Source organism: Myotis yumanensis, unplaced genomic scaffold (genome assembly GCF_028538775.1).
Source record: "Myotis yumanensis isolate MYYU_CA2020_CCGP unplaced genomic scaffold, mMyoYum1.0.hap1 SCAF_11, whole genome shotgun sequence".
Classification (NCBI taxonomy): Eukaryota; Metazoa; Chordata; class Mammalia; order Chiroptera; family Vespertilionidae; genus Myotis; species Myotis yumanensis.
This window is the reverse complement of record NW_027223762.1, coordinates 57,565,438-57,637,526: the sequence shown is the minus strand read 5'-3', so window position 1 is coordinate 57,637,526 and position 72,089 is coordinate 57,565,438. Positions and strand designations below refer to the sequence as shown.

Below are 72,089 nucleotides of genomic sequence, written 5' to 3'. Positions count from 1 at the left end.
CAGCTACAGCGAGTGACCTGCCCAAAGCCACTGACTCCATATCAGTGGTCTCTCTTCTGCCCACTGCTAAATCCCCAAGAATCTTCCCATGCCTCTCCGCCCACATCACTGTTTTCCAGCTGGAAGATTACCTGCATCCACAGGATTACCTGTGTCTACACCATTGCCAGCCAGGAGGCCCTGCCAACCAGCGACCCCAGCCTGCGCTCTTCGGCCACTCACAGGCCAGCTGTGTCCTCCTCTGAGGCCAGGCCCTTGTTCAGACTGTAATCCCCCACCCCCCTCGCACCTGACAGCTGCCCTTGGCAGATGGAAACCAACTGATGTGTCTCTCTCACATCGATGTCTCTCTCTCTCCCTTTCTCTCTACTTCTTCCTCTCTCTCACTCTCTCTCTCTCTCTCTCTCCCACCACTGTAACCTCCTTCTCTCCCTTCTACTCTCTCTAAAAATCAATGGAAAAATATCCTCAGGTGAGGATTAGAAAAATAAGTAAATAAATGAAAACAGTGAATTTAAAGGGCAATACATTGCAGCTAACAGAAAATGAAGCATTCTAATACAACAAGGACCACAGCTGGGTTCTGGCCCTGGCTCTGCCTCGAAACAGCACTGTGCTTACACAAGCCACTCAATTTCCTCATCGGTGCCTCAATTTCCCTGTCAACAGAAGGGTCAGGTGGAGGTTCTGAAATTCTGTGGTCCTGTGATTTCTACACAGAGGCCCTGCCAGATTCATGGTGATTTCACCTCAAGGCTGGGCTGGGACAGGACAATGGGAAGGCCCTGCTCTTGGGCTCAGGCCTGGGCCCAGGGGGAGCCCTGCTGGACGGAGGCCAGCAGTCTCAGGGGCAAAAATGGCCCACCACCAGGGCTGCTGTTCTTTGGGGTAGGGAACGTGTTTGTGAACCTGCCATGGGGGGTCCAGTGAACCCAGAGGAATGGTGGTCAGAACAAAAGTTTCCGGTGCTTGAAGACAGGGGTGCTGGTCCAGGCGTCTGCCCCAAGCTTCCTTCCCAAAACAGAAACATGATTTTCTAGGTCCCGCAAACTTGAGACAAAACCTGATATGCCTGCTTTAGTGGCTCTAAAAGCACAGACTCTGCCCTTAAGCAGGCTCCTGGCCAGCTGGCATTCACCATCCCTCATAGGATAACCCTGAGTACGGAGGGCGGGACCGAAAGAAACTCTAAATTCTTTCCATGCTGGGAGGGACCTGCACACAGAGCAGCTGCCATACAGCAGAAGGTACAGGCCCAACAAACTGGCCACTGCTCTAGATGCAACAGCTTCCCCTACTCGTGAAAAAGCAAGCTTTCTGTCCTGTGTGTAAGCTACTGATGCTTAAATCAACTCACTTCTTTGGCACTGGATCATGGAACTTGCGCTGATCTATGATTTTCTATTCCAATTTTTCATTTTGTCTCTGTAAGGCATTTAATTTGTCTCTAACAGAGGAGAGAGAAAAACAGTGTGTTTTTTAAAATAAAACACATAAATTGACTCATCAACCCCGCCTGGGACCTGGCCCAGAAGGAGCCAGTGTGTTTCTGGGACTCAGACATCACGGTGCTCATGACCACCATGACCCCGGAGTTGGGAATATGGGGATGGAAGCATGTGACGTGAGTCCAGGAGCCTAACACATCGAGGAGACGGCTGAACACCTAGAATCAGGCTGTGCGTCACCTCAGGAGAGAGACCCTGAACCATCTGAAACTCAAGCTGGGAACCCTGAGGGTTCTGGCCAGGTCACCTTAGGAGGTTGGGCACTCAGGTCAGACCCAGGGCAGGGCTAGCTCCTGTGGGTGCAGACTAACCTTTAGTGGTGGGGAAGGGTCTGCCCTCACTGAGTTAGATGGGCATCAGGTTAAAAAGGTCAGTATAGCAAAGTCAGACCTCCAACCTGGACCCACTCCAATGTTGGGCTCCTGCTAACACTTCTAGTGAAGCAAACTCAAAGCCTTTTGGGGGCCAGACAGAGAAGATAAGGAGCAAAGGGGCCTGGAAGGACCTGAGGGAGGAGTGGGGGCTGCGGCGAGGCTGAGCGCTTGGTGCCACCTGGGACCTAACTCGGGGCCTGCAAACGGAGGGCCGCTCTCCATGAGGCGGAGCTTCTGACTGCTTTTCCAAAAGGATCCAGAAGCCCCGGCTCCGAAGCAAATTCTCTTAAGTCCTAAATGTGGGAAGTCAGTTCACATTTTTAAAAACACAGAAAGGACCAGAGAGACACCTCTTAAACCTTGGGCTGCCAGAGGGCACCCCTGTTCCTGGGAGAGGGAGCCTGTCCTTCCTGAAGCAGAGGGCATAGCATGCTTTCCTGTTGTCTGTCTAGGAGCCATGCACGCAGTGATCGCTATACAGTGCCTCCCACTGGGCCGCTGTCTCCTGTCCTGTTCCTGCGTCTTCTCACCCATATGGCCTTGACAGCTCAGACCCCTGCTTTCCCTGCTTGAAAACGAGTCCTCAGCATCTAGACAGGTGCTCAGCTCCTTCATTCAAGAAGGTGCCCAGCTCCCCACCCCCAATCAAAGGGCTTTTCCGGGAGTTCATGGCAAAGTGAGCACCCATGAAAACGATCGCTTGCAAACCACTGAGTTCCTGGCCACTGACCTGCTCTGCTCTCAGCGCCCTCGGCTCAGCCTCTGTTCTTCTATTCTATGTTATTCTGTTCCCATACCATCCAACAGCCCCGCAAACTCATGGCCCAGCTATCCCAGGGCTGGGGAAGACTCCAGTTGGAGCAGGCTCAGGAAGCCTGCCCACTCCCTTGCCTCCTACAGAAACTTTCTAATGCAAAACCATCATCAGATCATCCCCAGGGTACCAGGTCCCCACTCATCTAGTTTGCAGCAAGCTCTGCTGATAATTTTTAGCAGCTGCATCATAGAGAGCCCACTTCAGGCTACAAACTCTCACTTCTACCCCAAAACTATAGTGCGGTTTCCCATGTCAACCATTGTTGGTAGGTGTCAAGCCCCCTGTAGATGAGCAGACGAATCTGGGAGAACAGTGAGCAGCATTGTCACCCCAGGGATCTGGGACAGCGCCCCTTGGTCACTGTGGCCATGTCCCTCTGTCCCACACTGGCCAGCCATTCCCAATCACAAGGAAGGACAGTCCCAGCAGCACAGCACCGAGGGGTGAAGACCACCCTGGACCCACAAGATGCGTCTCAGATGACTTGACTTCCAAACCACAAGGTTTCCAGCACCAAGGTTCTTCCTCCTGCCCTCATTTCTGGCAGCTTCCTAGGCCCTGTACACCAGCATCCCTTAATCACCCACTTCCCAGTGAATCCGACTCATTAGCCGGGCATGGCAGCCTTCCACGGCTGAGCGCTGCCTCCTCCAGCTCCCCTCCTGCCACTCCCTGCACCTTCTCTGCACCCACACCACGCCAAGCTCCACCTTCACGTCCCCCCCACCCCCCCGCCCCAACACACCTACTGGCTAGCCTTCTCCTCATCCATGTCAGCAGCAGAACTCCAACTCTCACCATCATGCTTCCTTCTACCTCCATGGAGCTCCTCAACATCTGTCTGTGTGCACACAGCTCTGCTCAAATCCCATCACTCCTACTGGCTCCTGAAGAGCAGGTAACTGGTTCTGTGTATCTCACAGGGCCAGGACTGTCAGCAAAGGCAATGTGGGCAGAGGGAGGACAGCCACTGTGCACCAACAACCCACTCTGCAACCCATTAAGGGAAAAACCGACACAGAAAGGGCACAGCCTGTGATCTGAAGTCCTTCCCTAGGAACCTCTCTTTATCACTGTTGTATTTTTCAAAGTGAAATTGATCCCAAAAGCAGATTAAGAAGCATCTGGCAGGGGAAAGTATCTCTTGAAAAGCCAACAAAGCCAACCATTCCTATTTGCAGAAATCTAGAACCATTCCCGGGAAAACGAGAGAAGTATGTGCTGGTAAGATGGTCTGTCCCCTTGCCTGGGACACCAATGCGCCCAGGGGGTTTTCTGCTGCCCAGAATGGCGCGGTCTAGTCATGGAGCTGGAAGCCACGACCCCTCTGTTGACGGGCGTCCGTCAGCCCACACCCCTCACACGTACTGCCGCTGCTCCTCCTGATGCTGGTCCTTGTTCTCCATGTCCTCCTGGAGAAGCCTCTGGTTCTGCTCTTCCAAACTTTGGTTTTGGCTCTGCAGGTGACGGTTTTCTCCTTCCAAGTTGCCCTTGAGGCGGCGGGAGAGCAGCTAAAACACAGATGGACAATGTCTCAAACACCACACGCTCCCGTGGTTCCACTGCTGGGAATCTACTTCCAAAAGGAGAAAAAGGCCATGTGCACAAAGATGGTCATTTTGGTATTATCTACCTCAGCTGGCATGACCAATACGGCCAGTGCCATGGGGATGGCCAAGCCTTCTGCCACTGCACCATTCAATCATGCAGCCACTGGCCACGTGTGGCTGCTGAGCACTGAAAATACAGCTAGTCTGAGCTGAGGTATAAGTGCAAAATATATAATAGGTTCTGAGGACTTAATAACAATTAAAAATAATGTAAAGTATCTCATTAATAAGCTGCCCGGTGTGTGTGGCTCAGTAGGTTGAGTGTCCCATTCACCAAGAAATCACCAGTGTAATTCCTGATCTGTGGCAAGCCGGCACGGCCATGGCATGCTCAGCCCTCGGGTGCCTTATGTGCCATGCCAGCTCAGCCTGGTTCAGTGACCCTGAGAGGGGGCGGTGAAAGATTAAGAAAAGACAGCAAGAGAATGAAAGCTGGGTCTCAGTGGGATGCTGCTTCTCTGACAAAGAGCGCCAGTGCCCACAAGCCGTGTCTTTATTTTATAGCAGATGCCACGAGGCAAAGTAAGGGCGTGATCACGATGTTTACAACATTCTTGTGGGTTTCAGTCCTACTCAGCTACATGCACCTGAACTCTATCACTCAGGCATGTGTGGCCACGTGTTTGGACCATAGGTTCAAGCTTCCCGCTATAGCTGTTGGCTATAATTGTGCTGGGAAGGCTCCGCCCTCCAAGCTGGGCCTTGCATGTGGCAATGAGAGGACTGTGCCCTTTTATCAGTCCAAGGCTTGAACATGTCCAAACACTGTAGCCGCACCCCACACCGATCAAGGCGCATGCCTGGGTTGCTGGCTCCATTCCCCAGTACAGGGCATGCAGGAGGCAGCTGATGGATGTTTCTCTCAAAAAATCAATAAAAAATCATATTATTTTTAAAAATCTTATTAATAAGCTTTTGGGGTTACATGTGATATTTTAGATATAAGGGTTAAATAAAACAGACCCCTACATTAATCTCACCTGATTCCTTTTACTTTTTTAATATGGCTACTAGAAAGTTGAGTGTTACATGTGGTGGCCTGCATTATATTCCTATTGCACATCTCTGCTGTAGGCAGGGTTGGTGTGCTCTTCCTGTAAAGAGCGAGGTACTAAATATGTTAGGCTTTCCAGGCCGACAGTGGTTTCTGTTGCAACTGTTCAACACTTATTACAGCAGGAAAGGAGCCAGAGAAACAATGCACATGCATGGGTGTGGCTGTTTAAAAAAAACAAACCAAAAATCTTTACTCGTGACACCAACATTTACATTTCATGTCACTTTCACTTGCCCCCAAATATTATCCTACTTTTGATTTTCCCCAACCATTCAAAACTGTGAAAGCTATTCTTGGTTCACAGCCGTACACAAACAGGCGTGAAGCTGGACCTGAATTTTGGGCTGAGGCTGGCCAGCTCCTGCTCTAGAATATCATCTCGGTTGGTGTAGCAGGAAGTCCCAAGCTTTGGCTTCAGACAAACCGGGTTCCAACCTGCTACTTCAGAGGGACAAGGATGGGAACCCCAGCTCACAAGATCATTGCGAGAATTAAATGAGATGACACAGAGAGCAGAGTGCTCAGCCAAGAGGATGGAGATAAAATGGTATTTGGATGCTCCCATGCACCGCCCCGACCCTGCAAAAAGCAAAGATCAGGTGAAAGGAGTTCTGTAGCACACCCCTGCCAGTCCTGGTGTTCGTCCCAGTCAACTGCCTCTGGCTTCCTCTCTGCCTCTGTGTGACATTCACACACACCCTTTGAGCAGAGATGCCAATGAGGACCCATTCCCACCTGGTTAAGCTCAAGGCGTCAGCCCAGAGAGCAGGCCCACCCAGGGTCCTGGAGCCCTGCAGCCCAGGCCTCACCTGGCAGTGGTTGTCCAGCTCGGTCAGCGAGATGTCCCTGCTCTGGAGCTCCTCCCTCAGCCAGTTGCACTGGTCCTGCCAGCAGTTCACCTCCAGCTGGGTGTCCTTCAGGGAGGTTTGCAGCTTCTTGTTGTGCGTCTGCAGCTCCTCCTGCTCCCCCTTCAGCTCCTCGTACCGGCCCTGCCAGCGGTACACCTCCAGCTGCATGTCCTTCAGGGTGGTTTGCAGCTCCTGGTTTTCTGTGAGCAGCTCCTTGCTGTGGGTCTGCAGCTCTTTGGTGTGGGCGTACAGCGCCTCTTGCTCAGCCTTCAGCCCCTCGTACTGGCCCTGCCAGTGGTTCATTTCACGCTGCGTGTCCTTCAGGGACATTTTTAGCTCCTTGTAGTCTGTGAGCAGCTCCTTGTAGTCTGTGAGCAGCTCCTTGACGTGGGTCTGCAGCTCCTTGGTGATTGTGTACATCTCCTCTTGCTCCCCTCTCAGCTCCTCGTACCGGGCCTGCCAGTGGTTCACTTCCCGCTGTGTGTCCTTTAGGGACATTTGTAGCTCCTTGTAGTCTGTGAGCAGCTCCTTGTTGTCTGTGAGCAGCTCCTCGTTGTCTGTGAGCAGCTCCCTGTTGTCTGTGAGCAGCTCCTCATTGTAGGTGAGCAGCTCCTTGTTGTCTGTGTGCAGCTCCTTGTTGTCTGTGAGCAGCTCCTTGTTGTCTGTGAGCAGCTCATTGACCTGGGTCTTCAGTTTCTTGGTGACTGTGTACTTCTCCTCTTGCTTCCCTTTCAGCTCCTCATACCGGGCCTTCCAGTGGTGCACCTCCAGCTGCATATCATTCAGGGAGCTCTGAAGCTTCTTGCTGTGGGTCTGCAGCTCCTCCTGCTGGCCCTTCAGCCCTTCATACTGGGCCTGCCAGCGATACACCTCCAGCTGGGTGTCCTTCAGGGAGGTTTGAAGCTTTTTAGTGTGGGACTGCAGCTCCTCCTGCTCCCCCTTCAGCTGCTGGTGCAGGAAATTGGCCCTGGGGTTGGAGAAACACAAGGCCAAGGGCTGAGGCGCACTCGCAGGCTCTGTCCCCGTTGTGCAACCTTAATCAAAACTGCAACCTCTCTGGGCCTCAATTTTTTTCATGTGTTAATGAATGGTTGAACAAAATCAGCGGTTTTCAAACTGTGTTCATTGGGGTTCTAGGAGGCTACCCCAGGTGCCCCACTGTGTACTGGGGGAGGAGGACAGGCAGGCTCCGACATCACTACAACAGAGCATCCTTATAAAAGTCCTTTCTACGTGAGGCTTTGGCACATCTGCCTACTTGGATAAAAGGTTCTTTGATTCAAACATTTAAACACTGAATCAGAACATTTCTGCTCTAAGACTCTATGTCTATATCCAGCTCTTCTCCCCAATTCCAAGCCCATTTCTAATTGCAACTACTGAGATACACAAAATAGAAGATTCTGGAGTGTTACCTAAATCCACTTAAATTATTGTCATCATCATCATCATCATCACCCAACTGGGATTCCTTGGGGAAGATTCATAACGACAAAGCTCATATGACCAGAGGCTCATGGACTCAATGTGAACACAGGTGTGTGAAGTTTGGCCCACACAGCTTTTAAAAACTTTTTGACATTTACTTATTTTGTTCTATTCTTTTTCATTTTAAAGTGTGTATGGTTTTATTAATTAACGTCTCTCCAAAAAAGTCAACTAAAAAAATAAAATAACATCAAGAAGAAACAGAACAAGATAAAAAGAGTCTCCATTGGAGTCCTGTGAATACTCGCAGGTTAGATTTAAGGGTCCCCGGCCTCAAATATGTTTCCAGGTCCTCCCAGTCCTCTGTCCCGCCCAAAAAAGCAGATTAATAAAAAACACAAACAAAACAAAAAAATAATTAGTGTATCAGCATTCCAAAATTTTAAGGTACCCATCAACATTCAGATATCTTCTTCTCAGGAAAGAAAAAAAAAAAAAGAAAGCATAAAGAAGGAAGACCTGGGAGTCCATCCTGCCTCCCAGCTGACAGCCTCTAGCTGGGTGTATTCTCCACCAGGGCCTGGTCTATCGCTGACTCTCCTTCCCCACCTGCTGGACCTGCCCGGCCACTGCAGGCAGCTGAGTTTACAGCCCCACAGCACATGTTAAATCAGGGCTGTGGGAAGGAAGGCTTCATGTGGTCACGCCTCTGGGTTGAGGCAAGACTTGGATTCAAATCCTGCCTGTGTCACTAACTAGGAGCATTGACCTTGAACAAGTTGTTTAATCTCCCTGAGCCTGTTTCCTCCTCTGTTGCTGTGGATTTTTTAAAGGATAACAATAGCTCAGCCAATTCTCGTGATTCACAGTATAATGTTCTACCCAACCACGCCAACCCTGAATGAGTGAGTACTGAACCTGTTCCCACCGGTTCCTGGGAGTCTCTGGTCACAATGTGTCATCTGATCAAGACGTAAAGATGCCTCGTGTAATACACTCAGAGCCAACAGCACCATACCTGGGCCCGAATGACCCTTGTGTGCCACTCGAATATTCCCCATGAGGCCCAAGTGCAGCATTGCACTTGGGAACACTAGACAGCACTTCAGCACTCCATTTTGGGGCCATTTCAAATGGCGAAATTGCCACCGAAGCGCAGAAAACAGAACACCATGGCACTCAGAGGCCCATGAAGAGGACGCTGGTTGGTGAGAACTGAAACACAGCTGGGGTCAAAGGCCTTGTTCAACCTCAGCTGCAAATGTGCACATCAGGCGACTCCAGTATCTCCCACTCTGGGCACGTCCATGACAGGCCACGGGCACTGATTTGGGGGTCACCGGTACATTTCAGCCAGGAGGTGAATTCACAAATGGGAATGCATGGATGCTGAGGACCAAGCCTCTCTCCCTCACGGGATCACTGGTGTTAGAGGATGCAGGTGCCCCTGCCCGACAGTCATCAGCATCACAACTGTGGGAGGGAACATTGTCCAAACCTAGACAATGCCCCATCCCAGCTGCCGAGTTATTCGTTCCAGCCACCAGCTGGAGTCCCCTTTACCTCGTTACCCACCAGCTGCTTCCAGGGCAGGGTTGGTAAAAATGCACCATCACCAGGGCTCTCACTTGAGCTCAGCTCAGCGGGTGCTGAGTGAGTGGGTCAGACTGACATCCCAGCAGAGGCGCTGCAGGGGGCCTGGCGTACCTGTCCAGCTCTCGCTGCAGCCTCTGGTTCTCCTCGGCGGCCATGGCGCTCGTCCTCTGCTCCTGCTGCAGAGCCTCCTGCTCTGTGGTCAAGAGCATCCCCAGCTGATCCAGCGCCACCTTATGTTGGATCTGGTCCTTGTAGCTGTTGAAGGGAAACATACCCACTAGGAATGGGCACCCAGGGAGACCTCAAAGCCTTGGTGAGCAGCTTCTCTCTGCAAGCTGAGAGAGAATGAGATGGACAGGGGATGGGGCTGGACAGAGAGAGGGATAGGCACTGGGCCAGCTAGGGGGGTCTCCTGCAGCCCAGAAGCCAAGCCCTCTGCTCCCACTCGACATGTCTCCATGGTCCCTTCAGACCCTGTCAAAGCAGCCTCCCTCCTACATCCCACTGGGAACAAAACCACTGTTTTCTGGACTCCACACCCTTCTCAAAGAAACCACTGCACATACAGCATAATTCCACAGCCAATAACAGCTGATCCCCCTCACCGGGCCCTGGGTGAGCCCTCCGCCCCAGCTCAGGAACAGCAGTCTCTCTGCTCTGAGCCAGGCAGGCTGGGGGGCAGAGGCTTGCCTGGTGAGGCCCAAGCAGCCATCATGGGCAGCTGCACACCCTGCTCCTCAAGGCACCCCCAGTCCAGCCCTTGCCCTCGCTCTCCCTCAGCCTCCCCCTCAGCTCGGGATTTTATTTCCTTCCTGTCTCAGTCTGCAGAGGGTCCCGCACAGCCTCTCTGGAGGGCAGCAGAGCACAAGAGGGAGCCCCTGACCAGCTCTAGGCTGTTCCTCCTCCTGCAGGAACCTTCCTTGTTCAGGTGACTCAGGGGCCTTCCCAGGTCCAAGGTGGAGACTGAGTTTTCACCTTTCAATCTTCCCCAGGCAGGCAAATGCCTTTCCAGACCTCCTTCCTGAGGTGTCCACACCCAGAGACAGACTGACAGAGACCTCCCCAGGTTCCATGGTTTCAGCCCCTGTGTGCAGCCCTCCATCCCCGCCCGCCCCTTCCACCCCCACCCCATATCAGCTGTATTTGTACCATCTGCCTGGAGCCAAGACTTGTGGGGACTCAGACTCAGACACCTGCTTGGTTGGCTGTTAGAAGACAAACATTCCTTTGTGTGGCCTTTATTCATGGGTGAAGGCTCCTGGAAAGGACATGGGAAGTGGAAGTTGGGGGTGGGGGCTCTGCTGGGCTTTCAGTGATCTCTCATCCAGGTTTGACAAACAGTGCTATGGACCATTAGGAGACGTCTGCTCCTATCAGACTCTCATTTCTTCCAGCCAGAATGAGCATCTTCTGCCTCGTGGCATCTCTATCGCTGCCTCCTCCACTCTGTTTCCCTGTTGTGTCTTGGAAAAACACACGGATCAAGCATATCGCAACCATTAGTAACCTCCCTCCTGCAGGGCAGAAACTGCGAGTCCTACTCCCCAGTGAATCCCGGGTCCGAGGCTTGACACCCAGTGCATGTGCGCCAGGGGAACAAAGGAGCGAGTGTCCCAGTCACATGTCAGGTGAAATGAATACAGAGCCCCCGGCCTGTGTTCCAGGCACCTCCACCTCCAACCTGAAGCCTTTCTGCAGACACACCAAGGGCCTCCAGCTATCTGTCCAACCAGCAAAAACCACTGAATCACACAGTCGGTCCGTCAAGCAAGGAGCCACAGACAGAAGAACAATGAACTCCTCCCTCAGAGCAGTCAAATGTCACCTGCACAAACCTTCCCATGTGAACAGACATAAGAATATATCCACAAGGTTATCATAGGGCATTGAGCGTAAGGCCCGCAGTGCCTGGTGCGGGGTGGGCACCACAGGAGGCTCCCATCAGTAGTCAAGTGGGTGCATTCCCACCACGTTAGACAGCACCAGGCGCCCAGTGGGTGCTCACTAAGCGTCTCGTGAACACAGGATGGGTGCGGAGGAGGCAGAGAAGGAGATGCCAACAGGCGGAAGATTCCCCACATTGTCTTCCTGTGCATATCACACCTCCCCCAGCCTATGGGTCCCACTGCACCTGCCGGGGCCATTGCAATCAGGGATCTGCTGGGGCAGGAGCTCAGCCGAAGTTGGCTGACTACATGCACACAAAGCAATGATTTGGCAAAATCGCAAAGTTAAGATTTATGCATTTATGGAACATCAATTTTACCTTAAAAAAGGTGTATGAAGAGTCAGAGGTAAAGGTGACATGAGAATGGCAGAGTATTGGTAATGCTGCTGCAGGTGTGGGGAACACAAGGTTTTCACTATACTATTCTGCACACGTCCATATATTCAAAAGTCTCCAAATTTACAAGTAAAAAAAGAAATTCAGAAGCCCAGACTTGGAGACTTGGACAGGGAAAAGGCCTGGGGAGCTTGGTAAGTCACGCCCCTGAAAATTGGCAGCTGTGGTCACTTTCCCCTCTTTGTCCTTGTTGTGGAGAGAAAAGTAAGAGGGGGTAGGAATGCCCAGGGGAGCTGGGACGCCTATGCTGACACCTGGTTTCCCTGAGCCTTGATTAGCTGGGCACACCCTTCTCCCCTGGGGGACCCTCCTGCCCCTTAGTCTCCAGCTGCACAAACTCCACATCGCTGAGGGTGATGGTGGATTTACTTCACTCCACTGTGAAGCAGCAGGACCAGAAGAAACATGAGGGGCCAGAGTGACAGGGGGACAGGAGCCTTAGGGAGCCCATCAGTCACCCCCAGCCGCCGGCACCCACCTGTGGCTGAGAGCCTTGCTCTCCAGCTCCAGGGTCTGACAGGGCGTCTTCTGGTGGCTGTACTGGTACAAGAGGTCCTGGTGATCCCCAGAGAGGTGCTCCTGGAGTGCGCCCAGGCACGCGTGGTCCCGCTGCAGGGCCCCATGGGCGGCCGCCAGATGCTGTTGCTGGAGCTCTGTGTTCTGCTCTGTGAGCGCAGTGAGCGAGGCACTCTGGGAGCTCAGAGTGGAATTTTCCACCTGCTGGGAGGGAGAAGGGGATGATGATTCAACAGGTGCAGGCCCAGGGGAATCATAGACTCCGGATCCCCACATCCCCACATCCCCACACGGAGTGAGGGACCAACAGCGGGTCAAGTGTCGACACCAAAATAGCAGGACCCTCAGGACAGGCAACACCCAACGGTTCTACCTGCACTTAAGGAACTGCTCTGGGAAGGCCCACGGCAGAAACGGAGTGTCCCATGGGCCTAAGCTTAGTCTTGGGCCCCTCTCTGCACATGTGACCTTTCTTGGCAATTTATGCCCTTTCTCTGGATAAGCTCCTTGGGTACCCTCTCTGAATACTTTGAAAAGTGCATGGAAAATCAGTAAGGACATAGAGAACCTGAACAGCCCTACCAACCCATTTCACCGATATTTACACACCACCATCCAACCGCATTCAAAGCACCAGAGATTTGACCGGGGAGGAACCGTCCTAATTCATTCTGAGGCCAGAATTACCCTGGAGTCCAGCTGCTTGTCCCGCTCCAGACCCTCAGGCTGCAGGGTGTCCAGAGACGTCTGCAGTCTCTGGTTCTCCAGCAACAGGTCCTGGCTTTCCCGCTCCAGGGCGTGGACCCTTTCGGGGGTCGTCGTCAGGGCACTGACCTTCATGGCCAGCTTCTTGGTCTTCTCCTGCACCTGTTCCACCTCCTGCTCCAGCTCCTGTGCCTGTGCCGCCTGCGACTTCACCTGCTGACACCAAACTCATGACTACCTGGGAGGGGGAGAGTGTGGCTCCCTGCTAACAATGTGACCACGAGTGCATTCCCGTAACTGACAGGGCCAGCAAGCAGCAGGCATGGGCGCCAGCTTCTGTCAGGGTGACATGCTCAGCTCACACCTGGCAGGTGGCAGGTACAACAAGAGCTGACCCCTCCTGAGAGCGCCAGGCCCCTCCCACCCTCAGAGCTTCTGACATGGTCAGTCTGGTCTGGGGCCCAAGAGCCTACATTTCGACTTGTGACCCTGACGCTGCTGTTTGGGATGACGGCTCTAAAGCTAAAACAGAGGAGCCCCACAATCCAGATCAGGTGGCTCTCAGAGCTTTTAAACACCCCAGACCGCAGGACACAGACTAGAAGCTCTGAGGGCAGGACCTTCAGACACCAGAGACCCAGTGAGCAGCAGGTCCAAGAGCCGGCTCCATTCACCTGGCTGGGAGCAGCCTGGCACAGGCAGGTTTACAAACTCCCAGAAGGATCACTGCTCTAATGCCAGCTCTGCCTACTTCTCGTGGGCCGAGGCAGCCCTGCCTTTATCTCACAGGTCTGGGCACAGTCTCCAGACTTCTCGGAAGCAGCGGGTAGGCAGCTTCTTTCCCATGAGGGGGAGAGGCAGGCACAGTGGGGCTCATATCCGAGCCCTCACAGCACCCTGTAGGCACACCCAGCCCCCTGCCCCAACATGGGGACCCGAGGACAGGGCAGCCCCACCAGCCAGGGCCAACAGCAAAAGGTGCTGCAACGTGCCACGTGTCTGAGTACTTCTCACAAGTGAGAATATCTTTCTTCTCCTTCCTTATCGCTGCCCCACTTCCTAGCACCAGGTCTGGGCTCAGCAGGAAGCAGGCATCTGCCCTGATGGCAGCGCTGCTCCGGAGCCGGCCCTGAGGAGGAAGGCCCTGCGCCGCTGTCACTCACCCTCATTCAGAGAAAGGCACTGGCCCAGGGAGTCCAGTGATCTGCCCAGAGCCCCACAGTGAGGATGGGGCAGAGCGCCAAGGTTCCTGCACCTGGTACATGGTGTCCAGAGTAGGAAACCCCTCAAGCCCCGCCCCCAGGTCAGGACCGCTGCCCCCAGCTTGGAAGCCTGCGAAGACCCCCTAGTCCCAGGACTTCCAGGGCCCTGGAGGATGGAGTCTGTGGAGACCCCAGCGGGGCGGGAGAGGAGCCAGGGCACCCGCAATGGGACAGGGAGGTAGGTGCACTCACCCCCGCCACCAGCGGGCTCTGCAGAGAGAGCTCCATGAGCTCGAGTACTGTATCGTCCATCCTGAGGCTGTGCCCACCGTCCATCGCTATGCACACAGGCTCTGGGCCCACCGTCTCTGTGCCCACCAGCTCTGCGCCAAGTATTGCCAATGGCTGTTCGCTCCACATTCCAAACGGCTCCTCACCCACATTCTAAACTGCTATTTGCACCACATTCTAAACTGCTATTTGCTCCACATTTGAAAAAGGCTCTTGGCCCACCTTCTAAATGGCTCTTGAGCCTGTATTCCTAACTGCTCTGGGCCCCATATTCCCAAGGGATCTGGCAGGGAACACAGCTGTGTCGGGGGCTGTGGCAGCTCCCAGTCAATGCTAAGTGCTTTGGAATACACAAAAATTATGACACACTCCCTGTGAAATTTAAAATCTTTCTGGGCACATAAAATATAAGAAAATATAAATATAATGGTTCTATATTTACATCCTATATGATTATAAATGGAAATTAACCACTTAAACCTAATTTTGCCAATTTCCATTATAATTTTTTTCCATCAGCCAAATTACAGAAATTTGATCAGTTCCTTTGAAGTAACCATTTTATTTTGTTAAGTCTGACATAGTAGCTCAGCTCAGGAGTTCTCCCCATCGACAGTGAACGCAGACGCGTTCATACATTACAACACCTAAACCACCAGTCAACTGCCTACAAAACGATTTGTTAGAATATTAGCTAATAATTAATTTAGAGGAAAGAAACATGAACAAAATGAAGCTGCATATTTGGGAACTATTTCAACACAAATATTTTGTACATAATTCTCCGTGCAAGGAGCATTGAACCAGCACATTCAAGGAAGACCTTTAGAGAACAGAATTGCAGGATCCTCAGAACAAAATTTAAACAGTTGTCAATCAATGAGTGAAAAGGGTTTAAATTATTTTCTAAACTAGTAATGGCTTTATTTTGGTAAACTAATTTTTTGTTAATTTAAAATAAATATAAAATTTTGAAGTAAATGAAATCTTTGAACTTATGATGGCAGGGGGTGGGGGTGAGTACCAATTAGCATTTTTAGTAACCATCCAGCTCCAATAAATAGTATCAAATTGCTTAAAGTCAAAGATAAAAAATGAAAAATAAAACCCCTGCTGAAGCCGTTATTTTTTCATAATCACCTACATCAATTTGTCTTATAGAACCCACCATGTAAATCTAGTAGCCTTCATTGGTGGGAAGTATGAGATTTAAAATAATATAAAACAAATTTATAAATGTAGTTACCTGAACTGAGAACACAGCAAATTACATTTAATTTAAAGAATCTTCATATATTTAAAATTACTTCTTTTATAATTATGTGAATCAAGATTTCAATAATGATTGACTATATGACTATATAAAATATTAACTCGATGCTCAAATTTTCAGGTCTCTGCTTCCAAATTTCAGGGCCAAGGCTTCAGAGAAAAGCAGCAAAATTTATGAGCCTAGAACTGTTTTAAAGAAAACACATAACAGTGACATAGAAAACAGGCTGAAACCACAAAAGAGTGAGTGCAAGCCAGGCACAGTGATGAGCACGTTGCGCAATTATAGCTCATTCAATCAAATCAAAGGCCTCAAGGTGTTCCATCAACTCCCATTGACTTCGCTGAACTTTGGTCCTCAGGTATGCAGAAATTCTAGGAGGAATATAAGGTTTTCTTTCCTGAAAATGGGTTCCATATCCTGGCTGCTGTGGCTCAGTTGGCTGGAGCATCATTCCAATAAAAGGTTGTTGGTTTGATTCCCAGTCAGGACACATACCTAGGTTTTGGGTTCAATCCCCAGTCAGGGTGCTCATAGGAGGCAACCCATTGATGTTTCTCACATCAAGGATATTCTCTCTCTCTCTCTCTCTCTCTCTCTCTCTCTCTCCCTCTCTCTAAAATAAATAAGCATATTCTTGGGTTAGGATTAAAAGAAAAATGGTTCCATTAGGTCTTAGAAGGTAATTTTCAAATTTTAGTAGTTATAAATTCCTATGAAAATTCCCAATAGTTTCAGAGAATACCTTGAACCAAACTAAACTAACAATTCAATTCTTTTATTTACTAGTATACAAGCAGCTTCACTACCATCTGAGTCAGACCCTCAGAATTTTGAGCTGTTGAATTGTTAGTCAATAGATACAGCTCTACAATCAGGCTCCTAGTTGTGGAAAGTTGAACAACAAGCTTTAAACATATGATAAGTCATAAGCAAACATCACACTTAAGATATGTGGGCTGCACATGTGGGGCTTTGAAAGGGGATGAGGAAGAGGGGATGGTAAGAAGCAAAAAAGAGTCAGAATCCCTTACTTGGAGAAAGTTACTAATAAAACAAAAGTGTTAAGTAAGAACTGTACAGGTCTGTACCCTTTCATACATGAAATAAATATATGTGAAGAGATAAAGAAAGTCTCCAGTATGTCTGCAAAGTTAAAAGCAGAAATTGGGAATAAGAAAATAGGAAAGATCCCCTTTTCAATGCCCTCTTAGAAAGCAAATATCAACCTAAGGTGACACAGCCAACTATATGTCCCGTGTATTTTTCTAACAAAAATTAATAATGCCAATAAACGCTGTCCAAATCATCAAGCGCGACTCACACAGGAGCAGTGGCAGTTTGCACATTCAGTGACACCTCTGTACTGTGCTGTGGCTCAGCTGAGTGCTAACATTCCTACCATCAGTTCCCTTTTCCCCACATCCTCACCAACACTTGTTACCTGTTGATTGATTGGCGATAGCCATTCGGATAGGTGTGAGGTGTGGTTTTAGTTTACATTTCCATGATGATTAGTGACATTGAGCATCTGTTCTTGTCAATTGGCCATCTGACTGTCCTCTTTGGGTTTGCAGCCAGTCCATCAATGGCTAGTCCCATGACTAAAAGATTTGTTCTCAAGGAAAAACATATTTGGATGGTTAGATGCTATTATCATAATGTTGACACCAACTAGTCCCTCAAACAAAATCCTGAGAATCTTTACTTCTTAATTTAGTTTTTGCAAGGAAATATTTATTTGTGTTTTTTTAATTGATTGATTTCTGAATGAGAGAGGAAGAGAGAGAGAGTGAGTGTGAGTCAGAAACATTGACTTGTTGTTCCATTTATTCATGCATTCATTTAGTTCAGAGGTTCTCAACCTGTGGGTTGCGACCCCTTTGGGGGTTGAACGACCCTTTCACAGGGGTCGCCTAAGACCATCAGAAAACACATATATAATTATATATTGTTTTGTGATTAATCACTATGCTTTAATTATGTTCAATTTGTAACAATGAAATTGGGGGTCACCACAACATGAGGAACTCTATTAAAGGGTTGTGGCATTAGGAAGGTTGAGAACCACTTACTTAGTTGATTCTTGCATGTGCTCTGACCAAAGATCAAACCCAAAACCTATCCACCAGGGCTGAGAACATTTATTTGAATATCTTTATATGTATATATTATGTTTTAAAACTGAAAAATGAACAGCCATATGCTTACTCAGCACCCAGTGTAAGACACAGAATGCTACCCTTCTAAAACCCTGAATGCCCCCTACCCATCACAGCCCTCTCTGTCCTCACCAGTGGCAACCACTATTTGAAATGTTATGTTTACCCAAGTCTCCTGATCATGAAGCACTTTCTGTCATTATATATTGTTCTAAAACATGATATTCAATTGTATGGCTATGCTATAATTTCCTAATTTTGACTATTTAGAAATATTTGTGTTATAAATAATAAAGTAAAAATATTATTATGGATAAAAAATACTATGTTTACCATATCTTTGATTTCCCTTACAGTTTTACCTCATAGGTATGCATCTGTATACAATACTTCATTAAATTATGAATGTAGTCCAGTCTATGTAAATGAGGTCATGCTGTGAGTGTCTCTCTGCATCTTGTGCTTTTTCTCAGCTTTGTTCACCTTCAGTGCTCATGGCTGTAGCTGACTTATTGTCACTGAAGTAAACTCTTCCTCGCAGAATTGCGTTTTATGGCTGCACCACATTTGTTCTCCTGTGCAGGGGCATTTGGGTTATTTGAAGCTTTTTGCTGTTGTGAAGAACTGTGCTGTGAACATTCCTCTACGTGAAATCTTTGGCACCTGGGCAGCGGCTGCTTGGGATGTAATAGGAGAAAAGCGGCTTTACAAGTTATTGCTCTACTTTAGGCATCAGAACAAGGGCTGAGCTTCATTGCTCAATATCCTTGCCAATCTTGGCAGGAGTGAAATTGGGCGTCCTTTTGGTCTTAGTTTCCATTTCCTGGTCACTAGTCACATTGAGCATCTTTTCGCGTGCTTTTCAACCACTGATGGGTCCTTTCCTGGGAGGTGCTGGTGGCTAGGACCTCCCCATTTCTCTAGTGGGTTTCTGCTTTTCTCCTGATGGAATTTAGTTCTTTCTTTCTAAGTGCTGGGCTCTAGCCTCCTCTAACTCTGTGTGCCAGAAAGCTTCCCTTTCCCTCCTCACCATGTCCTTTCAACAGAGATTTCCATTTTAATTTGGTGAGATTTCTCAGTTGTTTTGGGTTTTGTTTAAATAATTCTTACATTATTATGAGGACATTATGCTATATCCTCTTCCAGATGTTTAGAGTTTTTTTCTGTATACATTTAATCATTGTGCACATGGCACTGATTTTCACCATCACTGTGATTTGGTCTGATGTCACTCACCCTCCCATGTCTCCCCAGTGGCACCCACACTCCTTATTGATTCATACGTGTCTGCTCCAGCCATCTGCAATGCCACCTTTATTTTTCAAGTTTCTAGATGTGAGTGAGTTTATTTATGGTGCCTATAATCGTGCCACTGACCTATTTTTCTATCTCTGAGCTGAGTCCATACCCTTTTCCTTATCACTTTAGTTAATCCTGGTACTTAGCAAGTTCTCTATGTTTTTCTCAGAGTCTCTTGGTCTGAGAACAGATACAGAATATTTTCCTACTTTATTATAACTTCTAGACATAACCTGGCAAGTCCCATGACTGTGGTAGATTTCAACCTTGATATTCCTGATACAAGGATTCTAATGTGAAGCCATCAAGGTTTGCACCAAGAGTACTAAGCCCCATGGTCTCAGGGCCTCTTGATACCATGTGTTCTCTCTGACTTGTCAACCTCTAGTCTTGCCAGGTCCCTAACCATTCTCTACCAGCAACCCCAAGGATCTTTTGAAAATGTAAATATGATCATGTCTCTTATGAAAACTAACAATGGTTTCCTATGGCCTTTAGAAATAAGTCCAAAATCCTTAGCATGCAGTCCAGGCCCTCCATGATCTGACCTTAGCTTCTTTTCCAGTCTTGTCTCTCCCTCACCACTATTCTCTGGTGACACTTTGAGATCCTCATTGGCATCATACTCTCCCACCCCAGCTTAGATGTTTTGGTCAAGGGCACATTACAAGGTTGTTGGCTAGATCCCCAGTAGGGGTCATGCAGGAGGCAGCCCATCAACGATTCTCTCTCATCATTGATGTTTCTATCTCTCTCCCTCTCCCTTTCCTTCTCTCTCTCTCTCTCTCTCTCTCTCTCGGACGAGCAGCAGTGGCAGGTACCTGGTGACGCAGTGAGGGATGATGGGCTCCCACCCCCTCTCACACCTGCAGAAGAGAAACCAAGTTATTCCAGAAGATGTCTGCTCAGCTGGGAGCCGAGATGAGCATGAAGGCAAAAGGGGAAATGTACCAATCTCCTTCGGGCTCTCCCCAAAGGAAATCCGACTCACATCTCCCATCTGTGAGCCCGCAGTGAGTGACAGGAGAAGAAGGGAGACAGATCAGGCTTCTGTGTGGGCGGCAACGGGAGGAAAGCTAAGGCTGCACTGCAGGAGCCCCCACAGGTCCCTGCTGGAAAACGGAAGGAACGGAAAGGACACTGGGCGGTGGATTTCCCCCACATGCTCTGTTCACAGGGACACACAGTCCCACTAAGACAAGGCACTCAGTGAACGGGTTAGGGCTTGAACATGTCCTGTGCTGTGGGCCTGGACTGCCCGGCCCAGACCATGGAGAGATGCAGGTCGTCTCCTTGAGCAGCCCGGAGGCCATGCTTAGTGCTTCAATGGACACTGGTTCTCAGGGTCAACAGGAACAATCATGTCAGTGGCTCTTTTCAGGGAGTGGGGCCAGGACTCCTGAGGATGCTCAGGGACATCAGGAGGATGTGCTGAGTTTCACACAGGGATGTTACCACAGTAGGAACTCACTGGGTAAGAAATGCATAATGTGAGGGAGAATGGCAAAGGGGAGAGAGGACTGCTCAGGCCATGAGGAGGTGAGAAAGCAGGTGGGAGGGGCAAACCCCTGGCCACGGAAGGAGGAATGACAAAAACGCAAACGCCTTGTGTTTGGTCAAGCCAGAAGGGGGACAGTGGCAGGAAATGCAAGCAATCAGGTAGGAAAGTGCATGCCCATCTTTTCTGTGGAGAGTGGCTACAGTGTTTGGACACGTTCAAGCCTTGGACTAATGAGAAGGCATAGGTCTCTCATGGCCATGTGCAAGTCCCAGCTTGGAGGGCAGAGCCCTCCCAGCACAATTATATCCAACAGCTATAGTTGTAAGTTTGAACCTGTGGTCCTAACACGGACCCCACATGCCTGAGTGATGTGGCCTTGATAGAGTTCAGGTGCATGTAGCTGAGTAGGATCGAAACCCATGAGAATGCTGTAAACATCTTGACCACACCCTTACTTTGCCTTGTGGAATCTACTATAAAATAAAGACACAGCTTGTAGTACGTGGTGCTGTCTCTCCATCAGAGAAGCAGCGTCCCACCCAGACCCAGCTTTCATTCTCTTGTCTGTCTTTTCTAAATCCTTCACCACCCCCACTCATGGTCACTGTTGGCTGTGTTGGTGCAGCACACTTTTCCCTGGCAGGGCTGCCTTACCTGGACACAGAGGGGTAGTACAGCACGAGCAGCCCCGGGCACAGAGCAAGGTGGCCAGGCCCTGGCCATTAGGTGGTGGAGCAGGATGATGCTAGGAGAGAGCCGACGGGCCACAGCTGCGAGGCTGCCAGGGAATCCAATGCGGGAACCAAGGCCCACTCCAGTGCTCCTAGAAGTTGGGTGAAGAGTTGCCTGATTTTGCCTCTCAGTTGTTGTTTTTACTGAGATGGAGTTCATATAACATAAAACTAACTATTTTAGGCCTAACCAGTTTGGTTCAGTGGTTGGAGCGTCAGCCTGTGGACTAAAGCTGTCCCAGGTTTGATTCTGGTCAAGGGCACTTACCACCTCTGAACCAGGAGGTCATGGTTCTGTTATGCCCAGATTTCAGGATCCCCAATAGACCACCAGCGAGCCAGCCGAGTCCAATGCAAAAGCAAAAGAGCCTTTATTCGAGCTAGCTCGAGCTCCCCGCCCACCACACTCGCCAACGCAGCGGCAGGAAGCAGAGAGAGAGAGAGAGAGAGAGAGAGAGAGCTTTGTGGATAGAGGGGTTTTATAGGGGGGTTGGAGTAAGGGGAGGAGAGAGGACTGTGGTCCCTGCCGATTGGCCAGGCACAAGTTGATGTCTTGTTACACAGGATGTGGTCATATCTATGGCGCGCACTTCCCTTGATTATCATTGGTTAGTTTAAAGAAATCCTAGGCATGGCTAGCAGAGGCTTGGGCTTCCAGGAAGAAGCTCCTTGCTGAGCACATGGCTGCTGCCCCAAAATGGAGGATTCGGGGTAAGATGGAGGGCGTAGCCCTCGCCCTTTCAGTTCAATTCCAGGTCAGAGCACACGTGGGCTTGGTCCCCAGTGTGGCTCATTCAGAAGGTAGCCGATCAATGATTCTCTCTCATCATTGATGTTTCTATCTCCCTTTCCCAGTCTCTTCCTCTCTGAAATCAATAAAAATATATTTAAAAATAATCTATCAAATTGCTATAAAATTTACCAATATCTTTCCAGTTCTCTACTTACCATGCATGGTTAGCTGGTAAACTGTGCAAGTGGGAGCACTGGTCCAGGGAACTATGTGATGCCTTGTCCCCAGAGGTCACTTGTGAGAATGGGCCCTAGCAGGTCTTCCGTCTTTGGGTTTTAAAACATTCTGGATTCAATTAGGTTGGGATTGGGATGACTTCAATGTCTGGCAGGATTTCTATTCATTATTCTTAATAAAAAATAAATGAAAAATATTGAATATAAAGTGTAATCAGAAATTTTTTTTTTAAATTTAGAATCCATAGGCAGCGAAATATCAGACATACATCATAGCAATAAGTTTACCAATATAGCTCCTAGGACAATAGAACCTGAGGACAGCATGGACATGCTCCCAGGAAAAAACTGGAATTACAACTAAAATACAGAAAAACTTCTTGAATAATCAACAGAAAACTCACAAGAGAGAACCCTGATAACCGAGGACTGAAAGTGGAGACCACATAGAAACTGATAGGAGGTGTGGAGGTATGAAAGGGCTGGCCAGACACCTTCAGACAGCCACTGAAGTCCTGGAAAGATATCTCAGCTGGAGGGTTGCCACTGACAACTCAGGGAGTGGTGGGACAATGTGAAAGGTAACAATATTAAAATGGAAGGTGTGCCAGAAGAGGTAGAAAGGGAGAAAGGAATAGAGAAGATGTTGAAGAAATAATAGCAGAAATCTTCCCTAACCTGGTAAAGGAAAACGTCACCCAAGTAAGTTAAGGAGACACAGAGAACCCCAACCAAGAAGAACCCAAACAGGCCCATGCCCAGACACATTATAATTAAAATGCCAAAAATAAAATTCAAAGAGAGAATCTTAAAGGCAGAAAGATAAAAAGAAAACTGTCACCTACAAAGGAGTTCCCATAATGCTGACACCTGATTTCTCATCAGAAACTCTAAGGCCAGAAGAGAATGGCATGAAGTACTCAAGGTAATGGAAAGCAAGGATCTGAGACCAAGATTACTATATCCAGCAAGGCTATCATTCAAAATAGAAATCAAATAAAGAGCTTCCCAGACAAAAAAAAAAAAAAAAAAAAATGGCTGGAGGTGCTCATCACCACCAAGCCAGCATTACAAGACATGGTTAAGGGACTGGTGTAATGAGAAGAAGAAACAGAGAGAGAAACCTAGTCACACAGAATTAAAATGGCTATAAATAAGTACTTCTTAATAATAACCCTAAATTTAAATGGATTAAATGCTTCAATCAAAAGCCATGGCTAGCTGAATGGATACAAAAACATGACCCAGCTATATGCTATCTACAAGAGACCCACCACAAAACAAAAGACCCACACATGTTAACAGTGAAGGGATGGAAATTTTTTTCAATGCAAATGGAAAAGAAAAAAATGATGGAGTAGCAATACTCATATCCACCAAAATAGACTTTAAAACGAAGCCCGTCACAAGAGACAACAAAGGTCACATAATACTAAAGGGATCAATCCAACAAGAAGATATAACCCTGGTAAACATATATGCATCCAATACAGGTGCACCTAAATATATTTTAAAAAGTTCTAGAAGACTTTAACAGAGAGATCAACAACAATACAGTCATAGTAGGGGACTTTAACACCCCGCTGACTTCACTGGATAGATCTTCCAGACAAAAACTTAACAAGGAAACAGAGACTCTACAGGACACACTGGAACAAATGGGCTTAATTGACATTTATAGAACATTTTACCCCAATGCAGCAGAATATACATTCTTCTCAAGTGCACATGCATCATTCACAAAGATAGACCACATGGTAGAACACAAAACAAGTCTCTGCAGGTTCAAGAAGATTGAAATCATATCAAGCATCTTCTCAAATCACAGTGGAATGAAATTAGAAATCAATATAGTAAAAACACCGAAAAACATTCAAACACATGAGGCTAAATAGCATGTTATTAAAAAACTAGAGGCCCAGTGCATGAAATCTGTGCAGGGGAGGTGGTCCCTCATCCTGGCCTGCATCCTCTCCAATCTGTGACCCTCCACGGGGGATGTCTGACTGCCAGTTTAGGCCCGATCCCACAGGGATCCCCACAGGGATCAGGCCTAAACCAGCAATCAGACATGCCTCTTGCAATCCAGGACCGTAGGCTCCTAACTGCTTGCCTACCTGCCTGCCTGATTACCCCTAACCACCTCTGCCTTCATTCCTGATCACCCCTAACTGCTCCCCTGCTGGCCTGATCACCCTTAACCACCTCTGCCTCAGCCCTGCACCCGGGACCCAGGATTCCCTTCTCCAGCCAGCCGCAGGCACCCAGAACCCTCTGGCTGGCTACAGGCATCCGGGACTCAGGGCGGCTTTCCCTGGGCAGCCACAGCTGCAGGGGATGGTGCACAGGACTGCAGGGCAGGCGGCTTCTTGGTCTCCCAGGCTGCAGGTGATGGCTCCCAGGACTGCGGGACGGGTGACTTCTCCATCTCCTGGGCCACAAGTGCTGGCACCTGGGACCACAGGTGGGCAGTTTCTCTGTCTCCTGGGCTGCAGCCAGCTGCTGCCACTGGTGCCCGGGACTGCCAGATGGGCAGCTTCTCTGTCTCCCGGGCCACAGCCAGCAATAGGCACTGGCCCCCGGGACCACCAGCAGGTGGCTTTGCCAGGCCCGGCTTTGTCAGGAAGGATGTACGGATGGTCATCTGGAAGATGTCCAGTCTAATTAGCATATTACCTTTTTATTACCTTTTACATATTACCTTTTTAATAGATGAATGGGTTACTAATGAGATCAAGAAAAAAATCAAAAAATTCCTGAAAATAAATGAAAATGAATACACAACAACCCACAATCTCTGGGACACAACAAAAGCAGTCCTGAGAGGAAAGTTTATAACACTACAGGCATACCTCAAAAAAAAACCCCACAAGAAAAATCAGCTATAAACTACTTAACCCTACAACATAAAGAACTAGAAAGAGAACAACAAGAAAAGACCAGAGTACATAGAAGGAAGGAAATAATAAAGATTAGAGTAGAAATAAATATCATAGAGACTAAAAACACAATACAAAAAAAATCAATGAAACCAAGAGCTGGTTCTTTGAAAGGATAAACAAAACTGATAAACCATTAGCCAGACTCATCAAGAAACAAAGAGAGAGGACCCGAGTAAATAAAATCAGAAACAAAAGTGGTGAAGTAACCATTGATGCCACAGAAATGCAAAGGATTGTAATAAAATACTATGAACAACTATATGCCAACAAGCTGGACAGTGTGGATGAAATAGACAAATTCTTAGAAAAATATGATCTCCCAAACTGAACCAGGAGGAATCAGAAAACCTGGATAGGCCAATAATAACTGATGAAATTGAAGCAGTAATCTAAAAACTCCCAGAAAGCAAAGTCCAGGTCCAGATGGCTTCACAGGGGAGTTTTATCAAACATTCAAAGAAGAACTACCACCTACCAGTATACTCCTCAAACTATTTCAGAAAATCCAAGAGGAAGGAACACTTCCAAGCTCTTTTTATGAGGCCAGCATTATCTTAATTCCAAAACCAGATAAAGACACTACAAAGAAAGAGAATTACAGGCCAATATCCCTGATAAACGTAGATTCTAAAAATCCTCATCAAAATATTAGCAAATCGCATCCAGCAATATATTAAAAAGATCATACACCATGATCAAGTGGGATTTATTCCAGGGATGGAAGGCTGGTACAATATTCACAAATCAATAAATGTGATACATCACATAAACAAATTGAAAGACAAAAATCACATGATCATATCAACAGATGCAGAAAAAGCATTCAACCTGTAATATTATTATATTTAAAATCATTTTTCTTGAAATGTTAATGTTTATTGCATGCAAATGGCTAATTACTTTGTATTTACAATCTGGGAATAGATTTATTTTGTATATTGTATATTAAAAAAAGATCCTTCCAAGAGCTAGAAGTTTTCATAATTTCATCAAGCAGTTGTGAGAAGACATAATTCATTTTCCCTGAGCAAGCAGGGTCTGTGACTGATGCACACTGTACAGGTGAGCCAGGTAGTAGAGGTGAAATCACTTCAGCCACAAATACTCGCAGTGACATCAATTGGGTAGTAGGCCTGGGCAGGTTAGCATGTGCAATGCAGCTCCTTAAAGCCACACTTGTACCTAAAAATTATAAGGAACCTAGCAGAGGGTATTTTCCATTAAAAGGAGTTTATATTTTGGTAACTGGTATCCAAGAGTCTCTTTCAGCACTGCTATTCTAAGTGAGAATAATAAAACATTCCCTGCACATTTACGGCTTTTCTCCAGAGTGAACTCTCAGGTGTCTAACTCTGCTTGATTTGCAGTAAAAAGATTTCCCACATTCACTACACTCTTAAGTTTTTTCTTCACTATGAACTCTCTGATGTTCAAAGAGAGCAGTTTTCCCTGAATGATTTCTGGCAATCGCTGTATTCATGGGGCTTTTCTCCATTTTGAACTCTGCAGTGTATAATGAGGTGAGACTTTGATTGAAGGACTTCCCACAGTCACTACACTCATAGGGCTTGCCTCCAGTGTGAACTCTGAAGTGATTAATGAGGTGAGAACTTTGACGGAATGCCTTTCCACAGTAAGTACACTCAGAAGACTTTTTTTTTTCAGTGTGAACTCTTGGTGTTGACAGAGTGTAGACCTTTGGCTGAAGATCTTCCCACATTCACTACACTCATATGGCTTTTCTCCAGTCTGAACTCTTTGGTGTTGAATAAAGTTAGAATTATGTCTGAAGAACTTCCCCCTAATCACTACACTTATATGGCGTTTGTCCAGTGTGAACTCTCTCAAGATGAATTATGTTAAACATTTGTCTAAATCCTTGCCCACATTTTTTAAACTTATAATTCACTTCTCCAGAGCAGACATCCAGATGTTGAACAACTTTCTGATTGTGGCTGGCAGCTTTTCCACATTCAACATAGTGGTGATGATTTTTCCACTGAGAAATTCATTGGAAATCTCACTGCTACTATGTGGCTCCTAAAGTTAAGCATGGCCTGGTATTGGAGAATATCTGAGAGGGCTGGCAAGTCTTTGCCAGCCTCCCTACTGGTTGAAGGCACCTATGCTAAGGAGAAGCTGCATCTGGTCACAAATGAGGCCTGTCTCAGGAATTCATCTTTATAAACAAGGCATCAGCCTCCACGTGGTCTCCAGGGGCTTCCCTGCTTTAAGAAGCACTGCAAGTTGGCTGACTCGTGCTTCCTGTGTTACGGCAGTGCTTTTACACATTAGAAATCTGGGTGTCTCTTATTTTTCAAAAAAAAAATATTTTATTGATTTCAGAGAGGAAGGGAGAGGGAGAGAGAAATAGAGACATCAATGATGAGAGAGAATCATTGGTTGGCTGCCTCCTGCACACCCCCTACTGGGGATCAAGCCTGCAATCAGAGCATGTGCCTTTGACTGGAATCAAACCCAGGACCCTTCAGTTCACAGGTGGTCGCTCTATCCACTTAGCCAAACCAGCTAGGGCCTGGGTATCTCTTCTTAAAAACAGTTTCGAGTTCACTATGGACTCTAACACTCCAGTGTCTAAAGCTACATTGGATCCCTCAGAATGACCTTCTCCCATGGGTAAGTTCATTTTCAACACTCAAAGTCTAACCTAAATTTAAAAAATAAAGAGATGACTTTATTCAACAGTCATAGGAGTTAGTGCTTAAATAAAAGCAAGGTGGGGATCATGACAATGATACTAATAGTGTGGGATTTTTCTGAGATCCATGGTGTGGATTCTAGTAACCTCTTAGGTGAAAGGAGGCAGACATGCCCTGAGTTCAAATGATTCTGATAGCTGTTCTAGAGAGATAGTTTCAGATTTAATGGTTTGTTTTGAAAAGTCAACACTTTATTTTTTATCTTCAACTAAGGATATGTTTTTTTTTTTTTTTTATTTTACAGAATAAGGAAGGGAGAGAGAGAGAGAAAAGGAAACAGTGTCATAGGAAATATCAATCAGTTGCTTCCTGGGCATGCCCCACCAAGGATCTAACCCCCTGGCCAGGGCAGCACTTAATTCTTAATGTTTCCTTCTAAACAGAGTATTAGTTTGACTTAGCCTTTGGGGGAGGGTCTGTCTGCATGTGTGGCTGTTGATTGTATGTGTGAATTCGCTGCCCCTTTGGGTGTTCCTGGTTGTATCTGTGTGGGTTTGTATTCTCTTGGTGTCAGTGTTCTATGTCTGTGTAGGTCTGTTCTGGTGTGTGCCTCTGTGTGTCTCTTGTGTGTGGGGTACGGCCCATACTGACTGGGCGGCCCAGGGTGTTTGTGTCTGTGTGTTTGTGTGTCTGTGTGTTCCCTTCAAGGTGCTGTACGTGTCTACAATGTTGGTCTCTGATCCTGGGCATAGGCCCTGCACCTGAGTGCCCAGCTGAGGCTGGGGGTGTTCTGTACCTGTGTGTTTCTGTGCCTGTTGTGTTTGTTGTTTCTCTGTGAGTTTGTGTGTCTATGCACCCCGGCAACAGGCAGCTGCATAGACAATCTCCTGAGGGATGAGGGAGAGGACAATATGTTCTTTTCCCCCACCCTCCAGGCTGAGCTCCTTCTACCCCTGCTCATCCAAACCGACGTTGTCCCCAAGGGGGACCTATCTCAGGCCCCAGCGATGGATGAAGAAAAGGGTCTTGCTGAGCAAAGGTGGGGAATTGTGGAAGACTCGGAGGGCAGAAAGGAGTTACAGAGTGTGGAGGTGTGTTTGGGGAGGACTCTAAACCTTCTGTGAGGAGCTGGAAGATCCAGGATTCCTGGAAAGGAATAAGTGGAAGGGAACATATGGGAGAAAGCTGAAGGAGAAGAATCCTAGGCTCCAAATCCCCCCTACAACTGAGATACTGGATACCCCAAAAGAGGGCTGGGAGAGTCCTGTGGGAATCTCAGACCCTGGAGAGCAGGTAACACCATTGCCCATGAGAAAGCCAGGCTGACATCTAATAGAGGAAGGGGTGTGGGGCTGCTCAGAGCATCACTTTCTGACCTCTGTGATCTGGTCATCTACTGGGAGTGCATGGCCACAAGAAAATACTGTTGCCACGAGGGAGAATTAGGCGCAGTTCTCTCTGCAATGGAGAAGAGAAGACAGATGGAGGGACCACATTTAGCAGAGGTTCACACACAAAATGAATGGAAACCCAGGATCACCAGTGATACTAAAGTCAGCATTCTTACCATCAGCCCCACCTGATGGAGCACTCACCTGGTCAATGGAAAAAGTACAGAGACTTGGAGACAAGGTAGTGACCGAATGTTGATGTAAGAGAACATAGATGCCTAGTGCTTGCACTCCTGTACCCAATCAACACTCCTAACATGTGCATCTTCACCTCCAAATTGTGGGTGGACTGCAGCACTCGGGGATTTATTTACACAAGGCCACACTCAGAAGTGGGTTGAGTTTGCTGCCAATGACATCTGACCAAACTCTTCTCATTGAAGTTCACTCCTTTGAATCCTGCCAGTGAAGGCTTTGGGAAGCTCGGTGACAAAGACTATGAGGATGAAGAGAAAGAAAACCATCTTGACTGATTTCCACTGTCATTTCCTACCATTCCCCGCTCTTCCCCTTAACCCCTGCACAGCCCGAAAGAGGTTAGCACTGTGTGGTCGAGTTCATGGGGCCCACCGAATAGGCCAGGTTTTCCTTCTGACCCCCTGAAGCTGGCTGCAGCCCTGTTACGTGCTTTGACCAATGAAATGTGGTGCGAGGGAAGCCTGTCACCTGTAACAGAAAAGCCTGGAACCAGTGAGCATGGCCACCCTCTCTGCCCATCTCTGATAATACCTAGCAGGTACCTACATGGTGGGTTTTCCTTTAACTGCTCCAAGGAAAATGAGGGTGGGCACATGTTATGAACAAGAAAGAAACCTTCTACCATAAGCCACTAAAAGCTTTGGGACTGTTTGTTACTCACAATAACATCTATCCATCCTAATGGCTATGCATCTCCTATTCTAAGTTCTAGGAGGCAGCAGAGCTTCACATTAGAAGCCAGAACTCTGTTATTAGAGACACATGGATTTGACTCCCATCCCTGCTTTGTATTAACTTTACAATCAGGCAATTTACATTGAGTCTCGGAGCCTGGATTTCCTCTCTGTAAAACAGATGGTTAAATGACCTCAGGTGGCAGACAGGATTACATGAAATAATAATGCATGTAAAGCACTGAATCCAGAGCCTGGCACATGTTGTAAACATTCAGTAACTCTTAGCTCCATAGCTTCACAATGTGTACTGACTACAAACATTCTGATAATGCGCAACATGTGAACTTGGACTATGTATCTTTTCAAATTTGTTTTTATTAATAAGATGAGATTACATATATTTTGTCATAGCCTGCTTTTTCTCTTAATAATGTGATATATTTATGTTAAATATACAAAATCAGCCTGGTAGAGTGGCTGTTTGTTGAGCATCTTCCCATGCACACAAAGGTTGCCAGTTTGATTATTGGTGAGGGCACAGCCCAGATTTCCTGGCTGGATGCCCAGGGAGTGGGTGGAGGGTGTGCAGGAGGCAGCTGATCAATGTTTCTCTCTTTCCCTCTCATTTCTTCTCTCTAAAAGTCAATTTTTTAAAAAAAACTTAAAAATTATATATCCATTTAGATTTGCACTCTTCAGGAATAACTGAAATAACACTTTTGACCTCAGGGAGGATTCTGTTTCACAGACTCTGAAATAATATCTCAAAACAAGAAATCAGTTGCAGATAACACTTCCCAGAAACCTGTGTCCAGTCCTTGAAACCTAAAGTTGTTATTTCCCAACACAAATATTTGCAATGATCAGTGAGTGACTCAGATCCTAATGCCACCTGTGGGGCCTGGTTAAGTACAATACCCAAAGGGCAATGCACCTAATGATGGCTGGGTTTAGCCAATGAAAGCCCAGGACCAGCGCATTATTCTGGGGCTCATTGGTTTGGGCTTGACTTCCTTCGTCTTTCTCCTGGTGGTCATTGTCACCTCCTTGTTCTGTAATCATAGGCAGTAGCTTCAGTGCTCAGAGTCCTGACTAGGACTAGGCATCGGGTGCAGTGTCCCTGCTGTGCAGTGGTGTGTCTGAGGCTTCATAAGCTGCAACAGGCGGGACTAAGGCCTCCGTGTCTCCAAGGCTCCCTTCTTCCTACAGACTTCAACTAGGCCTCACCATTTATACTCCAGCCTCCGGTGTGGGCACCTGTATGGTCCTGCATTTCAGGTCAAATTGTCCAAAATAGTGAGTCGCTCATGGGTGGCACACGATGGGACATGGTGAAAGAGGGTGAGGGGCTGCAATGTATAAGGTGTTGGTTGGTGTGGCTGAGCTGGGAGGATTCCGGAATCCTGGGCCTGTGTTGTGCCTAAAGGCAGCATAGAAGATGAGGCAACATTTTGTGTGAGAAGTTTTCCTTTCATTCTCAAGGAAGCTGGGGCAGTCGATGGCTGTGAAAAAAGAGGGACATTGTCTGCTTCAGGGTTGTAAACTTTTCCCAAAACTGCTCAGAGGAAGAGCACACTAGAAGAGAGGAGATACCCACTGGGGACAGGAAAATGTAGTCCTTTGAAACATAATGAACTTGTCAAGAGTGTGCACTCAGGCTTGAGGCCTGAGGTAATGCAGTCATCTCTAGATCACCTGGCCCCAAGGCTGGGCAAGGGTAAGGAGCAGCCTGAGTCTATGGACCCAGGAGGTGGTTTCCAGGCTCTCAACAGCCCTTTCCCTTTCCACAGATTCCTGCAAATACACAATCACTTACACGTGGAGCTTATTTCACGGTCTCACACTCTAGTGACCTCTGAGATAGTGGTGTCCTGGTACTGTCCAACCACTCTTCCAGTCCTTGGATCTGGGGAAACTTGAAGAGACACCAAGCCCAGAATCCTAAGTCCAGGTTTAGGGTTACATTAGTGGTACCTGATTTTGGCAAGGAATTCAGTAGAATTGGATGTAATAGGTCCTTCCATGGCTGGGTTCCAGAATGTGCAAAGGCTTGAAGTGAAGGCTGAACTAATTCAGGGACATCAAGTGTCCATTTATTTTTTCTTACATAGGAACTGCTAAAAATGGGACAGGAGTCAGGTCTAGTTGAATGTTGTGACTACTTGGGTATCTGTGCTGCAGGTGTTGGGAGCAATGAGGGATATAGAGCAGTGGAGGCAGGTGACCTGATCCAGGTCTCATTAGACTTCCTGTGGCTGCAGCATGATGAATAATATGGGTGTGAGGGAGGCAGTAGGATGGCTAGCAAATAAGCTGTTGATACAGTCATGCTAGTTTGATGGTAACTGGCCCAGGAGGGTGGCTGTGGAGATGGAAGAAGCACTTAGATTCTGGATTAGTGTTTTAGGTGTGGCCACTCAGATTTCTAATTTTGAGGTCGCAAGAGAGGAATAAGAGTCAGGAATGATGGGATGTCATGGATTTATCAGCTGGAGGTATGGAAGCATCACCAACTGAGATGGGTAAATGTATAGGTAGAGTAATGTTCGTTGGGGATATAAAAACTTAATTAATTAATTAATTTATTTATTTATTTATTGATTGGCCTGTTAGGGTATATAACATAGTACTGAGGGTATTTCACCAGAGTCTGGAACTCTGAGGAGCAATTCAGGATGCAGATTTCTTAAAAAGGTAGTGGAGAGTGTATGGACCAGAGTGGAGGTATAGATCACCTTTTTCTAAAAAAATATGTTGTTACTAAATTTAGAGATAGAGAGGAAGGCAGAGCAAAAGAGACAGAGAAATATTCATGAGCAGGATCCAAGGATCGGTTGCCTTCTGCACGCCCCCTACTGGAAATTGAGCAGGAAACCCAGGCAAGTGAACTGACCAGGGCTTATTCCAACCAGTGACCTCTCAGTGAATGGGTTGATGTTCAGCCAACTGAGCCACACCATCCTGGGCTGTAGATGGCTTTACAATTTGGAATCATTTCAGGATGATAATAGTAGCTTAGGAAAGAGAGTGTCACTCTGAGGACTGGGTTTCCTGCTTGGCTCCCAGTTTGTGGGAGTCAGGTGTCACAGCACATAATAGAGACGGAAGTGGTCAACTAGAGGGTGGGAGAGATATTATAATTTGGCAGTGGCCAAGGCTTCCAAAAGATGAGTGAACACAAGATGAATTGAAGGCCAAAGAGTAATTCACCGATGAGATGGGCTAATGGGTATTTATTCTCAACACACCCGCCAGGATTTTGCTGTGACCCTTGGTGTGTCTTGGAGTGTTGCTGTCAGTCTGATGGGTTAGCTTAGTGGTATGAGTGATCATCTGTGAGACCCACTTGGCATGGAGTAGAAGGCCATTCAGGCTGGGACAGGTATGACAGTTAAGTGGAGGGATAAATGCTGTCACTGGGAAGGGACATCAAATGCAGTACCAATGGAGGTGGCCTCTGGATATCTGAGATCTGATGTGATCCTCAATCTGTGAGTCTGAATGAAAAAACAATCAAGGAGGGAGGCCTTTTTAACAGTATTCAAGGGTGCTTCCATGAGTGTGGACTATCTGAATTGCGGTAGTACTTCATTTTTGGTAGAACATGCCAAGAACTCGCTGGACACACTTGCTGAGAAATGAGTAAGAGGCCAAGGAGATGACTATGGGGGCTGGGGCTGTGGGAGTGCATGTGTGAGAAAGGTGTGGTAGAAAGAGTGATGTGCATGTGCAGATGTAGTGTGAATTCATGGACATAGGGACCTGACATTGACATAAGAGTGAATGAAGGGTGAGTGCATTTCTGGTGATGTCTAGATGACATGATATGGGGTATTTTAGGGTAATAGCTGAAAAGAGGGGTATTGTTGTGCTAAATGCCAGGTCCAGAGCTTAGATGCCATACATATGCCTACATGCCATTTGATGTAGAGAGCTGACACAGTGATCAATAGGTATGGGACAGCATACATCAGTGTCACCTGGCTTGAAAATCTCCAGTGGCATGAGGAAGGGACAAGGGTAGGAGAGACATACATTACAGAGGTGGTGAGTTAGAGTTTTGGAAAATAAGCTGATTAGGAAACAACCTGTCCTTCTCATGACATATTGGCATTAACTTTGAAGTTGTGCATCTGAGAATGAAGATATAGGAGAGAAGTGTGGTTCAAAGAATTATGTGTGGCATGTAGTTCAAAGTGATGGCCTCAGCACCCTGGGATTAGGGTCGGAAGTGTGAAGTGTGATGCCATGTTCTTGGTATTTTGGGGGGGACTACAAAAGTATTGCCTGACAAGACTAGTTCAAATCACTCAACTCTGTTTGTGAACAACATTTCTACCTACACTCTGTTGGTAACATCCATTGTATTGACAAGAGGCAGGGTGGCCTACATGTGGGTTCCAGCACTCAGGTATAACCTATCTGCACAGCAGCCTTTGTTGGTATGGGAAGACACAATATTAGTAGGAATATAAGGAGAAAGTGATTTTGATGGGACCCAGGCCTGGTATATTCTCTGATGTGGGGAGTAGCGGGAGCAGATGGATGTCAAGGGTGGGCAGTATGACCAATGTAAAATCCTAGGAGAGAAGCTGACCATGGACTGAACTGTCCCTATTATGACAGGATATGGACTGTGAGGACGTGGCCTTTGTCTTCTCTCCAGAGGAGTGGGAGCTCCTTGATGAGGCTCAGAGACTTCTTTCCTGCGAAGTGATGCTGGAAGTTTTTGCACTTGTACCATCTGTAGGTAAGACCTTCACATGTCTCCTAGTGTCCTAAAGTGATGTCCTCTCTTTCTTTATTCTCCAGATGTAGCTTTCTCTCTCCCACAGCCACACCACGGGCTCTGCTAATTTCCCCCACTGTCTTGTCAAATGTGCTGTGGATACCAGTGCTTAGCTGTATGGGGAGTCCTGAGCAATGGACTCCACTACCATCCCTACCACCAATTGCCTCAAAATGTGCAGGCAGTGTCTTGGAGTCAAACAACTTAATGGTTCCCCCTCGCTCTTCTTCCCTGAGGGGGTGACTATGTCCAGATCCATGGCTTCCACTTTGACCTCCTTCCTCTAGCTAAAGTTTCTTTATGACTGTCTATGCCAGGTTATGTTCTTTACTTACAGGAACCATGGTCTTTTCCTGTAAGACCCTCCTTCAGTTGTTGTTTGTAATAGTCCCTTCCCTGAACACTACTGCAAGCCGAATCGCTCTGGGCCAGTGCTGGTTGCTCACCACTGATGTCTATCACTAATACCCAGAATATTTACCTTTTACGAACTTGTACAGTAGAAGGTACAGGGAGAACCCTGGTTTTTAAACAGGATGAACATGCAAAATGGTCTCAGAGGAGGCCTGGCCCTGTTGAGTGGCAGCTGGTAGGAGAGATGACATAAAGGCTGTGTACAGTGTTTAGGTGAAAGTGCAACTGTAACACCTCATTTCTACCTTTTCTTTCTCGTACTTGACACTTTGGTGACTTGTCATTTCATTTATGACTTCCTGGATTTGGCTAATTTCATCTTTGTCACCTCTGGCATCACCTGATCCTTTGCACTGCGCTCTCTGCAGTATTCTCAGATATTAACCTGCACTTGTGTTATGAGGTATGTATACATATTTAAGTGATCCTCAATCACCAGCTACAAGATTATTGAATTTTACTGGAATAAGACATAACCAACTTTCTGCACATCTTGCCAACGTCACCAGCAGACAAGCCATGCTGAGCACTGTTAGCAGAAGAATGAGGTGGAGATCCTGCTTCTCTTCCATGAGTGCTTGCCATCTTTGTATCACATTTCTGGTGAGGGCTTCTCTGTTTTGTGATATTCAGTGGCCCAGAGCCTCATAGCAGCCTCTTATTAATCCTTCCATCACATCTTAATTTTCATACCATTGCATGGAACCAACGTATTATTTGTTACACACTTTTGCAATGGACCTTCCCCTGTCACCAAGGTCAACATTCAGTTCCTCACCATTTCTCTGTTTTCAGGTTGTTGGCACAAAATGGATGAGGAGGAGGTGCCTCCTGAGCAGAGTGTATCTGTAGGAGAGTCACAGGTCAGGGCTTCTAAGACAGCTCCAGCAACCCAGAAGACCTACCTGTGTAAGCGGTGCTTCTCAGTTTTAAAACATATTTTGCACCTGACTCTGAGCCACAAGCAGCATACTTTGTGCTGAAAGCCTTCTTCCTTGATGCATCTGTGAAAGACTCCTGTTTCAGTGCAAACTGTCACCAGCAGCCATGGGATGCCAGCAGAGAGAAGCCCTGGAAAGAAGATATGGACAGGGCCACGTTTGTGACCTGGTGCAGCTGCTACTTACCATGGGTGCCTTCAACCATTCAGAATGTTGGCAAAGACAAGCCAGCCATCTCAGATATTATCCAGCACTGAGGAGCCACATAGTGCCAGTGAGGTATCTCATGAATATCTTGATGGGAAAAGTCATCATCAGTGTGTTGCATGTGAAAAAATTGCCAGTCACGATCAGAAAGTTGTTCAACATCTGGGTGTCGGCTCTGGAGAAGTGAATTATGAGTGTCACAAATGTGGGAAATGTTCGAGACAAAAGTTTAACCTCATTCGACATAAGAGAGTTCACACTGGAGGAAAGCCTTGTGAGTGTAGTGACTGTGGAAAGACCTTCCGTCAGAAGTCTCACCTCATTAACCACCACAGAGTTCACACTGGAGGAAAGCCTTATGAGTGTAGTGAATGTGGGAAATCTTTTACATGCAAACCTAGCATAGTTAGACACCTAAGAGTCCACTCTGGAGAAAAGACTTAAATGTGCAGGTTTGTTTTTTTTTTTCTAATTCAGAATAACAGTGATGAAAGAGACTTTGACACCCATTTCCCAACATACAAAGCCCTTTTAAGGGAACATACACTCTGTTATATTCTTAAGTTTCAGGTAAAAGGAAGGCTTTTAGGAGCTGCATTGCACTTGCTAACCTGCCCAGGCCTACTTCACGATTGATGCCACTGCCAGTATTTGTGACTGAAGTGATTCACATCTTCCACTTGGCTCACCTGAACAGTGTGCATCAGTGAAGACCCCGGCGTGCTCAGGGAAAATGAATGATGTCTTTTCACTTCTACTTGATGTAATTATGACTACACAGAGGTCTTGGCAGGATCTGCACTCCTTTTCCCCTGACTAGGGAATGGACCTGACCCAGGGTTCGTCCAGAGCACCCATCCTCAGCTAAGAAGCGCTACCTCCTTCAGGGACATTGTGCTTCTCTAGACATGCTGTGGTGAATAGGTTCAGGTTCTGATTCAACAACCTGTAAACCGCTGGCTGTATCCTGCTCTGGTTTATGGTCTTTTAGTAAAGGTGTTTTTTCTTTTGTACCTTCAATTCTGTTAGTTCTATTCACTGTGTGGGATGATTTGAAAGCACAGTTGTGATTTGTCTGCATGTAGAAGTGAAGAGATATTGTGGGAATAACATACTTTCTGTGCTTTGTGAGGGCAGCATGATGGCAGAAAATCTCTCTTGGTCCAATATTGGCTTATTCTGCATTGCTGCCCAAGGCCTTGAAAGAAAGAATGCAGGACATTGGTGGTTCTAATTTGCAGCCTGGTGCCTCTATTTTGGTGAGGTCGAAGGTCACCCTGAAGAGGAGGCCTTTGCTGTGCTTCTGTGAACAATATGAATTATATTCTCTGTTCGCAGTAGGTATTACATAAGACTCAGCAATGTTTAGGGTAACTCTTCTGCAGGTTCTGCAAAGGAGCCATGTGCTATGATGTAGGAAATTTCATGCACTGGTGTCATTTGTTGTAAGATTCTGAGGTGGAGCCACTATTAGGACAGAAACACTGTTTCAATAGGGACGTGAAGAGATTTCAGTAAATTAGATGAAAAGGGCCTCTTCTGAAAGTAAATCCACAAGTGGTTCCAGGGTCTGTGGCTTATGGGATCTGTGTACAGGCTTTCTCACAACTTTCAGAACTGTTTCCTGTAGCTGAAGTCATTGGCAGAAAACAATTACCTAATGGTGTTGTGGGATTTTCTAACCTCTATAAGGGTGTTCACCTCAGGGTAGCTGCTCAACAGGCAAGGACTGGAAGCTAGAGGAAGGTAATGCCCTAATTCATCCCAGGTTGTGTCTTAGTGACCAGTCAGCATTCCTGTTGGTTCTGAGGGCAATAGTCTTCGCTGCTGCCAATATTTGCTGCCACTGAGGCAAGGCTGTTCCTCCCAGGAAATGAGAACTGACATGCAAAAAAGCACACTTTTCTGATGTATACTATTTGGTGACCTTTGACACAGATATAAAGCTGTGAAACTGTCACATGTGAAATAAACTTATCTGTCACTCATACAGATGCTAGTGCAGAAGTAGTCTTATGGTTGTGAGTATGCAAAACATGGAGTTGATTCTTTTCAAAATATTTTAAAAGATACTTTTATTCAGTTTTCTTTATGAAAGTGTAGGGGGTGGGGAGGCAGAGAGAAACACGATATGAGAGAGAGATGTAGATCTTTTGCCTCCTGCACGCCCCCTACCGGGCATTGAGGTGGGGCCTGGACCCTGACCTGGAATGGTATCAGTGACCTTTCACTGGACAAGATGATGCCCAACCAACTGAGCCTTACTGGCCAGGGCAGAGTATATTTTTGTTTTATTATTTATTTTATTTCATAACAAGGACTCTGAACCTACTTTTGGCACACCCCACATTTACCTCCTACCCTTTTATAATGTCTCTTTCTGCCTTCCTTAGCCCTCAATGCAGTCATTAATTTTCCTTCCCTTACAATAAATTAGTTCATATTTTTTATAATTTTATAGGCACTACCAGGTGTATACTCTTTCATAAATACTGTTTTTCTTCATGCTACACGGTTATTTTGAGATTCAAAACTAATGCTTATGTAAATACGTAATTTTTATTGCTGAGTAGTACTGTGTTTGTTCTATGGATAACCACTTTATCTATTGACCTCTCTATGATTTAATTATTTCCAGGTTTGTGGTATTATAAATAAATCTGCTGGGAATATTTGTGTTTAGTTCTTTATATAGTTATATGTTTTATTTATCAAAATGTTGTAATATAGGGGAATGTTTTACATTTTAAGATATGCAGAAATGTGATCTAAAGTCAAGGGTTGTTTGTTGTGGTTTTTTTTTTTGCCTTCCCACCCACCCACATTAATAAATATTCCAGTTTTTCTACAAATCTGCCAGCCCATGCAATGGTTAACCTTTGTAAATACTAGCCCCTGAAATGAGTCTAGTGTTACCTGGCTTTCATTTAATTCCATTTCCTAAGAATTTTTTATGGTGATCTTATTTCATTGCATTTATTACGATGTCTTAATCTCTTTCATTGTCTCTCCAGAATCTTTTACTATTTTTAAATGAATTTATTATTTTAACCAAGAGGAGGACAGTGCAGCATCTAACACATATGTTTGAATTTCACTCATTCCTCAATGATTTGAGTGACTTCTCTGCCATAAGAACTATTGGTTTTGAATACTAGAAGAAAATTTACTTTTCTCAATTTCTATCCTATGTAGAATTAGAGGCCCACTTACTAGTATACGATATACTTATAAGTTCAGTCTGCATTGTTAACATTACCCATACTCTTTAAGTCTAAGCATTCAATAATACATTAAGCGAAGTCTAGATTGGTAGTATTTGTCATTTTCCCTCATATAAATATTCTCATCATTGTCAGTGATAAACTGCTAAAATGATGGTATCGAACATGGATATGATAAGATTTTAGTAGCACATCATTATACCTCTTTCCAATGTACTGATACAGTAGCAACAAATATGCTCAAGAAATTTTATAAACAATAAAATAATTGGGAAGTGGCAAGTTTTATACATTTTTAAAAGTTTTATTAAAGTACAATCATTTTAAATGTACATTTTTTCAAACATATGCTTTTGATGGTTCCATAGATGCATGCATTCCTGAAACCAAATTCATCTGACCCTTCTCAGTCTTTCTTTCTCTGAATACAGAATAACTGATGCAATGAAATATTTTGCCTTTGTAATAGCATATTTGAAATATTTCCATGTAAAGAAAACACTGATGAAAACCCATGAATCATATTATAGACTTTCCTCATTATATGTCATCAAGGTGGTTCTCCTGTCTATCTAATCTCAGGTACCTTAGTGGGTTATTTTGCTTAAAATCCCATGTATGTCTGGCCATGTGTGGATTGTGCAGTGAGTCACAGTCTCATATGGATAACCCCAAGGGTGCAGATTGCATCCCAGGTGAGGGCAATTAGGAGAATCAACCAAGGAATGTTTAAAATCAGTGGAAGAACAAATAAATGTTTCTCTCTCTCTCCCCATTTTCTCACTCTCTAAAATCAATATATTTGTTTCATTCACCCTGTCAATCCATGCACATTAGAACACCTGCACAGCCCAGGGACCCCATGGTGACCAGAAGCCAGGGTTTCATGAGGGCAGAGCATGAGCAGGAAATGACTGAGGGAACAGGAGCGAGGTGCCTCTGCTTTCAGTGTAGCAGATAGGGAACCAGGGTGAGCTACAGAGTTACCCACAAGAAATGATGACGTCAGTGTGTTCCCTGGAACTAAAATCAAAGCAGCCAGAAGAAGCTCTGGGCCTGGACAAGCCCCTGTGGTCTCTGCACCCTCCAGCCAGGTGTTGGGGTGGGGCTATTTCAGATTCAGGTGGTTGAGGAGCCCAGATTGCTCTCAGGTGTGAAGGCTGGGAGCCACAGTGGCAGCTGGCCAGATGGGTGTGGGCAGCCAAAGCAGTGAGCAGTTGTCTGGGAGAGTTGGTGCTGGGTCCTTATATGTGGCTCTGAGGCCCTCTCTAGTCCAAATCCAGGCTGGTGGCCACTCTATCCCATGGTTAGTAGGAAATGGACTAAGCTCTGCTGCATGAGTTACTAATGGACCTGACCTAGGAGTCGGCTTGAGCTCCAAGAAAATTTGTGATCCAGGAAGGCCCCACCCATTCCACTGTAATAAATCGCTTCCAACATTGACCTGCACAGGCTGATCGTCTGCCCAGCAGGAGGGTTGCTGGCTGCTGAGCCAAGGGAGCTTCTGGTGTGATGGAAGTGTGTTGAAGTTTAGCAACTAAAAGAGGTGATCGATCTTCATCAAACTACTAAGAGAAAATGGCCCTGATCTTTCCTTATGGGGTAAACATCCACCCCAACTCGGCCATTGTGGTTCAATCGTAAGAGGGTCATCCCGCACACATGAAGGGTGGGCAATTAGATTCCCAATCAAGGGCATGTTCCTGGGCTGCAGGTTGGATCCCCAGCCCCACTTGGGGTGCGTGGGCAAGGCATCCAGCCAATGAGTCTCACATCAATGTTTCTCTCTCTCTCTTTCCCTAACCCCTACTTTCCACTCTCTGTAGAAGTCATGAAAAAACATCCTAAGTTGAGGATTAACAGAGAGAGAGAGAGAGAGAGAGAGAGAGAGAGAGAGAGAGAACCATTCGCCCACTGCCCTGAGATGAGTCATCTGCCTGCACAGCGCCCCCCTCCTCACTCCATCCTGCCTTTGCTGGGGATGTTCCTACTGCAGTTGGGATATTGTCTGTCCATCCCAGGGGTTGGCAGAATGAAGCCCAACAGGTGGCCTGGTAGGAATTTGGGTTCTGTGTCTGCCTGAGAGGAGCTGGCCAGGCACCGTCTGTCTCCACTCGGTGCTCTCTCCAGCCTGCTCTTCCCCATCTCCAAGTCACCTGACCCACTGCGGCTGCACCTCCTTCTGTATGGGGGGCACCTCCTGATTCTTTGGTCTCCTGATGGGTTCATCTTTGGAAAGTCCTGCCTACAACCATCCCACACACACAGCCCTGAGCACCACTGGAGTCATTTGAGTCTCTGTTTTTGCATTTTTGGGGTCATTTCCCACTTTGATTTAATTAAAAATAAAGCCCTGTCCTTAAAGGGTCCTGGAGGTACCATGGATTTTCCAGGAAATGGTGCTGTGTTTTTTAATGGCGGGAACATTCTGCAATACAAGGGTTTCTAGAAGGAGGGGCTTGGCCTTTACATCATAGCACATTGTAGGGATGTGCTGTGGCTAGTGTCCCCCCTCCCTAGGTTGGCCTGTGCAGAGCACACCCCTGATGCTGTGTTGAGGTGATGAGCCCTGAGCTCTAGGGGACAGTGCGCTGCTGGGCTGTGGGTTGAATATGGTTGGTGAGGGCATTTACTGCCAGTCCATGGGCCTGGGTTCTTAAGTGGGTGGGTGAAAGGAAGGCTCTAGAGACCAGAACTTGAATCAGGCTGGATGGAGGGACACCAGCCAAGGGCAGGCACACATGAGATCTGTAGCGTCTGAGGCCATGGCATTGTTGAGCCTCCCTCTTCCAGACTCTGGACGTACAGAGTCTCCTTCCTTTGGGAACTGGGGTTCTAGTGGGGGACAGCCCACAAACCATGGGCAGGAGAGCTGGGACAGATGGTGGGAGCTCGGGGGAAGGTGGAGCCAGGGTAGTCGGTGGGTTCTTCCGAAGCAAGTCTGGGAAGGGGTGGCAGAGTCCAGGTGGAGGGGCTTCCGGGAGCAGCCAGGCCTGTTTGGGAGCTGAAGGGCGGCCCTGTGGCTGGTTTGAACAACCAGGATCAGAAGGTGGGGTCCTGGCTGGGCTGTGGGAGCTGGGTGAGGACTTCACTTTTCCCTCGGGAAGACTCACAGTTTATCTCAGCCCCGGGCTGCCTTCGGAAGGGCTGCTGTGGGCACCTCCAGCAAACTCTGTGTCCAGAGGAAACCTTTCAGGACTGAGTGCAAAGGGAAGGTCCTGGGGCTTAAACAACTTGCTTTTTTATTATTAAAGTGTGTCTGTAAGGTACTTCGTATATTCACCGCAAGCACAGTGCTCCAGAGGAAAATGACCACTACAGAACTTTCCAAGGAGGCAGCAATGATGGTAACTTCCCACAGAATTTCAGAAGGTCAGGCCACAGGTCACAAAAATAGGGCAGGATGTGCAATCAATGAAACCATATCTGAGATAATGCGGAGCCTTAGACATTTCAATATGTCTTTCTCAAGAAACCATCTTTAGAAACCCGCCATCAGCCTCCAAGTGGTCTCCAGGGGCCGCTCTGCTTTATGAAAGGCTGCAAGCTGGCTGGCTCCTGCTTCCTGTGCTGCTGGCAGTGTTTTTATAGGTTAGAAACCTGGTTTCTCTATGTAACGCACACTTTCTAGCTCACCATGGGATCGATCCACCCCACTATCTCCCTAAAGCCATGTTGGAATCTTTCAGAACTGCCTTTTCCCAGGGGTAAGTTCATTTTTATCTCTCAAAGATTAACTTACGTTAAAAAATTAAGTGATGACTTTATTCAGAAATCATGAGAATTTAATGCTTAAATATAAGCAAGAAGAAGATTATGACAATGAAACTAATAGTGTGGGATCTTCCTGAGATCCATGATATCGATGTTCTCAGCCTCTTAGGTAAAAGGAGACAGTCTTCCACTGGGTTTAGATGATTCTGATGACTGTTCTAGAGAGATTGCTCTGGATTTAATGGGATGTTCTTGAAATCTCAACTCCTTAATACATTTTGAGTCTACATCCGAGGATATGGTCATTGATTTTAGAGACAGAGGAAGGGAGACAGAGAAAAAAAATTGAAATGAGGAAATATTGATCAGTTGCCTCCATTATGCACCCTGAGCAGGTATGGATTCCTCAACTGAGCTATATCCCCTTACCAAGAACTGAACCCTCAATCTTTTCTGAGGGTCTGGGGAATAAATTAAATGATGCTCCAACCAACTGAGCCATCTGGCCAGGGCAGCACCTTAATTCTCAATGTTTCCTTCAAGATACATTGACTCAGCATTTGAGGAGTGTTTGACTCATCATTTGAGGAGTGTTTATTTGCATGTGGGCGTGTTGGTTGTATGTGTGAATTTGCTGCCCCTTTAGGTGTTCCTGATTGTGTGTGTGTTTATGTGTGTGTGTGTTCCCCTCAAGTTGTTGCCTGTGTCTACAGTGTTGGTCTCGGTGAACCTGGACATAAGCCCTGCACCTGAGTGACCATCTTAGATGGGGGTGTTCTGTACCTGTGTATTTCTGTGCCTGAGGTGTCTGTATGTTTCCCTGTGAGTCTGTGCACCCTGGCCAGAGGCAGCTGCATAGGCAATCTCCCAAGGGGTGATGGAGAAGACAATGTGTTCTTCCCTGCCCCTGCCCACCCCAGGCTGAGCCACACCTGCCCCTGCCCTTCCAACCCTCTGGTGTCCCCTTGGGGGTCCCATCTCTCACCCCAGGAATTGGTGTGGGTGCCCAGAAGCCTGCCCTCTAGTAAGATACAGTCGCTGGACACCTGGGAGGCTGCACAGAGTGACCTTGGCAGAAGGGGCTCTTGGAACATCTGCATAAGGCGGTGTCCAGAAGAGGGGCCCTGCCAGCCCACTTGGAGGTGAAACAATTTGATAGTCACCAGCAGGTTGGTGTGCCTTAGTCCCTCCCAAATGAATCCTTGTTGGAGGAGCCATGCCTGGGCCCCTGAGATGGTTCTAGACAAACTTGGGGGCTGGGACTTTAAAAACAAGCGAGTTTTAACAGGACACCTCAGGAATCATTATATCTTTTTCTGTCTCCCTCTTTTTTTTCAAGTTGAATTAATTGAGGAGACGTCAATAAAACCATACAGGTTTTTAAATAAAATAGATAAATAAGTAAATAAGAATCATTGCATGGAACTCCATTCACACACACACTAAAGCTACAGGTTTGGCAAGTGTACACGTCAGTGGCAGAAATAGAATATTTGGGACTACTTATTATGTATAAGAAATAATTATAAGAAACATTACTCATGCTCTGTTACCCATAATTGTTTGTTCTGATTTAAGAAAGCACATTCTAACCTGGCTGGGAGTTATATGCAGGACCTGGGAGCTCACCGGAAATGCTGCCATCCTCCCCATGTGGGAGCTGCCACTATCATGGAAAGATTAACAACCTTGTTGAGGAAAGGAAACAATGGAGTCCTGGATGCCCCCTGCCCTTTGCAACCCCCAGCCCACACTGCCCACATTGCCTGTAATCTGTGACCATTATACCCATCCTTACTCCTTTTGCCCACTTCCCCATGGAAACTTTGTCCTTGTTCCCCGTACAGCCCGCTCGCTGGCTTATGGGAGAGTGGGGTACAGAGCAGATCTTCCTGCGTGACCTGCTGCTCTCCCATACCACCGGCATTATTGGAATCAACGCTCATATACAATTCCACCCTGTCTGTGCTTTATTGGCTCAAGTAGGACAGGCAACCTGGAACCCTTGGTTGTCTGGCTTCATATGTACATCTCAAGGAAACATCATGAACACGCAGTGTACCATCATCTCAATACATACTGCACACACCAAAGGGTTGCAGGTTCTAGTCCCCTTGTGCGGGAGGCAACCAATTGATGTCTCTCACTCTCTCTCTTTCTTCCCTCTCTGTCCTCTCCCCTCACCACTCTTTCTCCCACTCTCTCTAAAAATCAATGGAAAGTCCTCAGGTGAGGAGTGATAAAAATAAAAGCAGGAGGCATCTGTCTGAGGATGAGGGTAAGCAAAATGAAAAAAAGGATGAAGCTAGGAACACCCAACACTTTTAGGGGAAATTGTCACTTCAAGAGGCTGAGGGACCTACGGCAGGATCTGTGGTTGAAGGATGGTTGAAAGTGGAGGTATGGTGCCACACATGGCTTAGAGTTCCTAATAACAAGGGTAATCCAGGAACAGGAAGTGATAATTTGGGGGGCAAGGAAAGAGCAATATGAAAAAATACACACTTGGAATTTTTACTTTTTTTGCCTCTCTATAGTGTCACTAATTATATCTCTGCATGTTCACACATATTCTCATTCAGTAAAGCTTCAGGCAACCAGAATACACATTTTTCCTCACAACCCCTCACATAAGCATTGCTGCACTAGACTGTAAACATTTTTCACTCACATTTTTTGTTTTTACATATTTTGAAAGTATATTTTTATTAAATTTATTGGTGTGACACTGAAAAAAAAAGAGTGATTTTAGGCCATCATGTGGTCCCTTTTAAATCACAGAAAGTTTGGGATCCCCACAATATCTGTTCACTTCTACATGCAGTCAGGTTACAACTCTGCATTCAAATCATCCAGGCAGTGGATAGAACTAACAGAATTAAAAGTACAAAGGCAAAAACACTTTTACTAAATGATCATAAATCAGAGCAGTATACAGCAAGTTGCTAGCAGGTTGGTGAATTAGAACCTGAACCCATTCATCACAGCATATTGTGAGAACCACATGTCCCTGAAACAGCTGGCATTGGCTAGCTGAGCATGGGTGCTCTGGACAAACCCTGGCTCAGTCCATTCCCTAGTCAGAAAGAAAGGAGTGCAGATCCTGCCAAAACTTCAGTATTCATTATTCATGAGGCAGAAGTGATAACACATAATTCATTTTCCCTGAGCTTGCAGGGGTTGTGACTGATGCACACTGTTCAGGTGAGCCAGGTGGTAGAGGTGAAATTACTCCAGCCACAAGTACTCACAGTGACATCAATCGGGTAGTAGGCTCAAGCAGGTTAGCAAGTGCATGCAGCTCCTTAAAGCCTCACTTGATTCTGAAACCTATGAGGAGTGTAGCAGAGTGTGTGTTCCATTAAAAGGAGTTTACATTTTGGTAAATAGGTGTCAAAGAGTCTCCTTCACTACTGTTATTCTGATTGAGTAAAATAAAATATTCTGTACACATTGAAGGCTTTTCTCCAGAGTGAAGTCTCAGGTGCCTGGCTAAAAGATTTCCCAATTTCACGCCACTGGTAAGGTTTTTCTCCAGTGTGAACTCTCTGAAGTTCAACGAGAGTATAGTTTTCACTGAATAGTATAGTTTTCTGGCAATCACCACTCTCCTAGGGATTTTCTCCAGTGTGAATTCTGCGGTGTGTAGTGAGGGTAGATCTATGACGGAATAACTTCCCACAGTTACTACAGTCATAGGGTTTGTCTCCAGTGTGAACCCTGTGGTGTTTAATGAGGGTAGATCTATGACTGAAGGACTTCCCACAATTACTACACTCATAGGGCTTTTCACCTGTGTGAACTCGCTGGTGTTGACTGAGTGTAGGAATTTGACTAAAGGACTTCCCACAATCACTACACTCATAGGGCTTTTCTCCAGTGTGAACTCGCTGGTGTCGATTGAGTGTAAACCTCCGACTGAAGGACCTCCCACAATCACTATACTCATAAGGCTTTTCTCCAGTGTGAACTCTCTGGTGTTGATTGAGTTTAGACCTCCAACTGAAGGATTTCCCACAATCACTGCACTCATAGGGCTTTTCTCCAGTGTGCACTCTCTGGTGCTCAATGAGGTTAAACTTTCGTGTGAAACATTTCCCACATTTGTTACACTCATTATTTACTTCTCCAGAGGAGACATCCAGATTTTGAACAACTTTCTGGTTGCTGTTGGCAGCTTTTTCACATTCAACATATTGGTGATGACTTTTTGCACTGGGATGTTCCTGGAAAATGTCATTGCTACTGTGTGGCTCCTCAGTGCTAACTGTGGCCTGGTGTTGGAGAATATCTGAGATGGCTGGCAAGTCTTTGCCAACCTCCCTACTGGTTGAAAGCGCCCATGTTAAATAGAAGCTGCACCTGGTCACAAACGAGACCCTGTCCATATCTTCTTTCCAGGGCTTCTCTCCACTGGAATCTCTTTGCTTCTGGTGACATTTTGCACTTAAAAAGAAGTCTTTCACAGATGTGTCACTGAAGAAGGCTTTCTGCTCAGAGTATGCTGCTTGTGACTCAGTCAGGTGCAAAATATGTTTTAAAACTGAGAAGCACCACTTACACAGGTAGGTCTTCTGGGTTGCTGGAGCCATTTTAGAAGCCCTGTCCTGTGACTCTCCTTTAAATACACTCTGCCTAGTAGGCTCCTTCTTCTCATCCATTTTATGCCAACAACCTGAAAACAGAGAAATGGTGAGGAACCGCATGTTTACTGTGGTGACAGGGGAAGGCCCATTGCAAAAGTGTGTTACACATAATACATTCATTCCATTCAATTGTCTAAGAATAAGAGATGTGCTGGAAAGATTAAGAAGAGGCTGCTGAAGCTCTGGGCCTCTGAATATCATGAAGCAGGGAAGATCTCACCAGAAATAAGACACAAACATGGCAAGCACCACATGGAAGAGAAGCCAGATCTCCAGCTCATTCTTCATCTAACAGTGTTCAGCATGGCTTGTCTGCTGGTGACATTGGCAAACTATGCAGGAGGTAGGTTATATCTCATTCACAGTAAAATTCAGTAATTTTGTAGCTATATTGAAGAATCATTTAAGCATGTTTGTGCACCTCATGACACATTGGCAGGTCAATGTCTGAGAATACTGCAGGGAGAGCAATGCAAAAAATCAGGTGATGCAAAAAGACCAGGAAGATGAAGGCAGCAGTAAATCCAGGAAGTCATAGTTGAAAAGATAAGTTAGCAAAGTGTCAAGTACGAGAAAGATGAGGTAGAAATGAGGTGTTGCCAGTGTCATTTTCATGTCAAAACTGTTGGAAATGAGCAAGTTCCTTGTATGATCTGTACACCTCCCTTATGTCATACTTTTCCCCAGCTACCACTCAACAGGGCCAAGCCTCCTCTGAGAATACCTTGCATGTTCATCCTGTGTAAAAAAAAACAGGGTTCTCCCTGCACACGTACATAAAATAGAAATATTCTGAGTATTAATGAAATGCAACAGAGCAGAGGTGAGCAGCCTGTACTGGCCCAGAGTAATTCAGCTTGCAATAGTATTCAGGGAAGTGAAGATTACAAACAACAATTAAAGGAGGGTCTTACAAGAACAGCCATGGTTCATGTAAGTGAAGAACATAACCTGGCACAGTCACAAAGAAACTTTAGCTAGAGGAAGGGGTAGAAATGGAAGCCATGGATCTGGATATAGTCACCTCCTCAGGGAGAAGAAGAGCAGGTGGAAACCATGAGGCTCCCTCTAAGCCTCCTGACTCCCAGATATTCCTGCACATTTTGAGGCAATTGGTGTTAGGGATGTTCGTGGAGTCCATTGCTCAGGGCTCTCCACACAGCTTAGGATTGGCAGCCACAGGGCATTTGACAAGATAATGGGGAAAATTGGCAGAGCCCATGGTCTGGCTGTGGGAGAGAGAAAGCTACACCTGCAGAATAAAGGAACAGAGGCCATCATTTCAGGACAATAGGAGAGATGTAAAGGTCTTACCTACAGATGACAGAAGTGTAAAAACTTCCAGCACCACATCGCAGTACAGAAGTTTCTGATCCTCATCAAGGAGCCCCCACTCCTCTTGAGAGAAGGTAATGGCCAAGTCATCAAAGATCATATCCTGTTAATGGGGACAGTTCAGCTTCTCTCCTATGATTTTACATTCATCATACTCCCCATCCATCTGCTCCCTCTACTACTCCATCTGAGAAGATATTAGGCCTAGGTCCCATCAAAATCACTCTCTCCTTGTATCCATACTGATACTGTGCCTTCCACCAACAATAAGGGCAGATAAAAACATTTTGATACCTGAGCTCTAAGCCAGACACGTAGGCCCCACTGCCTCTACTCAACACATTGGGTGTCATGAACATAGGTTGGAAGACATGTTGGCCCAAAAGGGAGTGTGAGTGTTTTGACGCTGATCCTGTCAAGCAATATTTTTGTAGTCCCCTAGATTGTCTCTACAAGGCACCAAAAGCATGGAATCACACTTCACCCTTCCCACCCTAATCCCAAAGTGCTGAGGCCTTCACATTGTAGTACCTGCTGCACATCATTCTTTCCACTACATTTCTCTCACACCACTTCTTTCGAGAGGCTCAAATCCAAAGTTAACAGAAAATATGCCTTGGGAAGGATGTGTTGTTTCCTAATCAGCTTCTTTCCAAAATTCAAATCACCGCCTTTATAATGTATTTCTCTCTTACCCTCTCCCTTCCTCATGACATTGGGTCAGTTACCATCACACTCACTATGGCTAGTCTTTCTACCACCTCCCTCACATCCACATTGTTCAACATGATGCACCCACAGGGAATCTAATGGCCTGGTTCCTATCACCTGCCTCCACTGCTCTATATCTCGCACTGCTCTCATCACCTGCAGAACAGTCAGCACAACATCCCTCTAGACCTGAATCCTGTCCCATCATTAGCAGTTCCTAGGTAAGAAAAAAAAAGGACACTCGCTGGTCCCTGAGTCAGCTCAGTCTTCACTCCGATTGGCTCATTCTGGAAACTATGCTTGGAAGGACCTATCACATCCACTTCCTGGCAGCCGAAAGGAGGGACCACTCACATGACCATAAACCTGGACTTAGGGTTCTGGGCTTGGTGTCTCTTCAAGTTCCCCAGGTGCAAGGACTGGAAGGGCGGCTGGACAGTCCCAGGACACCTCTATCTCAGAGACCATAGGAGTGTCAGGCCCTGGAATAAGCCCCACAAACCAATTCCTTCTAAGCCAGTTGTTCTCAACCTGGACTGCACATTAGAATCACCTGGGAATCTTTTTAAAATCCTGATTTCTGGGGCTCATCCTCCAGAAATTCTGTTTCTTTGTGGCCCCACCCCATAACAAAGAAACAATTTCTGGAGGATGAGGCCCAGAAATCAGGATTTTAAAAAGATTCCCAGGTGATTCTAATGTGCAGCAAAGGTTGACAACCACTGCTGTAAGCGATTCTGAATTTGCAGAAATCTGTGAAAGAAAAAGTTCTGTTGAGAGCCTGGAAATTGCTAGGAACCATGGGCTCAGTGGCTCAGTACCTTTGCCCACCCCCGAGGTAAAGTGATCTAGAGATGACTGCAATACCTCTAGCTTTAGACCTCAGTGCACACTCTTCCCAAGTTCATTATCTTTCAAAGGACTTCCATTTCCTGTACCTGTTGGATATCTTCTCTCTTCCATTGTGCTCTTCTGAGCATTTGGGGGAAGAGTTTAGAACCCTACCTCAATGTCCCTTTTTTGTTCACAGCCATTGATGGCCCCAATTTCCTGAGAATGAAACTAAAACTTCTCTCACAAAACTTCACCTCATCTTCTCTGTTGCCTTTATGCAGAAAACAGGCCCAGGATTCCTGAATCCCCCCAACCTATCCAAAACAACCAAAAGCCTACACGTTGGCATTGCAGCCTGTCAGCCTCTTTCACCCCATCACAACATGTGATACCCATGAGCGACTCACTGTTCTGGATGCAGCCCCTTGGGATGTAGGACCTGTCAGGCGCCCACACCCAAGGCTGGAGGGTAACTGGGGTGAGGCTGAGTTGAACTCTGTAAGCCAAACAGAGTCTGGGACACAGAGGTCTCAATTCCACCTGTTGCAGCTAATCAAGCCTCAGAAACACCAGTTCACAGCAGGGACATGGTGGGACTCTGAGTGTTTGTGCCACTGACTATGTTAACAGAACAAAGAGGTCAAAATGACCACCAGGAGAATGCCACAGGAAGTCATACCCAAATCAATGAGCACCACAATAATGTGCCTGTCTTTGGCCAGTGGTTCTCAACCTTGGCTGCACATTAGAATCACCTGGGAATCTCTTCAAAATCCTGATTTCTGGGCCTCATCCTCCAGAAATTCTGTTTCTTTGTTATGGGGTGGGGCCACAACATTAGTAACGAAGAAACAGAATTTCTGGAGGATGGGGCCTAGAAATCAGGATTTTAAAAAGATTCCCAGGTGATTCTAATGTGCAGCCAAGGTTGACAACCACTATCTTTGGCTTCCATTGACTAAACCCAGCCAGCATTAGGCCCATTGTCCTTTGGGTAATCTACTTTTCCAGGCTCAGTTGGTGTCATTAGGATTGCAGTCACTCATTGATCATTGGCAAATATTGGTCTTGGAGCGCCAGAGTGGTGTAGGGAAATAACAACAATTTTAGCTTTTGGGGGCTGGTCACAGGTTTCTGAGAAGTTTTGTCTGCAATTAATTTCTTGTTTTGGGATATTATTTCAGAATCCGTGAAGCTCAGTATCCTTGCTGAGGTGAAAAGTATTATTTCAATTATTCCTAAAGACTACAAATCTAAATGGATATATATTTTCTGTGTGTTTTTTATTTGAATTTAGAGAGAGTGGTAATGAGAGGTAGAGAGAGAAACACTTAACAGCTACCTTCTGCATGCCCTCCCCTTCCCAACCTCTGGGCATCCAGACAGGAAACCTGGCTTGTGTCCTCACCAATAATCGAACTGGCAATCTTTCTGTGCATGGGACGACACTCAACCAGCAGAGCCACTCTGAGCAGCAGATTTTTAATTTTTTTTACATAAAAATATCACACTGTTAAGAGAATAAGCAGGTTATAAGAGGATATACATAATTCTATTCTAATCATTTGAAAACAAAATTTGAAAGGACACAAAGACCAACAAGTTGACATTTCATACATTCGTGGAATGTTTGTAGTCGGTACACATTGTGAAGCTATGGGGCAAGGAGTTACTGAATGTTTACTACTTATACCAGGCCCTAGCTTGAATGCTTTACATGCATAATTATTTCATTTCATCCTGTCTGCAACCTGAGATGGCTTAACCATCTATTTTATAGAGAGGAATTCCAGGCTCAGAGACTCAAGGTCAACTGCCTGGTTGTAGAGTTAATACAAGTCAGGGCTGGAAGTCAATCCCATGTGTCTCTAATATAGCGGTTCTCAACCTGTGGGTCTCGACCCCTTTGGAGGTCGAATGACCCTTTCACAGGGGTCACCTAAGACCATCCTGCATATCAGATATTTACATTACGATTCATAACAGTAGCAACATTACAGTTATGAAGTAGCAACGAAAATAATTTTATGGTTGGGTCACAACATGAGAAACTGTATTTAAAGGGCCAGAAGGTTGAGAACCACTGCCTAACAAGTTCTGTCTTTGAATGTTAGGCTCTGCTGCCTTCTAGAGCTTAGAATGGGGGATGCGTACCCATTAAGATGGGCTTGATATTATTGTTGTAACAAACAGCCCCACAGCTTCCTGAAAATGAAACGAAAACTTCTCTTGCAAACCTTCGCCTCATCTTCTCTGTTGCCTTTAGACACAAACAGGCCCAGAATTCTGAATCCTCTCAGCTCAGCCACACCAACCAAAACCTTACATGGCAGCATTGCAGCCTGTCCCCCTCTTCCACCCCGCCACACTGTGTGTCACCCACCAGAGACTTACTGTTCTGGACTCTGCAACCTGGGCTTCAGGACCGGACAGGCAACCACACGTGAGGCTGCAGGGTAAGTGGGTGAGGCTGAGTTGAACTCTGTAAGCAAAACGAAGTCTCACAGACACAGAGGCCTCAATCCCGCCTGTTGCAGCTCATTAAGCCTCAGACACACCACTGCACAACGGGAACACTATGCCTGATGCCTCGTCCTAACTGGACTCTGAGCGCTGGAGCCTCCGTCTATGTTAACAGAACAGAGAGGCCAAAATGACCATGAGGAGAAAGAAGCAGAAAGTCATGCTCAAACCAATAGCACCTTAATAATGTGCTGGTCCTGTGCCTTCATTGGCTAAACCTGGCCATCATTAGGCGCATTGCCCTTTGGGTAATGTACTGTTCCAGGCCACACAGGTGGCATCAGGATCCCAGTCACTCACAGACCATTGCTAACTAAGAGTGATGAACATTTACTACACGTGCCAGGCCCTGAATGGTGTTGGGAAATGACAATTTTAGGTTTTGGGAGATGGTCACAGATGTCTGGGAAGTGTTGTCTGCAACTGATATCTAGTTTTGCGATATTATTTCAGATTCTGTGAAGCTCATTATCATCACTGAGGTGAAAAGTATTATTTCAATTATTCCTGAAGTCTACAAATGTAAAAATGATTTAAAAATTTTTTTCATTCGACTTTTAGAGAGAGTGGAAATGAGAGGGACACAGAGAAATACCAAATGGCTGCCTCCTGCATTCTCCCCAACCAACCCACTGGGCATCCAGCCAGGCAACCTGACTTGTGCCCTCACTAGGAATGGAACTGGCAAGCATCCTGTGTATGGGATGATGCTCAACCAACTCAGCCATTCTAGATGTCATTTTTTTTTTTGTATTTTTAACATAAAACCATCCTACTATTGAGAGAAAAACCAGGTTATGAGAGAATATCTGTTTAGCATCCTATTCTTTTAAAAACAAAATTTGAAAGGATATATAGTCCAACAAGTTGACATTTCATACATTGATAGATTGTTTGTAGTCAGTGCACATTGTGAAGCTATGGAGCTAACAGTGATGAACGTTTACTACACGTGCCAGGCCCTGGATTCAATGTTTTACCTGCATTATTATTTCATTTAATTCTCTCCACAACCTGAGAAGATTTGACCATCTAGATTATAGAGAGGAATTCAAGGCTCAGAGACTCAAGGTCAACTGCCTGATTGCAGAGTTAATACAAGGCAGGGCTGGAAATCAAACACACGTGTCTCCAATAAAAGAGTTCTGGCTTCTAATGTTATGCTCTGCAGCCTCCTACTACACAATGTGTGTATTCTCTCATAGTCTGCTTTATCTCTTAATTATGTGACATTTTAATATTAAACATAAAATAAATTCCTGGCTGCAGTGGTTCATGTGGGTGAGTGTGCTCCCCTACATGGAAAGATCACCAATTCCATTCCCAGTGAGGGCTCATGTAGGGGTTGGGAGTTCCACGCTTGGTAGGGGACATGCAGGAGGCAGCTGATTGGTGTTTCTCTCCATCACCCTTCTTCTATCCCTAAAAATTTATTCATTTATGTTCTCTTAGAATTGTAGTCTTCAGAAATAATTGAAATAATACTTGTCACCAGAGGGAGGATTATGAGCTTCACAGAATCTAAAATATGAGATCAGTTGCAGAGAACATGCCCCAGAAACCTGTGACTTGCCACCAAAACCCAAATTTTATTTTTTCAGCACAATTCTGGCACCTCAAAACCAATAATAGCAATGGTCTGTGAGTGACTGGGATCCTAATGCCACCTGTAAGGCCTGAAAAAGTACATTTCCCAAAGGGCAATGTGCCTAATGCTGGTTGGGTTTAGCCAATGAAAGCCCAAGACAGGCAAATTATATGGGTGCTCTTTGGTTTAGGCATGACTTCTGGTGTCTCTTAACCTGTGGTCATTTTGACGTCTTTGTTCTGGTCAGGGAGTCAGAGCCTCCAGCCCTAGGAGTCACAAGTAGGAGGAGGTCTAAGCAGTGGTCTGAGGCTTGTTGAGTGAAAATAGGCTGGAATTGGTGCCTCAGTGTCTCCCAAACTCTTCTCTACTACAGAGTTCAACTCAGCCTCACCCAATTTAAACTCCCAGCTTTGGGTGAGGGCACCTGTCATGACCCAGTGTCCAGAACAGTGTGTCACTCGTGGGTAACACACAGTGTGATGGGGTGGAAGAGGATGACAGGCTGAAAAGCAACCGTGGAAGGACATGGCGGTGTAACTGATCAGGGAGGGTTCAGAAACCTGGGCCTGTTTTGTGTCTAACTACAAAGAAGATGAGGCAAAGTTTTGCATGAGGAGTTTTACTTTCATTCTCAGGAAGCTGGACTCATCCATGGTGATGAAAAGAAGGACATTGTCTGAGAGAGGGTTCTAAATGTTTCCCAAAACTGTTCTGAGGAAGAACAGACTAGAAGACAGAGGATACCAGTTGGGGAAGGAAGGAGAAGGCCTTTGAAAGATAATGAACTTGGCAAGAGTGTGCACTGAGGACCGAGGCCCTGAGGTAATGCCGGTCATCTTCAGGTCTCCTGGCTCTGGGTCTGGGCAAGGGTACTGAGCAGCATGAGCCCATGGATCCTGGCTATGATTGCCAGGCTCTCAACAGACCTTTCTCATTTCACAGATTCCTGCAAGTGCAGAATCACTAAGGGGTTCTGGTTTGTGGAGCTTATTTCAGGACCTCACACGCTTGTGGCCTCTGAGATAGTGGTGTCCTGGGTCTGTCCTGCCATTTGGGTAGCCCTTGGACCTGGGGACCTAAAGTAGACACCAAGCCCAGAAGCCCAAGCCCGTGTCTAGGATGGTATGAATTGAACCCTGATTTTGCTCAACAGTGAAATGAGATATGGGAGGTCCTTCCAGGCATAGGTTCCAGAATGTGCAAAGACTTGGAGTGAAGCCTGAGCTGGTTCAGGGACCTGCAGGCATGCTTTTCTTTTGAATGGGAACAGTAATAATGGGACCGGAGTCAGGTCTAGAGGAGCTTTGTGACAACATGGTTGTCTGATATACAGGTGATGGGAGATTGGAGCAGTGGAGGCACATAAGTCAGGTCATATTAGATTCCCTCAGGCTGTAGCATGATCAATATGGGTGTGAAGGAGTTGGTAGAAAGACCAGAAAGGAAGCGTCTGTGATAGTCTTAGGGAGTGTGATGGTAACAGGTCCAAGATGATGGCCGTGGAGGTAGAAGGAGCAGTTGGATTTTGGATCTGTGTTTTAGGTGTGTCCACTTGTATTTTCTATTTTTGAGGATGAGAGAGAGAAAAAGAGTCAGAGATGACATGAAGGTTCGGATTTAGCAGCTGGAGGTATGGAAGTACCATCAACTAAAATGGAGAAATTAATGAGAGGAAGAGTAATGTTCATTGGGAATACAAAACTCTTATTTTGGCCTGTTAGGATATGAGATATTTCAGAGAGCAGTTTATGAGCCTCTGGAACTCTGAGGAGAGGTTCAGGATGAAAACTTCTTTTAAAAAGTTTTGGAGAATGTATGGACCAGGGAGGAGTTGTAGACCACCCTTTTTATTTTTAATTGGAGATCAAACAGCAATTCAAACAAGTTGAGACTGCAGCTGGTGCATATTTATTTGTTAAGCACACACCAGGATTTTGTTGTAACCCTTAGCCTGGGGTGTTGTCCATTTGGTTGATTTGCTTAGGGGCGTAATTGGTCATCTGTGAGACTCGGTGGGCATGAGGTGGAGAGCAATAGGGGATGGGACTTGTGTGGTGAAGGCAGTAACTGGTCAAGGGATCAAGTGTAGCCACATGGGAAATGAGCTCTGGATATCTGAAATCTGACTTGGTTATCAATAGTTGAGGTTGAAGGGAAAAACAGTGAGGGAGGGAGGCCTTCATAGCAGGACTTAAGGCTGCTTCTATTACTGTGGACTATCAGAGTCTGGGTAGTACATCCTGTTTGAATTTGCCAAGCCTTTTCTGCACCACACATGCTGAGTAATGAGTAGGAGGCCCAGGAGATAACTGTGGGGACGGGTCTGTAGGGGTGCAGGTGTGAGGAAGGTGTGGTAGAAAGAGCGCAGTGCACTTAGAGAGGGCATGTGAATTCATGGCCGAAGGGCCCTGATGTTGACATAAGAGTTAATGAAGGGTGAGTCTATTTCTTTTGGTGACTGGATGATATGATATGGGAAATTGTATGAAAAGAGGGGGTGTTGTGCTATATGCTAGGTTCAGAGCTTGTAGGCCATATATATGCACACCTGCCTATTGTTGAGAGATGATAAAGTGATCAATAGGAATGAGATAGCGCATATCAGTATCACCCGGGCTTGACTATCTACACTGAAATGGGGGAGGGAGAGAGTAAGATAGAAATACATTACAGAGATGGTGAATTAGAATTTTGGAAAAGAAGCAAATTAGAAAACAACCCATTCTCCTCATGGCATATTTGTTTTACCTTAGAAGTTTTGCATCTGGGAAAGAAGCTGTGGGAGAAAAGTGTTGTGCAAAGAATTATGTGCAGCACCTAGTGCAAAGTGATGACCTCAGCGCCATAGGATAGTGGTCAGAAGTGTGATGCCATGATTTTGGTGTCTTGGAAGTCAATTTTTGGGACAATAAGGGTATTGCCTAACAAGACTAGTTCAAAACACTCACAATCCCTTTATGGGCAACATTTTTTTTCTACCCTATGTTCCTGACACACACTGTTATTGACAAGGGGCAGTGTGACTCCCATTTGAGGCCCAGAGCACAGGTATAATCTATCTACCCATCTGCCTTCATTGTTGTGGGAAGACACAGTATCAGTAGGAATATAAGGAGAGAATGATTTTGATGGGACCAAGACCATGTATCTTCTCTGACGTGGAGAGTAGAGGGAACAGATAGATGTGAAGAGTGGGGAGTATGATGAACCTAAAATTTCAGAAAAGAAGCTAATCATAGATTGTACTGACTCCATTTTGACAAGATATGGGCTTTGAGGACGTGGCCATTGCCTTCTCTCAGGAGGAGTGGGGCTCCTTGGTGAGGTTCAGAGACTTCTGGACTGCAAAGTGATGCTGGAAGTTTTTGCTCCTAGATCATCTGTAGGTGAGACCTTCATATCTCTGCTAGTGTCCTTAAGTGACCTCCTCTCTTCCGTTAGTCTCAAGACATGGCCTTTTGTCTACCACAGCCAGGCCATGTGTTCTGATAATTTCCCCCACTGTTTTGTCAAATGTGCTCTGGCTGCCAGTGCTGAGCTCTGTGGAGAGCCCTGCGTCCCTAACACTAATTGCCTCAGAAAGTGCAGGAAGTGTCTGGGAGTGTGCAGACAGTGTCCTGGGTCCCACCTGATTTTCTTCTCTCTGAGAGGGTGGCTATGTCCAGATCATGGCTTTCACTTCAACCCCCTTCCTCTAGCTAAGGTTTCTTGTGACTGCTTATTCCAGGTTATGTTCTTTACTCATATGAATAATGGTGTCTCCTTGTAAGACCCTCCTTCAATTGTTGTTTGTAATATTCTCTTTCCTGAATACTATTGTAAGTTGAATTGCTCTAGGCCACTGCTGACTGCTCACCTGTTATCTTTCATTAATACTTGGAATATTTAGGTTTTACATATTGGTAGAATAGAAGATGCATGAAGAACCCTGGTTTTCTCACAGGGTGAACATGCAAGCTGGTCTCAGAAGAGGTCTGGCTCTGATGGCTGACAACAGCGTGCTGGATATCACAACAGCAGTGTTCAGATGATACCAGGAACCAGCTTTTCAAACAATGTTTAAGTGCAGGCACCACTGGCTACACCTCACTTCTACCTTTTCTTTCCCATACGTTTCACTTTCTGACTTGTCATTTCATCTAGGGCTTCCTGGATTTGGGCTATGTTCACCTTTGTGGCATCTTTCCATCACCTGTTCCTCTGCACTGCACTCTCTGTAGTATTCTCCAATATTGACCAGGATATTTTTATGAGGTGCACTTACATGCTTAAGTAGTCCTTGAACACCAGCCACTCATTAGTTAAATTTTACTTGGAACAGACATAACCAACCTTCTGCACAGTGCGCCCATGTCACCAGCAGACAAGCCAAGTTGTGAGCAGAAGAATGACCTGGAGATCCTGCTACTCATCCATGTGGTGCTTGCCATCTCTGCATCATATTTCTGGAGAGGTCTTCCTTGTTTTGTGATATTCAGTAGCTCAGAACTTCACAACGGCATCTTATTAATTCTCCCTGCAGATCTTTTTTTTTTCTCTGACAATTGCATTGAACCTACATGTTATATACAACACACTTTTTAATGAGACTTCTCCCTGCCACCAAAATCACCACTGACTTCATCATTTCTCTGTTTTCAGGTTGGTGGCAGAAAACAGATGATGAGGAGGCCTGTTCTGAGCATAGTGTGTCTTTTCAAGGAGACTCATGGACAGGGCTTCTAAGAGAGTTCCAGCAACCCAGGAGACCCATCTGTGTAAGCAGTGTTCCTCAGTGTTAAAAGATATTTTGTACCTGACTGACTTACAAGCAAGCAGACTTTAAGCAGAAAGCCTTCTTTAGTGATGCCTGTAGGAGGGACTTCTGTTTCAGTGCAAACCCTCAGCAGCAACAGAGGGATGCCAGTGGAGTGAAGGCCGGGGAAGAATACATGAACCAGGCCTTTTTTGAGATCTGGTACAGCTTCTACTTACCTTGGATGCCTTCAACCAGTATGGAAGTTGGTAAAAAGGTGCGAACCATCTCAGATCTCCAGCACCAGGCCACTGTTTTTTTTTTCTTTTTGACATTACAAGATAGGTAATAAGGATTTATTTTTCAATGTTTTATTTATTTTTATTTATTTTTTAATTTTTTTATTAAATTTTTATTGTTCAGATTACATTTGTTCCTCTGCCCCCCCCCATAACTCCCCTCCTCCCAGTTCCCGCCCCACCCTCCACCCTCACTCCCCACCCACTGTCCTCATCCATAGGTGCACGATTTTTGTCCAGTCTCTTCCCGAATCTCCCATTCCCCTTCCCGCCCCCAAGAATAGTCAGTCCATTCCCTTTCTATGTCCCTGATTCATTATAATCACCAGTTCATTCTGTACATCAGGTTATTTATTCACTTGATTCTTAGATTCACTTGTTGATAGATGCATGTTTGTTGTTCACAATTTGTATCTTTACCTTTTTCTTCTTCCTCTTCTTAAAGGATACCTTTCAGTATTTCGTGTAATACTGGTTTAGTGGTGATGAACTCCTTTAGCTTTTCCTTGTCTCTGAAGCTCTTTATCTGACCTTCAATTCTGAATGATAGCTTTGCTGGATAAAGTAATCTTGGTTGTAGGTTCTTGGTATTCAGCACTTTGAATATTTCTTGCCATTCCCTTCTGGCCTGCAAAGTTTCTGTTGAGAAATCAGCTGACAGTCGTATGGGTATTCCCTTGTAGGTAATTGAGTCTCTTTCTCTTGCTGCTTTTAAGATTCTCTCTTTGTCTTTTGCTCTTGGCATTTTAATGATGATGTGTCTTGGTGTGGTCCTCTTTGGATTCCTTTTGTTTGGGGTTCTCTGCGCTTCTTGGACCTGTAAGTCCATTTCTTTCACCAGGTGGGGGAAGTTTTCTGCCATTATTTCTTGAAATAGGTTTTCAATATCTTGCTGTCTCTCATCTTCTGGCACCCCTATTATTCTGATGTTGGTACGCTTGAAACTGTCCCAGAGGCTCCTTACACTATCTTCACACTTTCGGATTCTTTTTTCATTTTGCTTTTCCAATTGGGTGTTTTTTGTCAAATCTTTGGTTTGATTCTTGTGCTCCTCTGGTCTGCTATTGGGTATAATATTCTTTATTTCAGTCCGTGTATGCTTACTTTCTAATTTCTTTATCGTAGCATTGAGGGTCTCATTAGTTTTTGTGAGGCTCTGCTCAAGTTTATAGCAAGCCCTCAAAATTGCAATTCTTAGCTCCATATCCTCCATTTCTGTCATGTTTTTTTGTCTCCGCATCTTTTATGCTTTCTTGGTGCACCCCCTTGTGGTCTTTGTGCACAGTCTTGTTCTAGCCAAGCCTTAATTGTTGTAGTTAACACTAGAGGGATTTGACCACCAGGCTGACTGGCTGTAGGAATCAGCTGTGTGGAAAACTTCAGTCCTCTGGGGAGGTGCTAGTCCAGTCTTTGCCTGAGGCGATCTGGCAAATGGCTCTGCGCAGGGCTTGGGCGGGGCGGGATCAACAGGGCAGGGGGAGGGAGCAGCTATGGCTGCTCTCAGTCCGTCTCCAGGGGCTCTGCCTCTCTGTCCCCACAACCGCTGCAAACCTCGGAGGGACCGTAGCCAGACAGTCCCGCTTCTCCCGTTTGAGTCTGGGTCCCTAGAGACTCGCCCGGATCTGTAGCCCAGAGTCTGAGACTCCCTCCTGATTGAAAACGACAACCGCGCCCTCAGCCACCAGCCCGCTTTGCGCGCGCACCGCCGCACCACCGTACCTTTAAATTTTCCACACTGCGCCTCCTCTAAGCCTCGTAATGCTGTTGTTTTTCCTTCTAGTTGAAGAGTCTCTCCTCAGCCAGCCTTCCTGTGGTTCTGGGTGATGTCCGTTCGGTCTTTTAGTTGTATTTTTGAAGTGGTTGTTCGAGGCAGCAAACTCCGGTGTTTACCTATGCCGCCATCTTGGTTTCTCCAATGTTTTATTTATTGATTAAGGTATTACATATGTGTCCTTATCGCCCCATTTCCCCCCGCACACTCCCACTCATGCCCTCACCCCCCTGTTGTCTGTGTCCATTGGTTATGCTCACATGCATGCATACAAGACCTTTGGTTGATCTCTCCCCCTTACTCCACTCTCTGAGGTTTGACGGTCTGATCAATACTTCTCTGTCTCTGGATCTGTTTTTGTTCATCAGTTTATGTTGTTCATTATATTCCATAAATGAGATCATGTGATATTTCTCTTTCTCTGATTGACTTATTTCACTTAGCATCATGCTCTCCAGTTCCATCCATGCTGTTGCAAATGGTAAGAATTTCTTCTTTTTTACCACAGCGTAGTATTCCATTGCATAGATGCACCACTGTTTTTTAATCCACTCATCTGCCGATGGACAGTTGGGCTGTTTCCAAATCTTAGCTATGGAAAATTGTGCTGCTATGAACATAGAGGTGCATATATCTTTTCTGATTAGTGTTTCTGTTTTCTTGGGATATAATCCTAGAAGTGGAATCACTGGGTCAAATGGGAGTTCCATTTTTAGTTTTTAATGGAAATTCCATACTGTTCTCCACAGTGCCTGCACCAGTGTGCATTCCAACCAGCAGTGCATGAGGGTTCCTTTTTCTCTGCATCCTCACCAGCACTTGTCGTTTGTTAATTTGTTGATGATAGCCATTCTGACAGGTGTGAGATGGTACCACATTATCATTTTGATTTGCATCTCTCAGATGATTAGTGACTTTGAGCATGTTTTCATATGTCTCTTGGCCTTCCTTATGTCTTCTTTCGAAAAGTATCTGTTTAGGTCCGTTGCCCACTTTTTGACTCTTTATCTTCATTTTGTTAAGTTGTATGAGTTCCCTGTAAATGTTGGAGATTAAACCCTTATCAGTGATAACATTGGCAAATATGTTCTCCCATGCAGTGAGCTTTCTTGTTGTTTTTTTGATCCTTTCTTTAGCTGTGTGAAAGCTTTTATTTTGATGTAGTCCCATTTGTTTATTTCCTGTTTAGTTTCCATTGGCCTAGGACAGTGGTCGGCAAACTCATTAGTCAACAGAGCTAAATATCAACAGTACAAGGATTGAAATTTCTTTTGAGAGCCAATTTTTTAAAAACTTAAACTGTATTGGTAGGTACATTGTTATTAACTTAATTAGGGTACTCCTAAGCTGGCCTTTGAAAAAAATGTCCTCAATCTGATTGAGGTACGTTTGCTGAGGTCGAACCCTTCCAACTCTCACATCCATACTCATCTTGTATACTTGTTTCGTCTATCTCATTTTGTTCATCCTCTCTATATGTCCAAACCATCTCAACATACCTTTCTCAATCCTCGACACTACATCTTCTTTCCCTTCACAATGTTCCATAGAATTAACTTAATAAACTTTCCTTAAAGTTTTAAGTCAACTTTGCACTGTACCTGTGTGCCCGCATGTGGTATTTTATGGAAGAGCCACACTCAAGTGGCCAAAGAGCCGCATGTGGCTCGGGAGCCAAGGTTTGCCGACCACTGGCCTAGGAGCTGTATCGGTGAAGAAATTGCTTCAGCATATGTCTGAGATTTTGCTGCCTGTGGGTTCCTCTAGTATTTTTATGGTTTCCTGTATTATGTTTAAGTCCTGTATCCATTTTGAGTTTATTTTTGTGTATGGTGTAAGTTGCTGGTCTAGTTTCATTTTTTTTGCAAGTATCTGTCCAATTTTCCCAACACCATTTATTGAAGAGACTGTCTTGACTCCATTGTATGTCCTTGCCTCCTTTGTCAAATATTAATTGGGCATAGTGGTTTTGGTTGATTTCTGGGTTGTCTATTCTATTCCATTGATCTATATGTCTGTTCTTGTGCCAGTACCAGGCAGTTTTGAGAACAGTGGCTTTGTAATACAGCTTGATATTTGGTATTGACATCCCTGCTACTTTGTTTTTCTTTCTAAGGATTGCTGCAACTAATCTGGATCTTTTTCTATTCCAGATGAATTTTTGGAGAGTTTGTTCTAGGTCTGTGAAATATTCCATTGGCATTTTAATGGGGAGTGCATTGAATCTATAGATTGCTTTGGGTAGAATGGACATTTTAATGATGTTGATTCTACCAATCCATGAGCACGGTAGGTTCTTCCATCTATTTATGTCTTCTTCTATCTCTCTTTTCAGGTCCTGCAGTTTTCTGAGTATAGGTCTTTTACATCCTTAATTGAGTTTAGTCAGAGGTATCTTAATTTTTTTTTTTTGTGAAATGGTAAATGGGATTGTTTTTTTAGACTCTCTTGCTGTAAGTTCACTATTTGTGTATAGAAATGCCATAGATTTCTTGGCATTAATTTTGTATCCTGCTATATTGCCAAATTCATTTATTAAGTCTAATAATTTTTTGATGGAGTCTTTAGGGTTTTCTATGTACTGTAGCATGTCATCTGCAAATAATGACAGTTTTATGTCTTCTTTTCCAATTTGGATACCTTTTATTTCTTCTTCTTGTCTAATTGCTATGGCTAGCACTTCCAGAACTATGTCAAACAGGGGTGATGAAAGTAGGCATCCTGTAACATTCCTAGTCTTTGGTGAAATGGTTTTAGATTTTGCCCATTGAGTATGTTGTTGGCTGTAGGTTTGTCATATAAGGCTTTTATTATGTTGAGGTGTGATCCCTCTATTTGCATTTTGCTGAGGGTTTTTTTTATCAAGAATGGTGTTGGATTTTTTCAAATGCTTTTTCTGCAACAATTGATATGACGGTGTGATTTTTATCTCTCAATTTGTTTATGTGATGTATCATGTTTATTGATTTGCAGATATTGTACCACCCTTGTATCCCTGGGAGAAATCCTGCTTGGTCATGTTGTATGATCTTTCTGAGGTAATGCTGGATCTGATTTTCTAGAATTATGTTGAGGATTTTGGCATCTATGTTCATGAGGGATATTGGCCTGTAATTCTCTTTCATTGTGTTGTCTTTATCTGGTTTTGGCATTAGGGTAATGCTGGCTTCATAGAATGAGATTGGAAGTGTTCCTTCCACTTGAATTTTTTGGAAAAGTCTGAGAAATATAGATTTTAATTCTTACTTGAATGTTTGATAAAATTCCCCTATGAAGCCATTTGGCCCCGGGCTTTTGTTTGCTGGAAGCTTTTTCATGACTGCTTCAATTTCTTAAATAGTTATCGGCCAACTGAGATTTTTAGATTCTTCCTGATTGAGTTTTGGAAGGTTGTGTTTTTCTAAGGATCTGTCAGTTTCTTCCAGGTTGCCTAGTTTGTTGGAATAGAGTTGTTCATAGTATTATTTAACAATCTTTTGCATTTCTGTGGGGTCTGTTGTTATTTTGCCTCTTTCATTTCGGATTTTGTTTATTTGGGTCCTCTCTCACTGAAGGGGGTGTAAGTTCCCTCTCTAGAAAAGTCTGGTAGAATCTATTTAAAAATACGCATGCTTTTCCCACTATTTGCATTGTTTAGAGAGAATCTAGTGAATAAGTACAAATTATATAAGGAGATTTATTGCACAGTTATTTGCAATGGCAAAACCCTGGAAACCACTTCCATTTTCATCAATAGGAAATTAATTGAAGAACTATGGTATCTGTGCTATGAAATATCATGTACCTCTTAAAAATAAAGAGGTGCGTGTGTGTGTGTGTGTGTGTGTGTGTGTTGAACTGGAGGGATGGCCATGATGTGTTATTAAGTAGAACAAAGTAGTAAGTGGAAAAAGCAAGTTACCAAGTATGTGTAAAATACTGTCCCATTTTTCACTTACAGAAGAAAAACTGCTATACAGATATATAAATCTATACATGCACACATGTATGAAAGAAGAAACACATATATATTTATGTAAAAATCTGGAATAATACCCCCACACAAAAACTATTAACGTTGGTGAGTATGAAGGAGAGGGATTATAGAGAGGACAGGGAAAATTAACTGTTTGTACATCTTCTTGTTTAGTTTGGCTTTTTTCAGTGATTCTGCATTATTTTTATAATGTAAAAAATATAATAAAAATATTTTAACTGAACATAAAATATTCTGACCCTTTACTATCAATAAGTTAAATAATATTATCAACACCATCTTTTTTCCTTTTTAAAAAATTGAGATATAATTGACATGTAACATTGTATTAGTTTTGGGTATACAACTTAATGATTTGATATTACATGTTTTACAAACGATCACCACAATAAGTCTAGTTAATATCCATTACCTCACAGTTATAATTTTTTCTTGTGGAAAATACCATAATAATTAAGTCATCAATTTATTCATTCATTAATTCACCCCATGGGCTCTGCATCCAGTTGATCCATATTCAGTGATGCCTGACATATGCTACATTGTAGGGTACAGCAGGGAACAAAACAGAGCCAGACGCCGCCTTCAAGGTCTACAAAGTAGAACAGGTATTAAACTAGTAAAGCATATGAACAGATTGTGACGAGGCCACAGAATGAAAACAGGGGATCCTGTGAGAAAATCCTAGGGTGCCTATGAAGCTGCTTGGACCCTGTGACCAGGAAAGTCACTCTGAGAAGAACAGGCATAAACTGGGACCCAAAGGTTGAGATGTAACCAAGAGCTGGCCAAGAGCTGAGAGGAGCATGACCCACTCCTCAGGGGAAGGCTGGCTGTAAGGAGCATCTGTTTGAAGTGCACAAGGGATCAGAAGAAGGTCAGTGTGTCTGGAGCCCCCTGAGCAAGGGTAGGTGGAGTGAGATGAGGTCAGAGAGAGGGCGGGATCCCACAGAGCTATGTGTGTCAGGGAGGAGTTTGGCTCTGGTTGTGAAGGACACAGAAAAGGGTGTCACTCACAGAGGACTGCCAGGACGGAAGTTATGTTATGAGGCAGGTGCCAGTGACACAGCCCCCAACTCTGAGGGCCCCAGTCAAGCGGTGGGGACATCTGAGCAAGTCACTGTGGTGTGGTGCTGACAGAGGTCTAGGGCACAACCCCTTGTCTCCTGAGGGACATCTCCATTGCGTGCCCGCCACCACTTTGAGCCCAGGACCATGGCAAAGATGTCCTTCATTGCAAATTATTAGAAGATAAACCCTCCCTCAGTCCTCTGTCCTGGCGTTTCTCACACGGAGCAATGACTTACAGTTTGAAACTATGAATACAAGATTTTATTAAAGAGCAGATCTTTCTTTCACCTTTTACCACAGGCAGCCATTTCTCTAGCCTTCTGAAATGCAATAGTTGTTCCGGCCCAAGACCAAAGAGCCCGAAGGTGGGACAAGTTGGTCACCCCCAAGGGCACCTACTATGTGCTAGGCACCGTGAGAAAGTACAGAGAGAAAGTGACATATAACCCTTTTCCTGGAGACATTTCCAGAATGGCAGTGGTATTTTTGATGCTCAGGTGCTTTTATCTTTTCATTGCTGTGTATGTGACCCACCCTCACTATCCACAGGCACCCATCTCATGGCAAGGAGGGGGTGGTTTTCTTACCTGGGCAAGAGGAATGTGTGTGGTTAGGACTCTGAGAGCAGAAAAGAAGAAAACACATTTGGAATTCAGCTTTTGACTGCTAACACAGAATTAACAAGACAGTATTTTGAAAGTCATACCTTATCATTAAGATGTGAAGTATACATTCCCTAAGTGCCAGTCACCATAGGAGAAGCCAGACCCGCCTGACTTGAAGTGAGAGCCTAGCTCTGCACTCACCGCCATCAGGGGACCAGGCTTCTGAGAGTGGACACACTGTGACCGCGTTTCTGGGGCTGCTGCCCTCCTGCCAGCAGGGGGCGCCACCCCGCCCCTCCCTGCTCCCTGCCCTCCACAAGGAAGTCCCGCCCCTCCCTGCTCCCTGCTCTCCCCAGGAAGTCCCGCCCCTCCCTGCTCCCTGCTCTCCCCAGGAAGTCCAGCCCCTCCCTGCTCCCTGCTCTCCCCAGGAAGTCCAGCCCCTGCCGGAAGTTGGAGTCCCTGCCTCTGGAAGATGGTGGCTTTCTAGTGCTCATGGCCTCAGGAAGCGTGAGGCAGGCATGGGCCCATGGGCTGGAGGACAGAAGGCGGCGGGCGTGGCCCTGGAGCGGCTAAGCCCGCGGTGAGGAGTCCCTGCTGGGGCCTCCTAGGCCAGCCCCGTGGCTGAGCAGCGCCCATTGCAGGTGGTCCATTCCCTCCCCCAGAAGGAGGCCAGTCCAGGCCAGGGCAGGGCAGGGCAGGGCAGGCCGGGCTCGGTCATCCCGGCGGGACCCCAACTCTGCGGGCACCAGCTGCGTAGGGAGCCGCCTTCTGAGGTCGGGGTTCCCTCCATCCTCACCTCGCCAGGCCCGCTGCTCCCTGCAGAGTGTGACGGAGCCCGGGCCTTCCTCGTGCCCGTGTGGATCCAGAGTTTCCCAGCGCACCCCCCCCCTTCTGTGTCAGACTGGGACCCCCCACAGCCACATGGTTCTGGCCGGGACAGGATTGCAGGGAGATGTGGTGACAGCCATGGGCCTGACCACCTAGCAGGTCAGTTCACTCACTGACGGGAACACGGGAAGTTATGGCCACTTCTCACTTCAGCTTCACTCGTGGCGTGAAGGGCACCAGCAATGACGGTTCCAGGGAGGCCATTGCGGGGCCTCAGCCCATGGCAGCCCCTGAAGCCTGTGCCCAGCGAGGAGCTCTCCCGACACTGTGCCCAGGGAACCCCGGTTCTGTGGGGCCAGGAAGGTCCTCCCGGGATGAGAGGAGCATGAAGCCCTTGGCGTGAGTCACTAAATGGCGCTTGAGTCACTAAAAAATAAAACCAGGTCTCTGCTGATTTGTGTTAAAATCCCATCGAATGAATGTATGTGCTTAAATAACTTCAGTAACATGAACGGTATTGCTATATTTAAATGCTATATTAAGTTTTATTTTGAAGACATCAAATAAATTCAAAATTTGAGAAAAGTTGATATAATTAAATAATCCCATTCCCGTGTTTAAAACATCCAACTTGAGTGGCTTTTATGCATGAGTTTTTCTTGATATCTAAAGAATTCTAATATCTTTTTTTCTTTATTGCTTAAAGTATTACAAAGGGTATTACATATGTGTCCTTTTTTCCCCCCCACCCTTGACAATCCCCTCACCTCCCCTACCCCCCAGTGTCTTATGTCCATTGGTTATGCTTATATGCATGTATACAAGTCCTTCGGTTGATCTCTTACCCCCCTCCACAGGGCATAATCTTTGCAAACCAGTCTGAGTGTAAATTTCCTTTTTAAGTTATATTTGAACATAATATAGTGCCTCTTCAGGTTTATCTTTAGTGAAGGGGCTCAAATGGGGAGTTTACAGGTTACATTTACTTATTAACTAAATAATATTCCAAGTCTATAGGAGCTGGGCTCTGTGAAGTCATCGTCCCATCCTACGCATCGGTGCCTTTCTCTGGGGTCTTCTAGCATTTAGTGTTTGCACTTTGGCAGTGACACGTGTATATTACAGTCTAACCTGTTGAGATCACCTGCACCCACAATTTAACTAGCCCCCACTAACCTGCTTTCCCCCCAATTTCTTTTTCCGGCTTTTGTTCTCCAATGTTTAAATCTTTCTCATCCAGTGTCCGAGTGGCTGGTCATACCTGCTAGTTGTCTGGCACAGCTGTGTTCCTCCAGGCCTAGGTCTCACTTCCTGACTGGACCGTTGACATCCATCCAAGCCATCCTACTTCTACCTCCTCCTCCTCCAGTCTCAGCTTGCAGTTCAGAATGAGTGCTGTTAGATATGCATCGTTGTACAGCGTTACAGACAGAGATGCGTTTGAACACTTCTAACAGTGCTGTTTTGCCAGGGAACCAGAAGGCTTCTGGCCAAAGCACACCACCTTGTAGGAGACGAGGGGGTGTACTTACAGGGGAGGTTTGAGTGCTGTGGCAGATTGCTCTGTGCTTCATTCACCAGTCCGTGATGTTGTGCATCAATACTGTACACTCAGACTGGTTTGCAAAGATTATGCCCTGTGGTAGTGTACACACTATCATATGTATATCTATGTGTTAATTTTTAATATATTTTTGTTAACTTCAGAGAGAAAGGGAGAGGGAGAGAGAGAGATAGAAACATCAATGATGAGAAGAATAACTTATGGGTTACTTCCTGCATGTCCCCTATTGGGAACTGAGCTAGAAACGCTGGGGTTGTGCCCTGACTGGAATTGAACTGTGGCCTCCTGGTTCATAGTTCAATGTTCAACCACTGACCAACACTGACCGGACTTATGCATCAATTTTTAAAGTACTGACTTTTTCAACATAAACATCTAATTTTGTTGAAAAGAAGGATCCCTGAGAGTAACTTGCCTGCATGATTGTCAAGTGTTTGCTCGCAAGGTTCATTTTCCTGTGCTGTGACCTCCCCAGTCACAAAGCTTACTGACAGCCATATCTGACTTTCTGTCAGCGTTTTTCTCACTGTTTTCTCCACCCTGGTTATTCCCTGAGACCCCACTCCATCCATTTTGCAGCCCTACTCAAGCTGTTTGTAGCCAATTTTCCATATGAGTGGCCTATCTTGGCTCAGGCTTTAGACTTTACTAAAATCTCAAACAAGCAGCAGCTGGCATCAAACTTATCAATAAAAGGCCCAAGACTCTGTACTAGCACCAGCCTGTTTTGCTTCACAGCTGGGTCTTGCCTGGGCACTTCCTAGCCCAAAACAAATAGCAGCCATCTGCAGATCTCTCTCTAGCTCCTAGTTGACTAGTTGAGTCAAGACTCAACTACAATAAGACTGTGCACGCAGCACACACAGGAGCACACCTAGAATGCCCTGCTCAGGTGACCGGGGAGTCTGAGCCACTAGGCCCTACAGGAAACCTAATACACAAGTTCTCTCTACCAATTCCAGGAGACGTAGTAGTTCTACCTAATACATAGAGACAAATACAGATACAGGGAAGCTGCCAAAATGCAGAGACAATGAAACATGTCACAAATGAAAGAAATGGAAGTAAGCAAACTACTGGAGACAGTGTTCAAAACAATGGTTCTAAGGTTACTCAAGGATCTTAATGAGAGTTTAAAGGGACTTAATGAGAGCTTCAAGGGAATTAATAAGAGATTCAAGGGACTTAGTAAGACTTTCAAGGATCATGGTGAGAATGCCAATGACATAAAAATAGGACCAGTCAGAAATTAAGCATATACTAACTGAAATAAAGAGTAATTCACAGGAATTCAACAGTAGAGTAGAGGATTCTGAGAATCAAATAAATGATTTGGAATATGAAGAAGCAAAAGACACCTATTACGAAGAACAAAAGGGAAAAGAATAAAAAGGTATGAAGATAATGTAAGGAGCCTTTGGGACAACTTCCACTGTACCAACATTCCCAATATGGGGGTGCTAGAAGGAGAAGAAAGAGAGAGCAAGATCTTGAAAACCTATTTGAATGAATAATGACAGAAAACTTCCCCCACATGGTGAAAGAAGGAGTCTAACAAGTTCAAGAAACACAGTAAGTCCCAAACAAGATGAATGCAAAGAGGTCCACATCATAATTAAAATGCCAAGCATTAAAGAAAAACAGAGGATTTTAAAAGCAGAAAGAGAAAAGCAATAAGTTACCTATAAGGGAGCACTCAGATGACTGTCAGCTGATTTCTCATCAGAAACTTTGCAGGCCAGAAGGGAGTGGCAAGAAATAATGAAAGTGATGAATAGCAAGAACCTATAACCAAGATTACTCTACCCAGCAAAGCTATCATTGAGAATTGAACGTCAGATAAAGAGCTTCACGGACAAGAAAAAGCGAAAGTAGTTCATCCCCACCAAGCCAGTATTACATGAAATGTTGAAGGGTATTCTTTTAAGAAGAAGAAAATAAGATTAAAAAATATGAACAACAAAATGGCAACAAATACATGTGTATCAGCAATGGAATTTAAAAATCAAAATAGATGAGCAAGAAATCTAATGAACAAAATAAACTGATGAATAAAATAGAATCAGAGGCATGGAAACAGAACAGACTGACAAATCTCAGAGGAAAGGAGTGAGAGGGGTATGGGAAGATATTAAGGAAAAATCTTATATGCATA

At 45.6% G+C, this 72,089-nt stretch overlaps 1 long non-coding RNA gene and 1 pseudogene across 1 annotated transcript in view; both read right to left on the bottom strand.

The window, feature by feature from the left end:
- The window catches only part of LOC139019515 (uncharacterized), a 6,529-nt gene extending 287 nt beyond the window's left edge, over positions 1 to 6,242 (bottom strand). Inside the window, exons 1-2 of the long non-coding RNA XR_011473118.1 lie at positions 6,176 to 6,242; positions 4,068 to 4,210 (exon numbers count right to left, since the gene is read on the bottom strand). This is a non-coding gene — a long non-coding RNA (uncharacterized lncRNA). The remainder of the gene's footprint in view (positions 1 to 4,067; positions 4,211 to 6,175) is intronic.
- A 20,327-nt stretch (positions 6,243 to 26,569) lies between these two features.
- LOC139019271 (zinc finger protein 211-like) lies at positions 26,570 to 49,529 on the bottom strand (annotated as a pseudogene).
- Between the last annotated feature and the right edge of the window lie 22,560 nt (positions 49,530 to 72,089).